We start from the raw sequence: 72,089 nt of genomic DNA, 5'->3' as shown, positions 1-72,089 counted from the left end.
AAGCTACTTCTCCCACCGCCACTGCCACATCATCTCTACTCAGGCAGCAACAGCCCTGATGTTGCATTCATCCTCTTCCCATGCATACATACATATTGGGTACAGGGCTGCGCTTGCTCTGGCAAATGCTCCCAGGAGAGAAGGCAGGGAGCAGAGAGAAGTGAGAGCACCATTCTGCTTGCTCCACTCTATCCCCAGATACACTGTTTGGTGTGCTGACATACTCCTATGGCTGGGAAGGACACCATAACTAAGCTGCATGGTGGGACTGCCCTGCTACGTGTTCAGTTTAAGCCACGGTAGAATCCAACCACAAAATGGTACATATTTTTGTAGAAAATTGTTGTGGCTGGTTTCCCATTTTGTTGTGCCATTAATTCCCTGAAGATGTGGCAAGGTTTCTATTTATGTTACAGTTAACCAGATAATTGCATCGTAAGTGTAATGTCTGTAAGGGACCTGAATAGATCCATGCATGTGTAGGTTTTGCTTGCATCTTTTAATGTCTGCTGAGTTTTGAGTTTAATCAAACCACAAGATTTAATTCACAATACTTTGGCCAGTGCCAAGTCAAAGCCAAGTGAAACCACAAAAGTTGGCAGGATTTTTACTTGAAGCCAAAGATCAGTCTAGGGTCATTCAAAAAAATTGGCCTCCACTTACTAAGAGAACAATGTTGAACCTGAATGTTGGCATCAGAAAGAAACTGGATTTTTGTCTTGGATATTTAATCACTGCAAATTTTATGTATCACAATTGTAAAAAGCTATCCTGATTCCAGTTTTTCTACTCTCTGCTTCTTAACTTTCTCCATCTAAAAGCAACTTTGTTTCATATTTCTGTCATATTCTGGGTATTTCCATGACTGATGGCTACTTTACATCACAGCTTTGTCCCAATTATTCAGCAGCCGAATGACATCTCCCAAGCCAAGTAAACCAGGCTTCATAGCCTCTTCTCCCTTGAAAGTATGCATTATGGATGTTATTATCAACCAAGTTATAAATGGGACCAGAAATCAGTCTTCAAGATTCACACTTCATCTTCTGGTAATGGGGCTGTGGGTTCTCCTCATTGGAATTCCACTGGCTGATTGTAAGAGGCCAGTGTTAAAGATTCTGGTATGTCCTATAAAATCACACAACTGAAAGTAGAAACTCTTTCCCATCAAGCTTCTCTTCATAAATACAGTTACTATAACAAGCTTATCCAGGAATGCTCAAACCTAAATATAACAATAATAACTGAAAAAAATCTTCCAGAGGCAAACTTTTGGGATTGTATGAGGATTGGGTAATAGAAAAATCTAGATTGGCTTGTTCCAGGTTTATCTTAATTTCAAGTAGTGAAAACACAACATATGAAAGAGTAAGATACAGCAAATTAAATGCTACAAGAGCAGAATAGCACATGGCAGACTATAAGAAAGAAAGGAAGACATTACAGTATACACTGTATAAGAGCTTGACTATGCTCTAACTGCTAAGCTTTTTAACTGTTTTTCTAACAGGTCTGGAAACTGCTTGATTCTGTTCTCCTTTTGGAGGAACACAATAGGTTGAAGAGGCAGAGACGTGTACTGCTGATGCATATCTCTATTATAGAGTAACTACTGCTACTTTAGCAACAGACACCCCAGGATATGACAAAACTGCCTAATATTCACACGCATCTGAGATGAATAGAAAAATAAAGCACTTTTGACTGTACTTTTGAACAGATATTAAATGGTATCACATCATTCTTACACTTTTGAGCTCATTTGCAAATGAGTTTATGAGGTCAGGAAGAAAAGTCTAATGACAACACCTGCCCTTTCAAGCTCTACTACAGATTTTTCAGTTTGTGAACTTCTATTATCATATATGATTGCTCAGTCCTCAAAATGTGTTATGCATAAAAACTCTAGACCTTGGAAAGCTTACAATACTATTTCAGGCATAGTACAATAAGGTGAAGTAATGGAACAGTAGAGTGGATAGGGAGAAAAAGATAAAACCTAGAAATATAAGATCATATAGTTATTCAGTTGATGTACACAATGACTGCAGTAGAAAATAATTTTGGGGAGTTGGAAAGAAATAATTACAAAAATACTCTCACAAATGAATACAACTTCCTGTGCAATTCTAAGTCTATATTTATTGTTTTATATATTATGATACCACCTCTACTTCTTGTGTTCACATAATACCATTTACCCAAATTCAAGATGACCCTGAATTTAAGATAACTCATCACTAATTAGATTCCATACATGGAAAATTTATAAATTCATTATATTTTTCCATGTATAGAATCTAATTATTGGATGACTGTCTTCAATTCATCCCCATCACCACTGCAGTGGGGAAAGCAATGGTAGGGGGAGCAGGTGATGGAAGAAGGCAGGCTGTAGGGGAAGGGGGATAGGCAGCTAACAATGTAGAGGCAGGGGGAAGCAAGAAGTGGGGGAGCAATAAGGGGGCAGGCAGTGAGAGGAGCAGCAGGGAAAGTAGGGGGCAGGTTGGGTGGAGGTAGTATGGGGAGCAGGCAGCTTCCCTCTAGACCACCACTTACCCACTTTTGTCTACCCCCATGCAAACTTGGGCCTCCTTCCCCTAATTTCCCACACACACACACACCCAGTCCCCCTTTCCCTCACCTCCTTCCTCCATGCTGCTTCTGCCCCCTGCAACCTCAGGCCCCCACGAACCACCCTCCCTTGCTCCAGCACTGGCAGGCTTCATCTGCACTCTAGCATGGGGCATACAGTATGGCCCCAGCCTGGCCCCAGAGCAACAATATCCACTCCTGCTTGGAGCCCAAGGCTGCAGGCATGACAGGCAGGGCATTCAGAAGTGTCAGGGCTTACTGCTATGGCTCCAAGCTCAACCCCAATCCCAACCCCAGGAGCCATGGTTACTGCCTGGTCCTCATCACTTCATACTCAATTCCAAAATGAGGGGCTTCTCCTGCATTTTAATGGGAAAAACAACATCTTCTTGGAATTGAGCAAATATAGTATTGTTTCCACTAGTTCTTTCCCAAGTAGCCACTCCACTGGACAGAATCACCTGAGTGCACTGTGCCCCAGTCTGCATCTGATATGCCTTCTATGGTGGATGTGCTGAAAACAGCTGCTATAGCATTGTCTATGCCTATGATATAGCATTGTCTATAACTATGATATAGCATTGACTATGTCCTCAGTTGCTTTCTTAATGCAGCTTTAAAATGTCCTTATTTTCTAGAGGATCTAATTTCAAGATACAATGGAGCTCATAAATTAAAGTGACTTTTCTCTGCAACTTTTGTCCTCAGTTTTTTTGAATTCATTTACTATCCTATGTCTTTCAAGCATGTGAGAATGATGCTGTTTATTAGTGGAAATACCTTTCATCCCAACTGTGAAACATAAACTCCCCTCCTTTGTTGCAGTTCCATATAACAAAAAAACAGCCTGTCTCACCATAATCCTAAGAGTCATAGGTTGGTGGTCCTCAATTCTGAAGAGATTGGAACCATTCATGCACCTAAAATTAGACATGAATTTACATACCCTTATTGGACTGTGGCCTGAGAGAGTAGAAAATGGGATGAGAGAAGGAGAACTTCTCTTTCTTGTGCTAGGAAATTAAATAAAATAAGAACCAAAACAGGTTTGGGCAGTTTTGTGGGGGAGGCCATACGATTGATTCAAGTCCCTCTAGTTAACAAAATGCACAGCCTTGCGGAGAAATTTTCTAATAAACATCTGAAATTAAAGGTCTATTGCTGACAGCAAAATTACAATTTACAGTTTAAAGATGCATTCAATTATGGTTACCCAGAGACAGAGAAGGCAAGAAAAATAAAATAAATCTGAAAAGAAAAAGGAAGAACTTCAAATTTACATGAAATCTTAATCCAATAATCTATATTTAATTACATATATTAGACTCTCTTCTAGAGTGATCATTTCAGTCTCAGGTCTCCAAACCTTTTGGCCAAAAGCCAAATAAATGAGTACTTTATCATTTGGTACACATATATCTTCCATGTCTGCTTGAGAACCAGAAAGAATGTTGGAAGGCATGCTCCAAGCTACCCATTCTGAATATGGTTTAATCTGTGATAAGTGTTTATCCATTTCATTATCTGCTTCACACCTGAAACAAGGAACAATGTCAAGTGAAGTTTTTCTTTAAGGATATGAAGTTGATCATTATATACAGGCAACCCTTGCCATTCGCGAGGGATACATTCCCATGATCCCCACAATTGGTGAAATCTGTGAATAGGGCATTGCGTTCATGAACACAGTGCCCCCGGTGATTGGGGGACAGGGGCATGGTGACAGCGGGAGCCCGGCAGCAATGGCAGGAGCCCAGTGGCAGCAAGCGTGGAGCTCCCAAGGAGCTCTGGTAAGTGTTTTAAAAGTATTTAAAATGCAGGTTTGGCATTCACAAATATTTGAAACCATGAATACTGAACCTGCAAATACCAAGGGGTTTCCTGTACCCAATATCCAAAAGCTCATAATATAAGATGTTCGTCTTTTCTCTGCATTTCTGTAGCTCTGGCCAGATATTCTAAAATATATCATTGGGGCATCAGGAGAAAGAAGAGTAGCATCACATGAGCCCGTACTGATTGGTTTAGTGTTTGTTTTTATTTCCCAGAGATGCAGCATAATAGACTCAGAAAAAGGCATGGTTCAAGATAGCTTCTTCATTGATCTCTATACTGCTTTAGAAGTATACAGAAATGGCACCTTTGCTGGATTTATTTATTGTTAATTTTTAAAAAAAACAGAAGTTATCTTCCCACTTAAAGGAACCTCTAGCCATTTCAAATCCTGCCAAACTGCCAGGAATAGTTGGTTCTAGTTCACCAGGCACCTGTTATGACTAGTTAGAAAATAAAAGTTTGAGCTATTTCCTCAAATATAGTGGTTAAGTTGCCCAGATTCAACAAGAATTGCATCATGATCATAGGGATCATGGATCATGTTCTGACATAGCGCTAAGTCTTAACTTATACACATCTTTCAACTGATAGAGAACATCTATGATGACTGATCACTTTAAAGGATGCTTCTGTGTCACAGGACATCAAAATATCCCAATGGCAAAGTAAGGACACAGCCTTCCCTGATCAATGGAGTCTGCTATTTCAGTACAAAACTGGATGCAAAAGAAGGTAAATGCTTCAAAAGCCAAAACAGCCAATGGATTGCTAAAAACAGCTACATTTAGCTTTCTTTAGGGAAGTGGTCTGGATGCTGTTATAAGGTTGGGAAATATTGCATATATTCTTAGTCAACATTGTGTTATATAATTGGGACATGTACAAAGAGACTGAATCTATGAAGAGACACACTTTAATTGATTGAACCCAATTGTGTGATATAGTAACGATTGCACAATGCAAGGGTGAAGGGGATGGGCACAGGTGGTGTTATTCTGAATCCTTCCACTCAAGGGGAAGGGCCCAGGCAGGAGCAGACTCATCTTGCAGATCAATGCATGGTTGTGCAAGTGGTGTCACCAACAGGGATTCAGCTTCTTTGACAATGGGATCTTGTTCCAAGAAGGATTACTAGGAAGAGACGGGATCTACCTGATGAAGAGAGGGAAGAGCATCTTTTCAGGTAGACTCAGCAACCTAGTTAGGAGGGCTTTAAGTTAGGTTTGCTAGGGGATGGAGACCAAAGCCCTGAGGCAGGTGGGGAAGTGAGGGAACCTGGAGGAAACACAAGGAGGAAGGGGTTATAGGGGAGACCTCCTCATCCTTCCTGATAAAGTAAGGCAATCAATCAGTACCTCAGGTGTCTGTACACAAATGCACGGAGCCTGGGAAACAAGCAGGAAGAACTGGAAGTCCTTGCACAGTCAAGGAACTATGACATGATTGGAATAACAGAGATCTGATGGGATAGCTCGCATGACTGAAGCACTGTCATGTATGGGTATAAATTGTTCAGGAAGGACAGGCAGGGGAGAAGAGGAAGAGGAGTTGTGCTATATGTAAAACAGCTGTATGATTGCTCAGAGCTCCAGTATGAAATTAGAAATAGGCTCATTTGGAAAGTCTCTGGGTTAAGGTTAGAGGGGAAAGCAACAAGGGTGATGTCATGGTGGGTGTCTGTTATAAACCACCAGAACACGAGGGTGAAATAAGTGAAGACTTCTTCAGACAACTAGTGGAAGTTTCCAAATCATGGGCCCTGGTTTTCAGGGGGGACTTCAATCACCCTGACATCTCTTGGAAGGACAATACAGCAGTGCACAGGCAATCTAGGAAGTTTTTGGAGAGAGCTGAAGACAACTTTCTGGTGCAAGTATTGGACAGACCAACTAGGGGTCATACTTTTCTTGACCTGATGCTCAGAAACAGAAATTGGTGGGGGATATAGAAGTGGATGGCAACTTTGGCAGCAGTGACCATGAGATGATCAAGTTCAGGATCCTGATAAAAGGAAGAAAGGAGAACATCAGAGCATGGATCCTAGCCTTGAGAAAAGCAGATGTTGACACCCTCAGGGAACTGATGGGCAAGATCCCTTGAGAGGCCAGTCTGATGGGAGAGCTGGTTGTATTTTAAAGATACCTTACTGAGAGTGCAGGAACAGTCAGCATGGATTCACCAAGGGCAAGTCATACCTGACCATCCTGATTGCAGAGACACTGACCATTACCTTTGAAAACTTTGGCAATTGGAGGAAGTCCTGGATCACTGAAAAAGGGCAAATATAGTATTCATCTTTAAGGAAGGAAAATAGGAGGATCCAATAAACTACAAACCAGTCAGCCTCACATCAGTCCCTGGAAAAATCATGGAGCAGATCCTCAAGTAATCCATTTCCAAACACTTGGTGGAGGAGAAGATGATTAGTAACAGTTGGAATGGCTTCACCAAAGGCAAGTCATGCCTGACTAAGCTGATTGCCTTCTATGATGAAATGACTGGCTTTGTGGATGTGGGGAGACTAGTGGATGTGATATACCTTGACTTTAGCAAGGCTTCTGTTACAGTCTCCCACAACATTCTCTCAAGCAAATTAAGTGGTAGTGGTCTGTAGGGTGGATAGAAAAGTGGCTGGATCATCAGGCTCAGAGGGTAGTAGTCAACGGCTCGATGTCTAGTTGGCAGCTAGTTTCAACTGGATTACCCCAGGGACCAGTTCTGGGACTGGTTTTGTTTAATGTTTTCATCAGTGACCTGGAAGGTGGGATGGAGTGCACCCTCAGCAAGTTTGTGGATGACACCAAGCTCAGGGGTGTTGTAGATACATTGGAGGGTAGAGCTAGGATTCAGAGAGACCTAGATGAATTGGAGGGTTGGACCAAAAGAAATCTCATGAGCTTCAATTAGGACAGAACAATCCCATATACCAGTACAGACTGGGGACTGACTAACTAAGCAGCAGCTCTTCGGAAAAGGAACTTAGGGTTACAGTGGACAATAAGCTGAATGTGAAACAACAGTGTGCCTTTGTTGCAAAGAAGGCTAACAGCATACTGGGGTGCATTGGTAGAAATGTTGACAGCAGATCAAAGGAAGTGATTATTCTCCTCTAATCAGCACCGGTGAAGCCACATCTGGAGTACTGTGTTGAGTGTTAGCGTCCCCCTCCCCACCCATGGAAAGGATGTGGACAAGTTGGAGAGTCCAGCAGAGGGCAATGAAAATGGTTAGAGGACTGGGGCACATGACTTGTGAGGAGAGGCTGAGGGAACTGGCCTAATTTAGTCAGCAGAAGAAAAGACTGACGGGGGATTTAATAGCAGACTTCAACTACCTGAAGGGGAGTTTCAGAGAGCAAGGTGCTAGACTGTTCTCAGTGATGGCAGATGACAGAACAAGTAGCAATGGTCTCAAGTTGCAGCAAGAGAAGTTTAGGTTAGATACTAGAAAAAACTCTCTCATTAGGATGGTAGTAAAACACTGGAACAGGTTACCCAGGAGGTTATGCAATCTCCATCCTTCGAGGTTTTTAAGTCTCAACTAAACAAAGCTTTGGCTGAGATGATTTAGTTGAGGGTGGTCCTGCTTTGAGGAGGGGGTTGGACTAGATGACCTCCTGGGGTCCCTTCCAACCCTAATTTTCTATTATTCTAAGTGGCCAAATCTATACGCACTTTTAGTCCCCTCTGAACTTCCATAATACCAAGTAGCCTTGGTATAAAAGAGAATCAGGACTAATATTTGTAATATAGACTTTTATACCTTCAGATAGAAGGTACAATGCTGCAGAAATGTCACAGTTTGTTGCAGTTCTACATAGATTTTTGTTGAAAATAATGATGAATCACTGAATCAGATACACAGTTTTGTTAATTTCCTTCAAGCTCCAAAATATTTAATAAATTACCCATTTTTAGAGAAGGTCTTGATTTATAAAACATCAGTTGATCTCTAACTAAGCTGGTTTCTTTCCAAGGAGTAGTAGATACTCAAAGTAAGTGTCGGTAAAGGACCCACAAAATCAATTTGCAAAGTAGACCATGACACATAATTTGTCAAGCATAGCATCTGAATTAGAATTTAAGTTAACTACTGCACACACAACCTACCTAAATTCACCCTGAAATTTCACCTGGGTATGCCATCCCTACATTTTGCCCTAGCTATTGCTGAATTGCAATAATGGGTGAGGTAATTCTTGTGTTTGGTACCTTGTTAGAGATTTAAGGAATGTCCATGTAAGACAGAATTGTTTTGCAGTGTAAGTATATGCTCCTCTGTAATACCAGCAAGGAGAAGCATCAGCAGGTAGGTGCAAAAATGACATAGGAAATGATCTGAAGAATATCGTCACACAAGATAAATTTTCACAGAAGATAGTTGGGGTTTGTTCCTAGTATAAATCAGAGCAATTCCATTTTAGTCAGTGGATGCAAACTAGTTTAGCTAAGGTCAGAATCAGCCCCTAATACTTTACATACAAATTACTGTACAGCTTCTTGAAAGTAGGGCAACAAGTCTCCCAGGATATGGCAGATGCATTCTGAGGGTATCCTAATCTAGGGATGTGTCTGGAGTAAGGACACAGTGAACTGTAGAAAGAACTACACCATAAAGCACCGTAGCATGCACACAGTAGTACTACAACATACTGTTATGGTTCACTGTACCTGTAAAATTCATGAAATTATTGGCTTCTTTCAGCTGCAGTACAATACTTTTACAGTAATTTGTCACTCTGTTTTCAGCAGGAATAATGGACCATGCCTTTTTCTAGGAGCACATTATTTGGCCAGTGGCAGCTCTTTATATTTGCCACAAGTTACCCAGCAGCAACACTTTTTTTCCCCAGGATACCATAGGCACTGGCAGTAATACATCTGCTAGATTAGCATTTCTTTAACAGAAATTAATGTCATCTGTGCTGGTGAGTGTTAATTGGTTTTGGTTCATCATTGCTACTGTAATTTTCCATTTGAGTTCTACTTTATTTCCCTCACACAATAAGTATATGACTTCACAGGGGCCAAAATTAACTTAAAAAATACCACAGACTTTCCCTCTCCCCACAACATGCAGACACTGTTTGGTATTGCCATTTCTATCTGACCAAAATCTAGCAGCTAAGCAATAATAGCCTTTTCTAAGGCTGGAGATGGATGTGATATAAAAATGTGTGAAAAGAAAGAGAAAGGAAAAAGTCCCCGCTGACCTGAGGGCTGATATTTTTCAGCTTTAATGTTCTCCTCTACCTATACCACAACATCAGTGATGAAACTACGCTTCTCTATCTTATTTGAAAACCCTAACATGCTACTAGCATTGTTTTCTGTAAGAAATGGTGGATACTAAGTGCTGGGAAGGAAATGAGTTGTCCTGAGAAACCTTTTGGGATTTGAAAAAATTTACTCATTGCAAAACTAGACCTTTCAGAGATTTTCATGCAAAAAAACAGGCTTCTCCTCCACCCCATCAGAAGAACTAATAACTTTGTGGTTTGGGCATGCACCTGGGCTGTGAAAAAAAGTCAGAGCAGAAACATGAACCTAGATGTCCCACATTCCAGCAGGGAGCCATAACCATTGGACATTAGACTTTCTCTCTCTTATTTAATCAGAACTTCCATCTTGAACCTTAAAAGAGAAAGCTTTAGATTTAATAAATATGACTTCTTCAGAGAAAATCCTGACCAGTTCTGTGGGTTGTGTTTCAGGCTAGATGGCATTTGGTAGATGTTGTGCAGCAACATGTATCTAAGTTATGGGCTCAATTCTGTTCTCTCACCACATATAAGTAGTTTTCACAACTTCCTGGATCAATGGGAAGGGGAGGAAAATAGAGTTTTTTGTCTTTATCCTAGGTAATTATAGGGCTTAAAGTCAAATGCTACACCAGCTTTTAGTTTAAATGTCTATTGTCCGCAATACATAGTAATAAAATGACTCTACTGATTTTTAGAACTGTACGAAACAGTACTGTTTCGTTTTGACTTCTGTTCTGTTGTTTTGACAGGACAGTGTTTCATTTCAAGTTTCATTTCATTTAGAAACTGCTGTTCCATTTTGTTTTGTCAAAGCTGTTTTGCTGTTTCTACACTGTTTCAATGTTTTGCCAATAGGCTATAATGGGGAAGCGTGAAACTGCCTATAACTTTATCATTTCATCTCTCATTCAGATGAAACTTGCAGGGATGGTACCCCTTTCTGAGGCCATGAAGCATGCTAGCCTACAAAGAGATAGGTGTAGGGCTTTCTGCAAAACTGAACCTCAAACTCTTAAAAGCAAAACTCGTGTCACGTGTGTGTTAAGGCACAGCAGGGTGAAAACTTCAGTCACAGTAGCCCCTGCTGAGATCATGAAGCCTGCCAGCTTTCAAGGAGATAGGTTCAGGGGTTTCTGGGAAATTGCATCTCAGGCTGCAGACAAGCAAAACTTGTGACATGGGTGACGCTGTGTGTGTGTGTTAAAGTTCACCCTCACTGGCACTGGGGCCTCTAAACAACACAGTAATGTGCCCGAATGAGGTCCCCTCCTCCCCTACAGCCTCAGCCCAGTCCAGCACCTTAAATGACAACAGGTAAAGGAATAACTTAGTGAGCAGCAGCACAGTAGCACCAGCAGCATCTCAAGCAGCCAAACTGTTACAGACTAGAGACTTTCTTTCCTCTCCTGCAGGCACTTCTTCTCCAACAGCTGCCAGAGAACTCTCCCTGCCAGCCCCAGCCCTGGGGCTTAGATGTGCCCAGGGCCCTGTGTCCTTCCAGTCAGGTGCTAAGGGTGTTGATCTAAGGGCATGGCACTGGCAGACAATCTAATCTAATCTAATCTTGGGTCAATCTAATCTGGTATATTTTAGCAGACCAACTACATAGTTACAGAAATATATCTTAGCACGCTTTTGGATTGAAAAGCCCTTCAACAGGCTGAGGAAGAAACTTCAGTTGGTATGTGTGTGAGCTATTCCTGGATGGAAGCAATATTAAGAAACCAGAATCTGGCATGCAATGCAGGCAAGAAAGCCAATCAGTGAAAATGGAAATGGAGGCATCGGGGGTGAGAAACAGGCTGAGGTGGTGGGGGAAGGGGAATGTAGCAGTGCAAGTAAAAGTGCAGAGGTACCTGGGGAGTCAGATGTTTGGCAGGTTGTAGTGCAGGGGTGGGCAAAATACAGCCCACAGGCTGGATCCAGCCCACTAGGCCATTCTACCTGGCCCACGGGGCCCCTAAAATATTTAGAAAATTAATATTCATCTGTCCTTGTCCTTGGTTCCTGTCAAAGATGACAGGAACCAGGGGCGGTAGGACCTAGGGGAAGCCCCAGCAGGCTCCTGCAACAGCAGGCCCCACCTAGTCCCACCCCCATAGCGGAAGCCCTAGTAGGGGCTTCTGGCCTAGGACCATGTGGCTCCTTGGCTACACCAGTGTGGGAAACTCAGGTAAGGAGGGAGGGAAGGGCAGGGAATGAGCTGGTGCTGAGCACAGGGAAAAGTGACCCCTCCCCCACCCCATGGCTCGCACTCCCCGCTGCAGCCACTCGCAGCCCATATGAGGCTGTCCTGAGCAGGCACAGGCAGCCCCATGTGGGCTGCAAGCAGCTGCAGCATGGGGCACCAGCCATGGAGCACAGGAGGGGCCACTTTTCCTTGCGCTCAGCACTAGCTTGTAACCCACCCCCGCTGCCAGCTGCACCACAGTGGCTCCAGGTTCGCCCATCGGGGCTGCAACGCAGTAGCAGCAGCTGCAGCCCCCCCAACTTGGCCGTGCCAAGCCGTGTTTGCTGCTGTTGCCCGCCCAGAGCTCGTGCCGCAGTAGGCAAAACAGCAGCAGGAAACACTGCCTGGTGTGGCAAGCGGGGGGCAACTTTCCTTCATGCCAAGCAGCTGCAGCTGCTGTGATGCAGCCCCGATGGGCAAGCCTGAAGCTAGCGCAGGGCCCAGGCTGGCAGTGGGGGTAGGTTACAAGCTGATGCTGAGTGCAGGGATAAGCAGCCCTGCTCCTGCCCCATGGCTGGCGCTCCATGCTGCAGCCACTCACAGTCTGTGTAGGGCTGCCTGTGCCTGCTCCCCACATCGGCTGTGGGCTGCTGCAGCAGGGAGCAGGTCATGGGGTGAGGGAGGGGCCGCTCCCCCCCCACACTTAGCACCAGCTCATTCCTTGCTGGCGAGCAGGGGGTCAGGGCTGTGTACTGCCCTTCCTGTACCGTGGGGCTGAGGGGGGCACTGGGAGTGAGTAGGCATGGGAGCCAGCAGGAGCATGGGACCCACGCTAGTGTCCTAGGGCCAACTCCAGTGGGGCCCACAGCAGGGCAGCAGGAGTACAGGGGTCCCAGCTGGCAGGGGCTCTATGGAGCTGAGCCAGCTCCCCACTCTCCCTGCTGATTCAGCCCAGCCCAGCTTCACAGACCCCTGCCAGCCTGTGTCCCACTCTGGGTCCTGCCAGTACTGGCCCTGGGACATTGGTCCCAAGATGGTGACCAAGGGGCAGGGCACCTGTCAAGGTGCGGGGCTACCCATGCAGCCCTTGACAGCTTGCCAAGACTGGGTAAGCGGCCCTCCACCCAACATAATTGCCCACCCCTGTTGTAGTGTGTCATAATTCCAATGTCTATATTGAGTCCATGAGTTTCTGTACCTACGAGGTTGATGAAGTGCAGTTCATAGGCTCATCTGTGAAAAGTGGTTTGTCAAGCACTGAACCTCACTAACCTCATCACCAGAAGCCAACTTCCTACAGCCCAAAACACACTGAATAGATCCAGGCCTTGCCATGACAAGACATGCAAAACCTGCCAACAATATCTGCAGTATGGAGCTATGTTCACAATACAATACAATACATGTGGAGACACCAAACAACAACTGTGCATCAAAATAAGCACACACTGAAAATCTATCAAAGACAAGAACAGAATACCACCCAAATCCAATCTCTCAGGCTTGATTCTCAAAGGGAATTTACAAACCACTTTTCACAGATGAGCCTTTTCATAGATGAGCCTCAGCCTGATGAAGGGTGTTTTCAACCCAAAAGCTGGCATCCCAGGCAGCTAAGCTGAGCTCACCTGGAGCCTCACCACTCCACAGCAACCAGCAAGCCTCAGGCTCGTCAAAGTTGTGACAGGTCTGGGTTTTCCCCAGCCAGGACAGTGTGTGTGCGTGTGGTGGCTAGAGGTCATGGCGCCTCCTACCCACCTTTCACCAGGGGGATCCTTGGTCCTGGCATTTATGGGGCAGCCTCACTGCCAGGAGTCCCACCAGGCCTCCCCAACCCTGGCAGAGTGCAGTTTTAGTGGTCATGCCCAGAACCTTGGACCTCCTTCCTTTCCCATAGCCCCAGCCCATACATCCATGTTTGTCCTGGCACGGAAGCTAAGCAGGGACATGTTCTTCACCTGCTGGCTGGTGATGCAGTGAGTGCCACCTCCAGCTCTGAGAGCAGGGCATTAAATGTTTTTTAAAAAATGAAAAAAGGAAATAGGTGCAGATGGAGTGAGGAGGGTGGGATTCACTCTGTCTGCACCTGGAGCTTGGGGAACCCCAGCAGCAGGAAGTTCACCTTGAGGAACAACAGCTGCTCCACCAAACCAGGATCCAAGCAGGTGCGGTGGGGTTTCACTACATCCCCAGCAATGCTGAACACCCTGTCACTCAGAACACTAGTTGGTGGACAGGTCAGTAGGGCTGTGTGACATTTCACCACTCATTTCATTTTGATGCCTTTTCAACTCATTTCAAGGTCAAAACACCAAAATCAAAATGAAACAAAGGGCTTCAAAACGCTCAAAACAAAATGAGGTTATTTGAAACATTTCAACCATAGCGCTGGTAATGGGAAGTCAGTCCAGCTCAAAACAGAGTAGAAATAGCCTCATTGTTTTGGTGAAGCAAAACGGAACAGCTATTTTGAATTTAAATGAAATTTGATACAAAACACTGTTCTGTTGAAACCTGAAAACTCAAGGCAAAATGGAACAGTGCCATTTTGCACAGCCCTACAGGACAGGCATTGCCAGGCAACCATGGTCAGATCCAGCCACATCTGGCCGTGGCTTGCCCAGTAAGCCAAGGAGTCACACAGCAATGGCTTCACCTCGAGAAGGTAGGCAGCCACCAAGGCCTAAGTACTACCTGCCTGATGGTGGGGTCTGGTGCCTCTGGGCCCCACCATGGAAACCATGCCCTTGTCCCACATTGGCAGTGGCTTGTGGATAGCATGCTAGCATGAGACAGTGGATCCACTGTCCCCTTTTCAACATCCCCCCGCCTCCACTGTTCTGCCTCCCTGATTCTCTTCACCAGCACCTCCATCCACTGATCGAGGATTTGGCTGCTGCATACACTGACACTCTCTTTATCCTTGGGTTACACATGGTGGCCAGCATGTGGACTACACTGGATCATAAGGGGTCAAGCCATTTCCTGATGCCCTCCTTCAGCCGCCTCACCAGTGCCCGCACATCTGATGACAGCATCTTGCCCCAGCCAGGAACATTGATCCCCTGGAAGATCTCCATTTGTGGCCAAATCTCCAAATCTGAATCAAATCAAGAGACCCTTTAATCTCTCCAAATTGAATCAGAACCCACTGAATCAATTCAGAGATTCGGAAAGATTCGGCAATTCGACCATAGACACAGCTTTATATTTTTCTACATATCTCAAGGTAGCAGGTGGCTCATGAACACTGCAATGTTGGGATACATGGAGGATGGGGGGGGCCTACAGCATATTCGGCAGCAGACCCAGAAGTGGACCAGAAGCACTTCTGGTCCACTTCCGGGTCCACCAGGGAGTGCGCTGTGCCTCCTGGCTTGGCAACTGGTGTCTCTGGTTCTGGGGGGGCACCCAAGCCCCACCCCCCCAATGCTGATCACTGAGCTGGTGGGTATGGGGGGGAGGGAACCCAGTGGACCCAGAAGTGGACCGGAAGTATTTCTGGTCCACTTCCAGGTTCAGTGCAGAGCACGTGGAAGGCCCCCTGCACTCCTGTGGGAGGCTTCATGTGCCCCACCATTGCTGCATTCATGAGCTGTGTTGGTACCTTAAGGTATGTAGAAAAAACATTTAAAGCTGTGTCTGTGTACGAATTGCTGATTCTCCAAATCAGCATTGAATCTTCAGATTCAGATTCGGCTGATTTGAATCAGGGACAGTGATCCGAATCAACAAATCAAATCACTGTCCCTGATTTGGGCTGAATCCAAAATGAATAGGGCCCACACCCCCACTTGCTGCTGGTGCTGGTGCCATCACTGGCAACCCTGTCCCCCTCCAAGGTGTCCCTGATAATGATGTACAACTTGTGTGCCACACAGCAGATGTCAACTTTGTTGGCACAACAGACTGCCTTGACCATTGTTAGTGACCATGAACCCACAGGTGAGCAAACACTGCCCAACAAGCCAGCCTTGCACCAAGAGGTTCATGGTCCCCCATGATCTTTGTTGCCATGTGGGACTCATCCATCACCTCAGCTTGAAGGGGATCCCATCAATGGCCTGACTGGTCACACCAGTGCCCTGTGAGGGAGAGATAAGCGTGATGAGGGCTTTAGAACAAGAGGGGAACTTCCCTTTGGGCATGTTTCCACTGGTGCCAGGCTGAGGAGAAGCAAGGGCAAGGGGGTGGTGCCTGTGGAGATACAATAGCATCCCCATGGTGCTCATGCATTTCGTTCCCTTGCCCCAGCTGGTTTTGGCTCAGCAGTGCAAGCAGATAGCGTACATGGGATCATCTGCCAGCTCAAAGTGGTCCCAGACCACACTACTTGCTCACTTCTGGGGTGCAGATGCATGTGTGGATGCTGCAATTTCCCTCTCCTTAGGAGACAGAGGCACAGTAACAGGTGGAGTGGACTCAGCTGAGCTGCTTGCCTCCACAACCTTTTAACCTCCCATATCATTTGCTAGTGCACTTTGCCCTTTCTGGCCTTTCAGATGCCGTCTTCTCCTTTTGGGTTGACAGCTTGCCATCCAGGCAGATACCTTGAAAGGTTCCCCAGGGATTCTCACTTGCCATATCTTGTTGGTATTGGTTATTACTGGGAGGATGTTTTTAAGTCCTGCCTTCCCTGGTTCCCTCCTTCAGCACTCTTGCCCAGCCTCCTGTATTGCTCCCCTGCACTCCGCCTTGCCCCAGCCAAAGATGTTGCTTCTTGGCCGTGGCTAAGACAAAGTCCACTTGCCACAGTAAGGACTTTAGCCTTTATATGTTCACAGTCCAGTTTGGATGGTGCATCATCTGGCTTCAGATTTCACATCAGCCTGACTTGCCTTTCTGTTCACCCCTGGTTGCCTTGCTCCCAGGTGTGCTCCCTGTTCTCCCTGTATTGACTCACAGTATCTGATAGCTTCTCCACTCTTTCTCTCCCCAGGCTCACTGCTGTTCCACTCCACACCAGCTGCATCTGGGATCCCATCCCAGGTAAGAATTCAGGATCTGCCAAGCCAGCATTGTTTGGGCATGCCCCCTCCTGGGGCTGCCACCGCTGGCCCCTGTTGAGGCTGCTGATTGCTCCCAGCTGCTTTGGGCATTTTGGAGGACCCACTTCTGGTCCTCCTCAACTGTTATCCAACATGGTTTTTATTCCCCCCTCCGACAGCTGGCCAGCAAAATGTTGTTGGCAAGCTCCCATAAAGCATGCCCACAGTGATATGGGTGTATATACTGGCTCTCCTGCAGCCTGCTGCAGTTGCTTCAGCTTTTCTACTTCTGGTTCTGGACCCAGCCCATCATTCTGTGGTGGTCTCTCTCATGCCATGCTTCTGATCCTCAGCAATGTCTCACTGACTCCATGCCTCTCTCTGTTCCTGTGTATAAGATATGTTTCTATTCATGGTGGCATCCCTGCCACAAACCTCTACCTCAGCCTCCTCTGAAATGCCTTCTGGGGAAGGAGACCTGGCTCTAGGGAAAACTTGAGAGCTGTAGAGAACAAACACAGATGATTCCCCATCCTACCCCAGAATTTCCCTTGCTATGGCACTCAGATCCAGATCCAGATCCAGCTCTCCCTCTGATACTAGAAGGCTCAGTATGGGAAGTGAAATGGGGTTGGAGGAGACTGTCATGCTGGTGCTGCTGCTTATTGTCATGGTGAGTGGTGGGAGGGTATGACTGGTGCTCTTGGAGGGGATGCAGACCCAGGCACAGGCAGTGGCACTTGTACTGCTCCCCTCTCCTTGCTGCTTCTGGAAGCCTCATCCCTGCTAGTTGTAGGAAAGAGGTGGTCTCAGTTTGGGGGAGTGGGGAACTTACATCTATTCCTCTTCCACCACTCCCTGAAGGCTTGCCAGCTGTCTTTCCACCATATTTCATGATGTGTTTCATAATGTCTTGTTTTTATAAAAATATATAAATGTATCTGCCTTCCTATATAAATTCTATAGTATAATATCCAATATAATTATGAAATTGAAATGAATAAATCAATTAATATAGTAATAAAATAAAAGGGCCTAGAAAGAAAGCAAAAGGTATTGTGGAATCCCACTTGCTAGGATAGCAAGTAGGAAATCAAATCAATGGTAGTAGTAGCCTTTGTTGTCTAATGCTCCTGAGGTGCTGGAAGATAGCTCAGTAACTGTCAGACCTCAAGGTAGAAGGCAAGCCAGTTCAAACAATGCTGTCTTTTATGCTATTTTTCCATCCCGCCCCCAAAGCACTGGGATTGGAAGGGACCTCAGGGAAGAATCACAGTTACTGGCCAGCTACACAGTCAGTATGAGAGCAGTCCTTCCCCCGTCTTACCCCTCCCCCTCCTTACTCTCTGTTTCCCTGCAGGCAAGCCCATCTCAAAGCTTTTCATCTCAAAAACTTGAAATGTTTCAAAACTTTCGAAACATTTTGCTGCCGTCATTTCATTTCGAGGCTGTTTCAAAGCCCTTCTTTCATTTCAATTTCCCTGTTTTGAGCTCAAAATGAGTTGAAACAGCATCAAAACAAAAGAACCAGTGAAAATTCACACAGCCCTACTGATTTTGGTTCAAACACATGGTTAATTTTAAGCTTATGAGTAGCTGCCAAACTAGAATGAAACCACAGTGGGGTTACATAGATGCTTGACATTAAGTGGGTGTCAAAGTAGACTAGGCTTATGTCTTTTTATCTCTGTTTACAAACTTTATATTCTGCTTATTCTACTGTCTCAAGTAAAGCAGAAAATAAAATACTTGCTTTCTGTGTCTTCATAGTCCATTATATCAGTAGAAATATGTGCACATTTCCTGGAACAGTATTTGTTATTTTCTGCTGAAGAGAGTCAGGGAATTCACATAAATGGTAAAATCCTGGTGTCAATGATGTCAACAGGGGGCTTGCCACTGACTTTTTTGGAGCCAGGATGCCATACTCCATCTCATTCAAACTGTACGCCGAACACAGGGTTTTTAAAGCTCCACAGATGTCCACATCTAAAGTCAGTAAAAAGATGGTCATTTATGTCAGTGGGCTTTGGATTGGGTCCACATGCATAATTATTAAATAAGGCATTTATACCTCAAGTGAAAAAAAAAACCCAAGTCCATCAGATATATGGGGTACTATGAAAAAAGCTATGGTAACCACTATAAATTGCGTTTATATAAGTGTTTTCAATCTAACTGTCTTTCATACCTAAATACTTTCCCATACACATACTTTTCAGGATAAAATTTTGTAGGTGGGGTCTTTATCCAAAGGAAAATAAGTGTGTGTATGCATGTGCATTTATGTGCATGCTTGTGTAAACTTTGAACAGAAACAGTTCAGCCATCACCAAGAAGGAAAAGAATAAAAAATATCCAAGAGTCTTGCAAAACTCTTTGGAAAAGTTCTTATGCCAAAAAAAAAAGGCTGGAGGTTGAAAGTTGAAATTTAGCAAGGAAATAGCTCATTCTGGGAAGTATTTATGGATGCTCTGGTGAAAGCTAATTTTGAAACAGCCAAGTTATGAGCCTTTGAAAATTGAAGGCTCAGAACATGGAGCAGATTTCCACCTTTTTCCCCTCCTTTAATTAATAAAGTATGCACACTGTATTTATGCGTGTATGGCTAAGTTATGTTTGTAGAGAAGAAGGGGGTGAATGGGTGCACAGTTGCTGAAATCATATAATCAAAGATAGTTCTGTAGTGTGTGTGTGTGTATGTATGTAAATGTATATATTTAGCAAAGTTAAGGGTACTGTACAGTCTTTGCTTGTGTGTTTCCTGCATTCCTGAATATTTAACCATGCAGTCTTAACATTTCCTTAATTTGATTTTATAGAAATACAAATACACATAGAAGCAGGATAACTTAACTCAAGCAGGGTGCCATGCTGCCACAATTAAGCTGCTTCCAGGCCTCAGACAAGGTCATTTAAAAAGTGAGGATGACTACCAAAGACGATTACTCAGGTGAAGATTGAATTTACCCAATTTTTGTCCCTTAAAACATCTGTAATGCCATTGTTTTTCACTGCTAGGCAATGGCACCCTGGGGTTTCCTATGGTAGAGAAAGGGGAAAAAAACCCTTTCTGATTTGGAGTTGTTTTATTCCATCCCTTGCTTAAAGCATTGCCGTGAGTATTTGTATGTTGGCCAAGTGTGTATTTAAAATTAATTAGTCAATAAACTAATGTATTGTGTTGGTCTTCCAGTGTTTCTTCAGGTCAAGGCTTCATCACCTACAGGGCAGTTTGTCCATATGTATCTTGCTATGTCATTCCCTAACGTTTAGTATGGGTGTGATAAGGGAAAGAACAGGAGTGGTTACACAGCTCTGAAAAGGTGCTTCCTTTTTCTTCCCCCCTTATTCTCATTTATGCCATTTCTTTTACTCCTCCCCTTCCTAGCAGAACTACTGGTGGCCTGCTGGAAAATGTGCAGATGTTTTTTCCACATTATTGCAGTTTTATATTTGTAACAGTCTTCATAGAGCAGATGTTCCCGCTATGTGTATACACCCTACTTCCCACTGCAAACACTTTTACTACACAAACAGCAGATTGTCTTGCTTCTGTCATTCTGATCCAAAGAGAGAAAATGTTTCATTCTGATGCTGTTGATCTTTTGAGAGGGCTTAATAACTCTCTTCCCCTCATCAGTAACCCTGTTTACTGCAGATGCTTGCTCTACCTGTATTAGTCAGGTTCTCCATCCTATCTCGTCTTTTATTCTTTTTTTTTTTAAGTTTGCTGTCCCCTGAATCTCCAGAAACCCCTTTGTCAGTTCCTCCAGCTACTCTCATTTCCTTTCGTGAGATTCACTCAGCCAATTCAACATTGGCCTAAATAGACACAATTCTGTTGACTTAAACGGAAGCATTCATTCTCAGACAAAGAACAGTTTAGTCCAATCTGTGCATCTTCAGCACACTACTGCGACTAAGATGTCAGGCGCTTTGTGATTAAATGAAGCCTCTCTATTAGAAAAGCAAAGTGTAGTCTTGTCTCATTTGCCACACTGCAAAAACAGACAATATTGTCCTGTCCCCCTGCCTCTGTCCATCACATTCAGCCTTCCCCTTCATGTTTTCTCTCCTTGATTTTCCCTGTATAAATATCCAAATGCCAGACTAATACTTACCTTCTCTCCTCTTCCAAAGGACCCTGAGACTTTTGATAAAATTGCAGGTTTGGGGAATTCTGCAGCTGGAAGTTCTGAAGAATTGATGCTGTATTCTATCATGTGAAGGCTTGTATGGCATTAAAAGAGTTTACTATAGTACAGCTATCATTTTTAGAAATGGTCACCTTAAACTCATAAGACCTTCTTTTCAGCCTTTCAAGTTATATACATTAGAGTCCCTTCCATACTGATGGTACATGTAAAAAAAGCAAGATGTTACAGACAGTTGAAATGATTAAATAACAGTGCCCAGCATAAGACCTTCTTTCCCATAATTTATTCTCTATGTAATGCAACCTTTTTTATCCTTTACCATGCAAATAGTACACAGGCTCTCCATGCTTCAACAGTACAGTTTAAGGGCAGAGTTATATTTACACAAAGCCCAGTTGTAATATCCTACACCTATGAGATATGTCTCTGTCAGCTCCATCCTAGGGAGCACCACTATGACAATACACCCTGCCAGATCATTCCCACTCCATAGTCACCAAATGCCAAAATATAGTAATATAGTTCCTGCTTGGCATCCACTGTGGAAACATCCAACATTGCTGGTACCCTCATGTATGTTTACTGGTGCATGATCTGAAGTGTTCAAAAGGTGGCTACATTTTGACATTTTGCATTCAGAGAGTAAGAGTGAATGATTTGGAAGGAGACAGAAAAGGAGTAGGACAGGAAGGGAAGGACAAATGTTTTCATGCCACTATCTAGCACAGTTGGAGACAACATGGACATACCCAGCTAGTCTGAATCACCAGTTTTGTCATGCTCACAATTTTGTCGTGAATCTCAAGTATTTGCTGTTTTTCTTAAAACCCCAGTTCCCATGGGCAAGTTGTTAAGGAAAAATCTCACCTTTCATTAAAAATGAAAGTAAGCTTCTAGTCTTCATGCTTACAAGGAAAAGCTGGGAAATATGTAACAAGAGCTCTGAAACCAGAAGGCAAGCAAAACAACCCAAAATTCCTGTTTGAACACTCTCACAATTTTTGGGCAGGGGAGCTGATTTTGTTTTCTGAACACCTGACATTAGAAATAATAGGTCACCTACTAGCATCACTGCCGTCTCCTAATTCCTGGGAAAGTTCATGTGACCTTTTTATGTCATAGTGAATCAACAGTATAGCTTGGAATAGCACCCAGAAATCCCTCCTCCCAGCCTCTGGATTTAGACAATAGATAATACTAGTCACAGATTCTTTTAGATGTAGTATCTCAGATGCACATACTCAGAAGTTTGGGGGTGGGGAGTAAGAAAAATAAATACCTATAGTTGTCTATGGTGACCTCCTCTCTCCATCCCCACCCCATTCAGGACTAAAAAATGGGAGCATGCTCAGTTTTATTCTGAGATGCCTGGTGCCATCTGCTGGATTTTGGCTGTAATTGGGAGCTGCAGAGGCAGAGGCTTAATTACCGCCCAGCTTGATCATGACTTGAGGCATTTCTTCATACTTATATCACCAGTGTAAGTATGGGTTCCCTACTGTGTAAGGCAATTCCATTGCACTAGATCCATAATAAAGATTTTTAAATGTGAAAATTAGTCTTTGGTGAATAAGAATTATTTTTCTAGCTGCTGGAGAGACTCAGGTAAAGGCAATGACATCCACATGAGTGGGTCATTGTGTTATTGTTAACATTCAGCTATTATTACTGTGTATGCAGCAGCCTGCACAGATGTAACCACTTTTTATCATTTAAGAACAAAGAAGTAATTGTCTCTAACCTTTTTCTCCCCCCAAGAAATCAAAACAATCAGATGTCACATGTTTAGCAGTTAGCAATATAAATGTTTATTTAAGCAGTAACTATATTTCACTGGATATAAAAGGTCCTAACTAACTCAAAGATATACTTTGGTAACCATTAACAATGATACTTTAAAAACCTGACTGTTCTTGGATCATCATTGGTCTCAGTGGAGTCTGACATATAGAGGTTCCCCAGCATGTCTTCAGACAAATACACTCCTATGAGTTAAATTCTAGTAAGTATCATCTCATGGTTACTTTAGAACAAAAATTATATAAGTCATCTCCACAGGCCTTTTAAATTCTGTAAGATAGGAGTTAGGTGGCTAAAACCATTTCCCAACTTCCTCCTTTCCTATCCACGCCTACTCTACCTAGATGACTCACTGTTTCACTGAAGAGATGGGTGATCTTAGACTATTCAGAATGAAGACCATGGCTCAAAATCTTTCTTTTTTCAGCCACTCCAGTGTAAACTTGGAGTAATCCATTGCCTTCATTACATTCAATATATATACCAGTCCAGCTGAGAGTCAGGGCTCAAGAAATAGAAATCACTCTTCACTGGTCAATTCAAGACTGGCATAGAGCACACGTATCTCCCTAATAAAATGAATTCTTTAAACTTTCATATGATGCATTTATTGTGTCTTTGAAATGACAACAATGGAACAGAACACAATTCAGTAGAACTTAAGACTCCTGGATATGTGAAGTTTGACGAATACCTTTATTATCATAGTAGCACAAAAAGTACAATGTGGTCTGTAGTGAAACTGTGCCTAATTTGCTTACTAATTTAGAAGCATTCTTAGCTTCAGAAACAGAAAGGACTCTGCCAGCAACTACACATCCTAGCAAAACTTACCACGTTTTGTGGGGGGGTGTCCATTTTTTGTTTTTTTTTAATTTTAAGTGAGAAGAGTGTGGAGTAGCTATAAAACTGTAGAAAGAAATACTATAAAACTCATTAGCCACAGCAAAATTTAATTTGTGATCTCCAGATGATCTGAAATTATTCTGTCTATGAATCTTTGTTCAACAATGCTGCGTTTCTTTCTCTTCTCTCACATACTGCACTGGGGATGCTTTTCTTCATTTGTATTGCAATTTCAATATTGTAACCCTGCTCAAAACAGAAGATCTGATTCTCCACTGCTGTGTAACATGTAAAGTCATTTAAAACTGACAGAAAAAAGTGATCCATCTGCAGCACAGAGTGAATAAAGAGATACAGGAGGAGTACATGTGGGTCCCATCTACTATGCAATGTCTCTGCTGCAGAAGTAACTCAAGTCAACTACTCCTAGGACTGAGCATCTGGATTAATCCAACATGGGTATAAGCAGACACATTAAACTGCTATTCCCAAGCAACCCTGTGTTCCCTGGTGCTGCAGTCACCTTTGTCTTGCTATAATTTCTACAGGCATAGGAGAGTCAGTGAATAAATAATTCAAAGATGGAAATAGCATTAAAACCATTCAACATGATTTTATGGAAAGCAGGTTTTGCCAAATAAAACTGATGTCATCCTTGTATAAGATTGTCAGTTTGGTTAATAAGGGTAACGTCATACATACCATTTGGTAGGCATTTGATTTGGAACTGCATGACACACTGAGTAAATATTTAGCATTAAATAATATTGATAAAGCACACCTTAAATGGTTTTAAGCATCGCTTTACTGTCAGATCTGAAAAAGTAGATGACAATGCCAGTGTTTTTACTGGGGTTTCACAAGGATCTCTTGGAGACCCATCACTATCCCACATTTTACCAAATGCCTAGAAGTAAAAATAAAATCACTACTAATACATTTTGACGACTTCCATTAGATTGACGGCTCGTCTTCTCCCCTACCTGGGAAGGGCAGGCTGTCAAATGGCACTTGGAAGCTGCTAAAAAATAGTAGCAACCACAGACATTCAGGAAGGCGTCCGAACCTGGAAGAATGCATCCCTTCCATCCCACCAATCAACTGACTGGCAGAAGAGGGGACCCATCTTTCACTGCAGGAACCATTCTGGGAGGATTCCCAGTACAAGTCAATGCCCTCTACTCCCACCACTTACACACAGGCAAGGTCTCCAGTCTGAGAATTTGCCACTAAAGAGATGGTTGGGGAGTCAGTGCTCTCCCTCTGTCCCTCCATCTTCCCTGGAGGAAGGGAAAGTATTGACTCCCTGAGAGCTCAAGAGAAGCATATAGCTGTTCAAGCTAGACCAGAAGAAGGGAGATCTTCCTGGGAGATATCCAATCAAGCTTTCTTGCAAAAGAGCCAGTTCTCCTGACTCCTGGCTTGTTCATGGCCTTAGTGTGCTCATCTTATTCAAACAAAATTTATTTCAATAGAGCCAAATACAAATTTTGCAGGCCATATTAATGGAATCAAGATTGTATCCTGGAAAGCAATGACTCTGAAAAGGAGCTAAGGCTACAGACAGGTTGCATTTATCCTGGGATAAACCATTTTATCCTGGGACAAAGTGCAATCATTCAAATGTCTACCTCTGTTGACCTGAAACAAACTTCAAAAAGTTTCAAGAAGTGCGAACAATTTGTCCCAGGACATCCTGAAATTCATCTGATCAGCTGTTCCAGGGGTGAATCGGTGGCAGAAAAATGATAGTGCACTCAGCCGCTTATTAAACCATGATTGTAAAGGGTGTAGAAAAAAGCTGCAAAAATACAGGACGATACTAGAGAAACTGTTTTCAATGAAAGACATAAACTGCTCAGTCTCTTTAGTTTACAAAAAAGGTTGAGAGGTGATCTGTATAATTACCTTGACAGGGAGAAAATATCAGTTATGAAAGGACTCTTAAATCTATAGCAGGAAAAGGCATAAAAAGAATCAATGGCTGAAAGATGAAACAAGGTAAATCTGAATTCTACAAGGTCCCTTCCAACCCTACTTCTATGAATTGAAATTAAGGCACAAATTTTTAGCAGAGAAGGTGATTAAACATTTAAGCAAACTAGTTTCCAAGGGAATTGGTGGATTCATTATCATTTGACGTCTTCTAATCAAGTGTAACTGCCTTTCTGGACAATATACTTTAGTCAAACAGAAGTTATTACAAAGTTCAGACGCCACCTGGTTAAATTTAAGGGTCGAGGTCATGCAGGAGGTTCGACTGAACAATCTAATGGTCCCTGGTAGCCTTAGACTGTACCTATGAATTGCAAGGTTCTTGGCACTGCAGAATTCAGACTATTTTTTAGCGAACTGAAAGAGGGCTTGTCTGTGTTTCTGAGTACATGGGAAGAATTGTGAGAAGGCATTGAAGGTTTATCAGTAAGTGATTCATCCTGTGATGTCACTACAAAGTGGGTAAATTATCGGCTGATACAGGCATCTGAGCCTTAGTTTATCATCTCAGTGGTGTCAACTTGTTCAATTGCTAGACCATTTTTGCAAGAGGAGATGAAAGACAATACCTGAACGTGATCCTGAGTTAACCTGAGTCTCCAGTGAACATACCCTAAGTCTCCCTTTTTATTCAATTACACTATAAGTTTATTTTTGTATATCTATTGATATGATCACATTTTTTCCTACCAAAAAAATGGGTAGTGAGAGAAAAAAATTGCCTTAGTTGTATTGTTCCAATTTCCAATGAACAACTGGAGAGAAAAAAAACAGCTTTCAAGAGCCTGGGTTTTCAAGAAGTAAAGCCAAGAGCACTTAATGATATGGTTACATGAACATGCTTGCTGCAAGGTAATCTAGGGTATGACCTCCTAGCACATCAGCTACTCCATTATGATCTGATAGCTCATCAGTACACTCTTACGCTGCAGTAAATACAAAAGATCTTGCTCTTCAATGAAAGCAAGGTAAATTATCTCATAGTAAAAAGCTTACCTCATACCCTACCTTAACTCATAATAATTTGTTTGTGTGCCCATACCTGAAGAGAAGGACCATAAAAGCAAAGGAGGAAAATGCAATATTCCTTAAAGCAACTCCTCTGAACTATAAGAACCATGGGTCAATTCCAGTAAGACAATGAAATATGCAGATATTAACAATAAACAATACTTAAAAGCAGTCAAAATTGGAAAGGCTCTTTTTAAAACTTTTATGAGGCCCTTTTTTAAATTTAAGGAAGCACTTGGGCTGTTTCCTTGCCACTGACAGTCATCCCATCTCAGGATGCTGCCAAACCATTTCCTTAGGAAAAAAATCCCTGAAGCTTATGAAAACATTACTCAAAGAATCTTGTTTTGTCTCAATTGTTTCCCAATGGAAATGGCAGGTATTTTTTTATTATTATTTCCCAGAGTAGAACTTCTCTATGCTGTCTCCAATTTTACCTGGCACAAGCTGAATTACCACTAAACTTCACACACACACACACACACACACACACACACACACACACGTGTGTGTCTTGTTCTAAAACAATCTTCAAATACTCTCAACAAATCACAGCTTAATATCAATTTGTTTCCCAAGTGATTCTGCCTCCACCCTTCATTATTAGTGGTCTTAGTATTATTTATATTAGAGGAAAACAAAAAAGCTCTAGTCCTCAGTCAGTTTTCTCCTTGTTTTTGCAAACATGTGCACTCCAAGCTTATCACAGATGAGAGGGAATTTTTGTAGGAACCCTCATTAAAATGTTAGTAGCACATCATGGCTTAGCAGGTGCACAGAATGCTTAGCCAAATGTTACTTGTTAAACATGGTGTGACAATATATGGCCATAAATGTCTCTGTATTAATCATGTATTTTGAGATGAATCCAACATATGATTAATGGACTTGATTTCTAATGCTTATGTTAGGATATGTCTACAAAGTAAGCTTACCACACCTGGCAGCAGTACCATCATGTATACTGTGCTGGTCCAGGTGGGCTGCCACCTAAACCAGAAGCAGTGTAGCCTCATCCGTGCAGCATCACTGATGGGCTAATTAGGTTGAGGCAGGCTAATTGGCTCTGTCACTTTGCAGTGAAAATTTGCTTGCCCCGATGTAAATGTAGCTATCTGGTTCAGAAGGCATACTGTCCAAAGCAGTACATTCGGTATGTAGCTGTTGCTTCTGCTAAGTTTTGCATGTAGGCATGACCTTGGACTCCCAAAGAGAGTTGCACCAGGAAGGGTTTCCACTTCTTACCATAATTTCCACACCCTTGTCCCAAAATAGACAGAATAAGACAGACCTATCACACCAAGATTATAATCCAAAACTAAATGGATTCAGCCACCAAAACAAAGACTAGATAGCTAGGACTGGGACAATATCCTAGACAGGTCCAAATGGATGCTTTGGCCTACCCAGAATAGCTCAAACCTAGGCCCTGAAACAAAGAGTATCATTGAGCAGTACAGGAATAGCAGGACGTTATGTCTACCGGAACCTGAAGACTTGTCCACACTATATCTGGTGGTATAGAGACATGATTATATCTATGTTGGCAAATCCCCCAGTGGAGAAATAAGGTAGGCCAGCTGAAGGAGCTTTTCTGCTGGTACAGCTAGCTAAGCCAATCAACTTTATAACTAAACTAACAAAGACACTCCTTTGTTACCACACTTGCATCTATACAGAGAATGCTGTTGGCATAGCTGCATTGGTTAAAGGGATATGATTGCCTTTACAGTCCTAGGCAATACAGCTAACAAAATGATATTGGGCAGACTGAGCATCAGACAAATTAACACAGAGTAGGCACATGGATTAGGCAGTAAGCCATGCTGTCAACTGGGACTGAAGAGAGGACTTTCCAAGTATGTCTGCTTCCATTCCATTCCTGTAACAGAAGAAAGTCCACCTCCATTAGCTTGTAGTGAAGTAAATGATCAGATGAGATTATGTATGTAGGCTTGCAGTACCCTTTTCCCTATCAGGCTTTGTTCTAACTGTTATATCAACATTCTTAATGTTTTAATAAAACTGATGGTCAATGTCATTAATCACAGGATCCTACAGAGAGAGAATCAAGCAGCATGATAAGCAAATGTCAGACAGTGAATAGCAGACCTGGGTCTGAGCCTAAGAGAAGAAGACTCATAAGAATTCTTCCCGAGACAAGAAAGGCCAAGCACCTGAGAGAGTGCACTCTGACAGAAGAGACAAGGGGTGATGGCACAGCTAGTCTCATAACCGTGATACGTGGCAAAGACTGAACTCATCATCTTTCTTCTTACAACCTTCCACCTTTCCTATGCCCAGCAATTGCAGTATCTCAAATAGCTCATCTCTTATTATCCCCCATTGTGCAAACTCAGCTTTATTTGTACCATTTACCTTAATTCTTCTTTGTCTTCCTCTCACATTCATGATTATGTGCCCAGCTTTAGCTGTACAGAAGAATGATAGCAGATCTGATGTGTTATTCAGTAGAAGGTATTGGTGCACATGCAAACTATATAATGCAGTACATCCCTCAGCTGTGACTTCCACTCCCCCTCCCTCTGTTTCATTTTCTTTCATAATTTTAAATGTCTAGTTAAGCAAATCACAACAATCAATTATACCTTATCAAATTTTTATCTGTGACCTCTTTCTAGTATATATGTTGCTTGCTATTAGCTAATGCCATACAATTAATTTCTTCTCGGCATTCTTTCTGTGTTCAACAGGTGGTAGTGGTTGTGGCCAAGCCATCTTTTCAATGTAAACCTTCCCGCTCTAACATAGGAATGAAATCACTACAGATCTATTATTTCTCGGAACTGGATATTTTAATTTGCATAAAATATTCTGCACTTGACATGGTGCCAGGAAGGAACACCTAATGCCCATTCTTCACAGTGATCCTGCTGTGGCATTAAAAATATAAGGAATTGTCACCGTAGCCTTAAAACTATTATTCCCATGTTTCTCACTCCCTGGTTCCCTGCCTGATTTACAGTCCCATGACTCTTTGAAAGCCCTGTCAATGCAATGACCAGGATAATGGACAGAAGGGAATTCTTACATGAGGTAATTTCACATTAAGCAGGATGGTTCACAGGTTGTAATATCAGGTCAAAAGCAAATATTATGACCCTTAAATTGGTTGAAAAATGATGATTTGAGTCAAAATTTAAATGAAGATCTGAATAAGTCAAGTTAACTTAAGGGAAGATTGTTCCTACATGTAAGTGTCACACACAGCTTAACTACAAAGAAGATGTAACCCCCACTTTCTATTTCCATGTCACTTGCTGTTTAATAGTAACAAATACAATCTCCAAATATAAAGTATTTCTTTTGTGTTTTAAGTTGTATGGCCCTAATCCAAGCAGAGAAAGTGTTTGAAGGCTAGGGACAGAAATGACACAAACTGGTATAAGAGATAAGAAACCAGGTCAAATCTGTAACACAACAGAAGTTCAGTGCGCATAAATTGCTTTCAAAATGGCTGAAACCAGTTTAAGATAAACCTGGATGGATGTAGTATCAGAATTAACTGATTTAGGTTAAATTGGTTTATTGAACTTCTATCATAGATCTGCTCCAGATTCAAGTTGACTCATAGTCCCTCAGCATCCCAGGATGCTTTGCATCTCCCCTGCAAACCTCCCCTCACAGGGTGGGTGGGCTAGCCTTGTCCTAAACAGTCTGCTCCAGCCAAGTGGCATGCTCTAGCACCCATCGGCTTCTCACCTGGGCCACTGCAGGCATGAAGCTGCATTGGTGGCTTCATTTCTGGCTGCATAGTTTCATAGTTGGTAGGGTCAGAAGGGACCTGAGCAGATCATCAAATCTGACCTCCTGCCATGGCAGGAAAGAATGCTGGGGTAAAATGACCCTGGCTTGGTGATTATCTACCCTCCTTTTGAAGACCTCCAGAGTAGGAGCGAGCACCACTTCCCTTGGATCCTAGCAACCCTGACTGTGAAGTAGCGCTTCCTGATATCTAGCCTAAATCTACTCTCAGTCAACTTATGGCCATTGTTCCTTGTTACCCCCAGTAGTGCTCGGGGGGAACAGGGACTCTCCCATACCCTGCTGGTTCCCCTTAGACAGTTTATAGATGGCCACCAGATCCCCTCTCAGCCTTCTCCTGTGGAGGCTGAACAGGTTCAGGTCCCATAGCCTCTCCTCTTAGGGCCTGCCCTGCTGCCCCATGATCATGTGAGTGGCCCTCCTCTGGACCCTCTCCATGTTGTCCACATCCCTCCTGAAGTGCAGTGCCTAGAGCTGGACACAGTACTCCAACTGTGACCTGACCAATGTCGCATAGAGGGGGAGGATCACCTCCTTGGCCCTGCTCATGATGCATCTGTGGATGTATGACAAGGTGCGGTTAGCCTTACTGACTGCATCTTCACATTGGCAGCCCATGTTCATCTTGGAATCAATAATGACTCCAAGATCCTTTTCTGCCCTGTGCTGATGAAAAGGGAGTTCCCCAGCCTGTATGCTGCTGGTTCTTCCTTCCCAGGTGCAGTACCCTGCACTTGTCAATTCTCATCCTGTGCTCATCTGCCCACCCCTGTAACCTGTCCAGATCTAGTTGTATCTCTCCTCTAGAATGCCCACTTCTCGCCACTTCTTAGTGTCATCCACAAATTTGAACAAGGTGCTCTTCACCCCCTCATCCAAGTCACTGATGAAGATGTTGAACAGTGTGGGCCTGAGGACTGAGCCCTGGGGAACCCCACCGCCCACATCCCTCCAGGTTGAAAATGACCCATCCACCATCACTCTCTGGGTGTGGCTCTGCAGCCAATTTGTGACCCATCTGACTGTGTAGGCATCGACACCACAGTTGCCTAATTTTTTAATGAGAATGGGGTAAGAGACAGTGTCAGAGGCCTTCCTAAAGTCCAGAAAGACTATGTCCACTGTGATTTTGTGACCTGGTCATAGAAGACAACCAGGTTGGTCTGATAGAACCTGAACTCATGTTGATTGCCCCTAAGCATAATCTCCCCTACTCGTCCCACACAGATTTAATAGATTTCATAGACATCAGGGCTGGAAGGGACCTCGAGAGATCATCGAGTCCAGCCCCCTGCCCAAAGGGCAGGAAATCATCTGGGGTCATAGATGTGCTCCTGGATAATTTTCTCAAAGACCTTTCCCAGGACCAAGGTAAGACTAACAGGCCTTTAGTTTCCTGGGTCCTCCTTCCTCCTGTTTTTGAAAACGGGGACCACACTGGTCCTTTTCCAGTCCTCTGGCACCTCACCAGTGCACCATGAGTGCTCATAAAGCCGTGCCGGGGTCCTGCAATGACCTCTGCCAATTCCCTCAGCACTCTGGGGTGGAGATCATCAGGACCTGCTGATTTGAACATGTCTAGTCCCACCAGAAATCCCCTAACTAGGTCCTCACTGACCCTGGGCCTGGCTGTGCCTCCCCTGGGTCTGTCTGGGATCCAAGTGGGGGGGATGGCCTGGTTCCTGCTCAGAAAGATAGAGGCAAAGAATTTGTTAAAGAGGTTAGCTTTGTCATCTTGTGCGACCACCAGTTTTCCAAGCATGTCCTGCAGAGGCCCCGCGTTACCCGTTGCCTTCTTTTTACCCTCTATGTATTTAAAAAAGGACTTCTTGTTATCTTTGATCCAGATCACTAGCCCCAGTTCCATCTCTGCCTTAGCCTTCCTAACAGCTCCCCTAAAATCTTGAGTGACGGAGGTATAATCCTCCTTAGTGATGGTCCCTCCCTTCCATTTGGTGTATGCCTCCTTTTTAGCTTTGAGACATTCCTGGATGCTTTTGGTGAGCCATGGGGGCTTTTGAGCACTCTTGCACCCTTTGATCCGCATTGGGATTGTGATCCTTTGGGCTTGGAGGATCATCTCCTTAAGGAACAGCCACTCTTCTTGGACTCCCAACTCCCTTCCCCTCTGGGACCTCAGTGCCTCCCTGACTAGTCTCCTTACCTCATTGAAATATGCCCTCCTGAAGTCCAGGGCTGATGCCTTGCTGCAGGCCTTTGACACCCTGCACTGGATGGTGAATTCCAGCAGGTGATGATTGCTATCGCCCAGGTAGTCGAAAACCCACAGTCCCCTCACCAGGTGCAACAAGGCATTTTCCCTGGTGGGACTGTGTACCTGCTGGGTTATATGGAGGACCTGTAACTCAGCTAGGAACCTATGTGAGCGGTCAGACCTGGCTGACTGCTGCTCCCAGCAGATGTCCAGATAGTTTAGGTCACCCATGATGACCATGTCCCTTGACTTAACTGCCTCCATGAGCTGACCTGAGAATTCCCAGTCCATCTCTTCCCCCTGGTTAGGTGGCCTGTAGTAGACCCCCACCATTAAGTCCCTATCTCCCTGACCCCCTTGTATTCTGACCCAGAGCACTTCAGTCTGCCCCTCCTCTGACCCAGTGCTGTTTTATGAGGATGTGTATTGCTCTTTGACATAAAGCGCCACACCTCCACCTTTCCTCCCTGTTCTATCCCTCCTGTACAGCCTATAGCCCTTGATTCACCACCAAGTCATGAGTTGGATCCCACTGAGTTTCAGTGATCATTCACGATCAAAAGTGAATGTCTGCTCACTTGATTATTGGTTCAATCTATGCAACTGAGACTAACCTGGGAAGAATGAATTGATTTGGCTTCAGGCTTTTTGACTGTTTGTACTTAGCCCAAATATCAAGAGTCCAATATATGGTAAAACAAACATTTTGGAGACAGATCAACCTGTTAAGTGCCAAAATGATACCAAAAATAAATTAACTAATTGAATAGAGTCCTCATTTTTTATTAATAACATGTTGTAGAATAAAGTGTTGATGAGACAGAGTCATTCACCTTGGATCAGTATAACAGGAGTACAACCCCAATGCAGAGGGCACAATCAAGCAGTATACACCATTTGTGCCCTGAGTTAGGGTCAAATGAAATATAAATGTATGTGACTTCTGCCCTGGGGTGAATTTCACCCTAAAAGAGGAAATGTATTTCAGAGCAGAGGGGAATTGGTCTAGTAGAACCTATAATAATGTGGTCTATAGTAGCATTTCACTCTTAAGTGCTCTATATTGCCCAAAGATAGCTGTTACTTTAAGTTACTCTCAGAAAAATGGCATTGTTTTAAATCACTTTAAACATCATTTTTGCAAGGCTCAGAAATACCAAATGGTTTTAATGTTGTTTTTCATTTCTACTTATTTGGAGATTTACATGTCTCAGCATCTTGTATAACGTATGTGAAAACACACAATAGAGATTATTTTTATTGACAGAAATGGCTTGCAATATCTAAACCAAGGTGTAAGCTCTTTTCTTCGGAAAGTTTAAAGTCCAGGTCAATCTCTATATCTACTCCAAGTGCTTTATATGTATATTCTTTGTTTGACTGCACCTGGCTACATTTCATCATTAATCTAACCAAAATGTATTTACTCGTGTAGATTTTAACTATTTTACCTTCCAAGCAGAACCTGCTAATGATGGGCATCTAGAAGGCATAGCTCTGAGGCTAGGCCTATGGACAGGGCAATAGTTTATTCTCTGTAAGTATGCCAGGACCAAAAGAAATAACAAAAGATCTGATGGGGTTTTGTTTTTTCCTTTCAGCAAGTATTAATAACAACTCCACTGAGCTCCTGAAGTCATGTCACTTCTCAGTACTGTTTCATTCTGTCTACATTAAGATGAGTAGGGATAATGTAAATTCTGGGAGAAGGTCAGACCCTCAATATTATAGTATTATGAGCCCCATAACAGTTGAAACACCTTCAGAAAAGTTTGAGGGAATGGGAAATTGGGTTATCTCATCTGCTTTCATAACATTTTCTAAGACATTGTTGCTTTATTCCTTTTCCTGAAATTATATCAACCAAGTATGCCCTAAGTGATAACCACTGCACCAGGTCAGAATTGCCCGTGCTCTTGCTTTGCTAGCTATAAGCTGAAAGATTCTTTATGCCAACAGAAAAAGCACAAGGGCATTTCTGAATCATTTAACTGCTGAAAACGAGAGAAAGAAACCAGGAAACTGATTGGTCCATCAGAAAAGCTCAGAAGCATCACTGTATTTCAGTTGCAGCTTTTTTCCCAATTTCTCAAAAATTGGCAGAAGATTTTTAAGAAGAGCCAGATCATATTGGAAGTAATCCTTGGTAGTCAGTACTAGTTTAGTGAAACCAGTGAGACACAAAGCATTGCCAGAGTTGCTCCTCCCTCAGAAATAGTTGAATCTATATTTAAACAGATAGAGCTGACTATGAGAGATATCATGGGCTGACAGTAAAAAAAGAGGGGCAAGGAGAAAATGAGGGCTTCCAACAGAAGGGAGGGTGGGGCTCTACTTCTAAAAATCTGGACTCTGTGACCATAATTGTTTGGCAATGTGAAGGTATTAGTAAAACCCAGGATCATTTCCAACACTACATCATCGTATCTACAACTGCTGCCTGCCAGTGAGTTAGTAGTAAATCTGAAGAGCCAGGAAAATAAGTGGAGCCTGTCTGCCTGCAGTGAGGGTCTGGCCTCCACTCTGCAGCAGTCAATGCCTTTTTCAGAGAATTAAATTAGCTGCTAAATATCTAAAATGTTCCTGTGAGAGTAAAAGCTCTTTGCTTAATTTCAGGGGGTGGAAGGTGCCTGGTTGGCATTATCAAGCCTGGTTCTAATGAGTAGACAGTTCAAACCTGGGCTTATGCTTGTCTTTCTTCTTAGGCAGCTGTAAATACAATAATGACTCTTTCTATTCTATTCTATTTGAGATCTTACACTATGCCCATTGCTTTGGGATCTGAGCATGGTATCAACTAATTTTCCCTGCTAAATTCTATGGAGAAAAGTGTCCAAAAAAGTAAAGTCAAGAGGAGGCAAAAAAAATGTGCAAATGTTTCATTTATTTTGTGAATAGGAAAAGAGCAAGGATTCAACAGGAGACAGATTACAGGCTTGTTATCAGTTCAAATGGAAGATGCATCAGCTTTTGAAAATGAAAACTTGGATTCTACTTTATAAACAAATAACCACTTTTATAGTGCTCTCCTTGCTTCCACTCCTTACCCTCCCTCATAAATCCCTCTTTGTAAACTAAGATTAGGAATGACAAAATTGGTTTGAATAATAGTAAAAAAAGCCCTAAATGCATCTCTTCTCAGCACTCAAACTGAGCCTTTGGGAATATTGAAATAAAGGTCTGTTAATCCAGTACTGCAAAAGAAAAGAATCTCTTGTTTGCCATTTTTTTAGTGTATCTATGTCTTTGTGTTTCAGATTTGACTGAGATCTGAAATGCCAAAATACTAAAAGGAAGGCTTCTCTCATAGCCTGTCCAGTTCAAATGAAAACAGGAAATAGTTTCACTAGATTTCTTTTTAAAAAAAAATCTGTAAATCATTTTGATGACCATAAACACAATGACTTCAGTATGAATAAAATTCGCCACTAGGTCTATTACACCACCCATGTCCTTGTGGGGCTGTTCTGAAGGAATTTGGTCACAATGACCATATAGGGTTCCCTACATACACCTCATTAAGGCTAAGTACAGGCAATCAAAAAGCTTGAGGCAGAATTGACTCAATCTTTGCAGGTTTCTCTAAGCTGTGTAGATTGGACTGAAATGAACTGAAATTGCTTTCACTTTTCAATTGAAAAAGGCAGCCAGATGCCTGCACTAGCCTGGTCCAGAAGGCTGGGGGCGCTAGACCATGCCTCTCAGCCTGCTGACCATTACTGAGTCCAGCTGAGCCCAGCTGAACAGGGGTCCTCCATGATTGGCTGCCCATCACCTGCCCCCAACTCTCTTCTGTCCCCCTGCAGGGGTGGAAGGAGCCCCCTGTCCAGGTGCTGGCCCCCACAGTTGAGCATCTGCCCAAATGGGGGGACCCCGATGCCTTAGAGGTTTTCCTTCACCTACCTGGGCTCAGGGGACTCTGATGGGGGCAATAGGTCCTTCAGGCCGATGGTGGCCCCTGCAGCAGGAAGTCTGCCTACATGCGGGAGCCACACCCCTCAGGGGGTTTCCTCCTGCGGTCCCTCAGTCTGGGGTTCACCCCAACTGCATGGGGGAGGAGGTTGGGGCAATCCTCCTCTGCTTTTGCTGCAGGACAGACCAGGGCTTAGGAGCCCTGCAGGGCTCTTCTCCCACCTCCCCACCCTGACTGCCCTGCTGGACTGACAGGTGCAGGCAGGATGTAGGCTGGAGGGCAGAGGCAGAGGCAGAGCCTTTGCTGCCTCAGCTCAGTGACAGCCCAGGGGTGGGGCCAGCTAAGTACTGGGCTAGAGCAGCAGTGTGAACCAGGCTACCCTGGGACTGGGAGCTAGTGGGAGACCTGCATAGCATCCTGGGATGGCAGGAGATGGCAAAATAACTTGTGTCGGAAAGGGATCTGGTTCCAATCTAACCTGAAGTGATTCAGTCTGATACTACATCCATCCAGATCTATCTTAAACTGGGTTTGGCCATTTTGAAGCCAGTCTATGTTCACTGAACTTCTGTTCTGTTACAGGTGTAAACCAGTTTCTGGTCATTTATACCAGTTTATGTCTAATTTCTGTCCTCTGTCCCTAATTTCTAGTCCCTAGGTCTCAAGATTCTAGCCACTGAGTGCCTGTATAATCTAGATTCATATGCCTTCAGGGACCTCGGTGGCCTACCAAGCATTGTGAGAAGTCTGCAACATCACAGAATTTCCATTTGGGGATTCTGAGCTTTTCCTGACTGCTTTATCACATAGAACTCAATTCTTTAGGTTTTATAGACATGATGTTAATTTCCCTTCAAATCTTTGCTAATAGGAGGTCTTTTGGTTTCTTTTGTTTTGTTTGTTTGTTTAGGTTTTTTCTTTTGGTAAGGTATTGATTTAATCTAGGTCCATACTGTGCTAATGATTCTGGTAGAAAGATCTGCAGATCCGTGTCACAATATGTGCCTTGCATACTGCAGCAAGAAATATTAAGATAACCATTGGGCGCATATACACGAGACACTACATCACAGCAGTGATGAGCTACATTGCCATATCTCATCGCTATAGTGACATAGTGTCTAAAAATAACCTGTGCTGCCAGGACTGCACAGTGCCAGCAGGTACTGTACAATCATTTAGTAGGCCTGTGCGAAGCAGCTAGTAGTCACTTCAGATTCGGATTCAGCTGATTTGGGGGGACAGTGATTCGATTCAGTGATTTGAATCACTGTCCCAAATTGATTCAACCGCTGCCAAATCAGCCGAATCTCCAAATTAACAGGCCCCATCTCTGGCCCACTCTCCTAGCCCCATTAATGGCTGCCCCAACTGGCCCCAGCTTTTTGAAAAAAAAAAAAAAAGCCCCAAACTCATTGGCTCCTGTCAGGCAGAGGCACAATCTCCACTGCCCCCTGCTGCCCCACGCTGCATGGGGGGGCTTTGCCCTGACCTCTGCCCACTCTCCCAGCCCCCGCTTCATGGCTTCCCACCAGGCCCCAGCTCTTTAAAAAAAAAAAAAGCCTTGAACACATTGGCTCCTGCCAGGCAGAGGGGCAATCTCTACTGCCCCATGCTGACCTGGGGGTTCTGCCATGAACCCCCAACCTCTGCCCACTCTCCCAGCTCCCGCCCCCACTATGGCTGCCCTGCCCAGCCCCAGCATCCCGGCTCTTTAAAAAAAAAAAAGCCTGGTACTCACCAGCTCCTGCCAGGCAGGGGAGGCAATCCCCACTGCACCCCAATGCCCCATGCTGCTTGGTGGGGCTCTGCCATGAGCCCCCAGAAGCCCAGACAGCCACTGCAGCATCCAGTGAGTGGGGGCTTTTTTTTTTTTTTAAAGAACCAGGAGATGGGGCTGGGCAGGGCAGCTATGGCAAGGATTGGGAAAGTGGGCAGGGGATAGGCGTAGGGCAGTATGGGGCAACGGGGATCACATCCTCCTCCCCCCGCCCCTGGCCTGGCAGCAGCTGGTGACTTGGGGCTTTTTTAAAAAAAAAATAGCCAGGAGCTGGGGCCAGGTGGGGCAATCATGGTGGGGGAGGGGGCTGGGAGAGTGGGCAGAGGTTGGGTGGTACTCAGAGTGCCTGGAGTAGCAGGCAGGGGTCAAGTACTAAATGACTGCACAGTACCAAAAGCACAGTCCCAGACACATGTAGGTGTGCCCACTGATGAGCATTTGGGATTGGACACCTTTTTGGAACCAACATCAAGCTATTTAAGATATTGTGTGCCAGTGCTGATTACTCTTTGAAAATATGTTACGTAGCTCACCTGACTGATTATTGTCCTTTGATTAGATAAGTAATGCTTGCCAGTTTTAACGATTAATGTATATCTGGGTTTGAATAGATTTTAGAGGGCTACTAGAACTATACCAGCAGCAAACTTAAAGTCAATGCAGTTATGCAAGCAGAAAATTTTGGCCCATAGTATTTGACAAAACTTTTATAAATAAATGGCTCCTCTTTCAACAATCCTGTTCAGAACAAATGCAGTTGATTATTTTTTCTGTATGCACACAATGGATGATATATGAAAAGAGTCACTGACTGAGACCTGGAACTATTGAGAAAGGTATTTAATAATTATTTTACTTAGTATAATTGCAGTGAATATTAACTAATGTTACATTTCCTCTTTGAAAATTCTGTTTTGAATAAGCCTAAAATAGAACTTTCCACTGAGAAAGTGTTAGTCACAGAACAGAGTAGGATCCTTTGGAATGTTGTAAATCATCAAAAAATAAAAAAGAGAGAGAGAGACTCGAAGGAAAGCTACAAGTTTAGCCATTTCCATAGAACAGAAGAGATTTGTAGTAATTTCATACAGCAGACGCCTAACAAAGCCTCTTTGAGGGTTTGAGCTGTACAGAAAGGCTAGGCTGAAGACCTGTCCTTTTTTCTGTGAAAAAAATAATAGATTTTCATAGGTGCATGGAAACCCTGCCAGGCCCATAAACATAGGGATAATATGGGTTTACTATGTAGTGGTCATAAGTAGAGCTAAGTCAGAAACAGTCTTTCTGTCTAAGTTGCACTTAAAGATACCAAAAGATATCCTTAATATACCAAAAGTTTTCCGGTTCTGAATTAGGCCTCAAACTACTGGTTAAATCTTTTGTAGATTTTATTTAAAAAAAGAAAGAAAAAAAAAGGCCTCCACAGAACACTCATTAGCCTTGTAGTTAGGGTACTTCTCCAAAAACACCATATGGGCACTCTGCCACTCTCTAACATTAAATATAATGGGAACAAGGACATGTATCCCACCCCCTATGTATGTATCCTAACCAGTGGACTATAATCAGTCTCTCTCTGATCCAATGCATAATTAATTGCATCTCCAAAGTAGACCAGTTCCATCAGGAAAGACTTGAGCACTGAAATATTCAGTGGGTTTGGGCACTCATTTCGAGTCTCAGTTTGGAATCAGTTAGAGAGCAATGACTTAAACTTGGCTCTTCCGCTTAGCAGCACACCAGACACTTGGCTATTTTGAAATACTATCCTGAAGCTAAGAAACCTTTCTGAACAGAAAAATTGTCAGAGCTAGTAAGTTCCTACAAAAAAAAGTTTTGGTTTCAATGAAATGGCATTTCCCAGTAAAAAAGCTTTTCATCAAAAAATTCTCCAACTAATTCTAGCCAGGCGTATGTTTTACCTTACATTGTAATTTGCTTTCAGACCATACTTTCTATGAATATGAAGTGAAATGTATACTGTCCTTAGTTTGCATCTGAAAACCTGATTTTTCTCCCCTCTAAGGCACTCTTGTTCACAATTTCATGTTTGGTTTGTGTGTCAGGACATGCGATGGCCCTGTGACCACCCTGCTCTGCATCACTGCAGTTTGCTGTCCAAAGGCTATAGAAGAGAAAATGTAAAGCTCTTTGTGCCAAGTCTCACTACATACATGGGGTCAGCAAAGCAGGATTTGACCACTCAAAAGTACATTTCTTTATTTCTTCTCAGGATGGTACCACCCAAGGAACTTTGTTTTATCTGTGCAACTCATAAATCCTGTGATCTTCCAACTCCTACCAGTTTAATGAATTTTGAGGTTGACTGACTTGCATTTACAAGAAGAGCCTCTTTCACAACCTGATGCAGATCTCTGGATGTACCTAAGGCCTAGTTCTAATGCTCAGAGGTTAAGACTATGTGGCAAACAGCTGCCAAGTCAGTTCCCACTGCCACTTACTTAAATATGCTTTTGTTCTTATAATAAGTTGCATCAGATTTCATAAAAGCACCCATGTACAGATATAAAAGATTTAAAAGATACCAATAATAACCTAGAAGCCATGATTAGCATTTAAAAACAGGTTCAGCAAATTTCAAGGAAGGGATCAACCAACCTGGGTAATTTAACAACTGTTTGAAATACATTAGCAATATCTGGTTTAATCTGATTGTAATTTATAAGATATTTGAGTTTTTGAAGGAAAAAAAATCACTTTAATATGAGAATGTTATGAACCTTGGGTAATGAAAACCCAGAAAACATAGATTTGAGATTTCTTAAATAACACAATGCATGTTTCTTTTTTAATAAACGTGTTGAAAACATATGTGAAGATTTGAAAAGGGAAAGATACACAAAAATAAAACCCCCTTTCCTTTACTCTTATGGCACAGCAGCATAACCAAAAAGTAAGCTCAGAAGTAGAATGCCATGTTTTTCATCCTCAAAAACAATGTACAAATGTAGGTTTTTGAACATTCCAACCCCCAAACAGCAAAGTGCACAAGCCTGTGATTGTTTTTAAGCATGTGAATAGTCTTCCTGGAGTTGACAGGACAATTTACATGTTAACTTCCTTCTTTAAATTGAGTGATAGGGCTCCAAAGTTTGCTGACTCAATCTCACAGGCCTCAATGGATTTTGCATAAGTGGTCCCTTGCCTCTAGTCAGGCCAGTTACAGGAATTGCACTTTTACTGCTATAAGTGATCTTAAACTGGCCTATACCCATAATACAACAGAAGTTTAAATCATATAGACTGGTATAAAAAGGCTGGAATCTGGTCTAAGATTTGCCTGTCTTTCACCCACCAAAGGGCGAATGTGTGTTCTGTTCTACCAGTTTAAACTATGCTGCTTATAGAAAATTGCGTAACTTAGATTTTGCCTTGGGGTTTTTCAGCGTCTGTACCTAGCCTCAGAGTCCAAATGAAGTCTGTTTGTTCAAGAACCTTGAGCAGAACTTATTGAGCAATCAAGGCCAAAGTATTAAAACAAGAAACTTCTGAAACAAAACAAAACAAAATCCCAAACTGAAAGAATAAAAGTTTCAATAGAAGATTATGAGACTATGGAGGAGAAAACTAAACCAAATTTTCAGGACCACCAAAATTACTTTTAAGAGCTTTACAGTATAGGTATATAAAACTGTACACATACAGAATCATAGAATAATAGAAAATTAGGGTTGAAAGGGACCTCAGGTGGTCATCTAGTCCAATCCCCTTCTCAAAGCAGGACCATCCCTAATTATCTCATCCTTTACATGTTGGTGTAACTTTGGTTTGTATATCAGTGTATATCGTACTGGTGCCAATGCAGTCAAACTACCAGCTCTGTTGAAGTAGCTGCCCACAGTAGGCCCTATTAACAGTGCCTTGCCACTAGATGTCAGGGAGCCTGGTAACACCCTGTTTCCTTTGAAAAAATGACTGAATCCAAAATTAAACTGATTAGAGCGGCAGACATGCAGCCCATATACTAATGCCCGGTTTCTCCAAACTTTCCACTCTCCTTAGGGAGTGGAGTGATTTATACCATTTTAATCATTGTATGCATGTGTTTGCTTGACATTTATATCGGCATAAAGCAGGGGATATCTTATTTGCAAAAGTGACTTTGGCACTCAGGATTTAATGGGCATTTATAGATGTGCTCCAGTAGGCGGAGGGGAGGACGCATTAGTTAGTGAGCCATGCTAATTAAAAGCACCCAATTGTCATGTGTATCAGCATCCCCATGCTGAAAAAATGGTGGTGGGGGCACTTTGAACTAAAGCTCATTTGATGCTGGAGGCTGCTGGAACGCATTAATTTCTGTACTCCAGCTGACTTGATTAATCTGTGGGAGCAATTAATTGAGTCTGCTCTGACCCGCTGGATTTACAGCATCTGGGAGCAGCCTTCTTGCATGTGTAGAAGTGCCCAATGTTCCTACTAGCTGTTAATGGGATTTAAGAGCATGAGAGCCCACATTACTTTTGAAGTGGACTTAGCTGGATTTGAAAATGTTCCCCTCAATTGTAAATAAACTGCTTATTATTTTTTCAACTGCTCATTAGAGGCACTGCTAGATAAACTTTCTGAGTTGGCTTAGAGTAAGGTTTGCGTGGGTTTTTTAACATACAACTCGTTTATTGCTTTCTTCCTTCTCTCATGGCATCATTAAAATTAATGGAAATCTTTAGACTGTAAAGTGCTAACGGCTGGGATCTTAGTTTTTGTCTTAGCATATTTTTAATCCTTTTTTACAAGCACTTTGCATACTCATAGTGCTTCAGTGTGTAAATAATAATGAATTTGGTTCACTTCTATGCATTTGCTCTGCATGGTTGAGTAGATCAGGCACTAGCTCAGGAGACTCAAGCTCTAGTTCTCAGCTCTGCCACCAACCTGCTGAATGACCATAGTCAGGTCACTTCCTTTATCTCTTCCCATTTTATGTTTTGTTTTTTGTGTATTAAGATTGTAATTTCTTGGGGGCAAGGACTATGTCATAGAAACCATTTTATAGTGCCTAGTGCAATATACTGCTTGTTCCGGGTCTCAAAGTACCAGAGCAGCACAAACAACAGTTACTCTGTACACCAGATATAATAAGTGATGAACAATTTGATACAAACCACATTCCACTAATGTGCTATGGGTAGCACAAAAAGAATATCAAGGTTTTTTTCCACAGACCAATGTTACCTTGTAGGAAACTTCTTCTTTTTCAAAAATTGTAACAGAGCCCTGCTGAGCCTTAATGCTATAGCAACCCAAAACATTTTACCTTAATTTAAAAAAATTTAACACAGAAGCTGCAATGAAATAGTATTATTAACAAAGTTATGCCATTTCAGTCAGAAGAGGAACACTAATGAAAGTAATAAAGAATACAAAAATAGTAGCTCTCATATAACATTTTTTAAACTACATGCTTTTGCAGGTGAAGATAATATTAATGAAAATAAGCTACCAATTGTCCTGGCTGTAATGGAAGACAGGGTATAGAGCACATCTCAGGCCTGATCACTATAATCCAGAAAGGCACTGTGTAAGTTCCTTAACAGGGATCTGCCAGTTTACTTCATTCCTAAACTGAACCTCCAATTTCTGTTCTAGTACCAGGTCTTTCTGGAAAAGAGAATGCCAATTATACTAGATCAGATGTAATAAGAAATCTAGACAAATTGGCATTTCATTTTGATGGTGGGCATATTGTCATACCATTCAGTGTTCATAGAAATGGCTGCTTTTCTAAGGTATGCAATAAGCCACTATGCCAGAAGTTCAGTAACAAGATAACACCTTGCAGCATGATAACTCATCCACATGTAAAACAGAAACCGTCATTTATACATATATTTGAAAATAATTGAAAATTGCTTCCACTGCTGATATTTAGAATGCCATTATAGGAATAAAATACACACAAGTTGTATTGAAAAAGGAGTTAATTCAGCCTGTAGAATTCAGTTCTCTGAATATTTATTAGATATTTTAAGAAGAGTGAGACTTCTTTAAAAAAAATGTGTTTTTGTTTTCTGTAGCGTGCATCTACATATGTATTGATGCGTGTTAGTTAATAAGCATTAAATCTAGTACCTCCATTGTGAGGTACTAGGAAAATAAACATTAGGCTGTCTTAATGCACATTAACTAAAGAGCACAGGGCCTATACATAACTGTGGAGGCTGCTACAATGCACTAGAATTCCAGTGCATCAGAGCAAACTTGATTAATCAAGGCTCCTGGAATGTGGCAATTACCATGCTCCCGCAGCCTCCTGCGTCTCATGGATCAGAGTCCCCACTCTTAAAAATGGTCCCCACCATTTTAAGCATGGGGATGCTGATACATGAGACATGGCAGTGCTTTAATTAGAGTCACTCTCGAAGTTGGTCTAATTAAATGACATTGCCCCTGCACCACCAGAGCATGTATAAAAGTGCCCACAGTTTTTAAGTGACACTTAATTCACATTAGCCTATTTTAATGCACATTAACTAAATAGCACAGGACACGTATACATAAGCACAGAGGCTACTCCAACACGCTGAAATTCTTGTTGCTGTGAGGTTTATATACATTATTTTCATAACAAGAGGTCTCAAGACCTTAAAAGTTAATGTTCCCCAATAGTTATTTTCTAGTTCTACTTCCTAGACTATGCATTAAAATAATTAATTTACTTTAGCAAGAGTGTAATTTAAATATTGTTAAGATGCCCAAACATTTTATTCTTACTACATAGAGTGAGAGCGAGAGAGAAAATAAAATGCCACTTCTCCAATTTCAGCCCCATAATGGTCTTGTGTATTAAGTTCAGACATGATCTTGAATAGTCTTACAGACAGCATGATAACATACAATTCCATCGGTGACTGCCGTGGTGCTCATACATCATTTTAATTACATCCTTGTGCTTACTGGACAACAAAAACAATAATAATCAAAAGTTAGTTTTGGTGCTTACCTAATGCTGATTTTCAAACTTCAGTCCAGGAAATAAGAGACATTAAAAGCATATGTTGCTCACTCAGTAAAACTTATTCTTTGGGAAGAAAATAGTATTCCAACCTATTTAAGTCCTTTGCTACATACAGGGAAATCATCCCTTCACATTCCCCATCCCTCAGGAGTGCTCAAAAGGATTCGGTTACAGGGCAGAAAGTCCTGTGGTACGGAATGGTATGTCTAACTTACAACTTGGTGTATATTGTCCTTAGGGTTATGCAGTACATGCCTTCAAGTACTTTTGATTTTTCATAAAGCTTAGTATTAGAGGGAAATCAAAGATAATCAAAGGTAATCAGCAAGTGGCTGATTTTTCAATACTGGAATGGATTTATAAAATACAAATAGAGATGCCTCAGGAAGTCTAGATAATCAATATTGTTGTTCCTTGAATCCTTAGGTCTGCACAGTTTTTCTCCCTATGAATATGTGAGACAACACTCTTGATTAGACAAGAGGCCTTTACTGGCCTTCCCTGTGATATAAAATATTGTTAATAATATGATTTCTCTTTTTTGTTCAAAGGATTATTAGACCAGATAACTAGCAGCACACCAATACCCCACTCCTGTGACCAATAACTGGATTGATAATAAAAATGGTAAAACATACCCCCTTTCTTGATAAGGTCTTGGGATTTTAGTGATACCCTTGTTGGATGCTACAGGTTTCAGGTAAGGACTATAAGGTGATGAAAAGCTTGGATGCCTCAGGGAAAAGGTTAGTAGAAAGAGAGAAATTTACCCTTACATCACCAATTCACATCTTGTTCACAGTTGATAGAAAGTGAGAGATAAGTACCATTTGAGGGGAAAATCTCTGGTGACTTCACCCAAATTACTAAAGAACAGGTGTTGGTACAATGAAGCCACAACTAAAACTGACATTTTCTTTGTTGGCAAACTCAGAGGAAAAGGCAGGCAAAATTTTATAGAGTCTGCATTTGCCTGAACTCCCAACCGAGAAGAGGTCCCTCCCCAGAGAGAGAAAAACAGTGAGCTTTCATGATGGGATGACAATGTCCATGAGTTGCACTGAGTTACTCTGTGACTACCAAGTGCTCTCTGTTTTTTGAACAATACCATCATTAATCTTAAAGAAGAAAAAGTTTTTTGGCTTTACCATGGAAAAGAATTCTGAACTTACACAGTCCAATACCGTGCATTTAATAAGTCTGAAGATAGACAATTGTTTTCAGAGCGCATGCATCTCCAAGTATTATTAACCATCTGACTAAGGATTGTGACTGGAGTGCTAGTTATTCTACTATGGTCATTTTTGCATAAAGAGATTAAACTGCTCTTGTATTGTTTATGAAACTTTGAAATGTCAGACTGGCTTGAGAAGATTACTGCCCCTTTTTTCATTTTATGTTCTACCTATATTATTCTTGTTCATGTAAACTTTCACAAGCCCTCAAAATAGTTCTCATTACAAGAAAAACCCTAAAACAAAAAACCCAACATCAACAGAAAAACAATATTTGTTTGGCTTGTTTCGTAGAGGCAAGACTCTTCAGCTCTGTTGAGTTAGCAACCATTTTACTTTGCCCACAGGGAGGGCTACTGTACTAAAAGCTAATAATAAAGAGGTTACTTACATGGACAGCTTATTGAGATTGGACAAATTGCGGTTACATTAGAAGTTTGTTTTTCCTAAGGTCTAACATTAAAGCTCAGTCTTTTTTTTTCCCTTTTGCCTTAAACCCCAGTGGAAAACAGGCTTTTACAGTGAAAGTAATCCAACCAGATATCTTCAAAATCTTAATAGGCAAAGTGGATTGACCTCAGTTCATCTTCATGGAGCTTAGAACAAATTGATCAATTTGCTTTCTAAATAATTACCATTTGAATGTTGATTTTGCCTTCCTAAGACTAGCACGTTGAAAAGTCTGTTTTCAGGAATGCTAATGTAATGCGGCTACACACAAACACACACAAAACAAGACATACATTATATACACAAGCTTCACCTGATTCAGGATAATGAGTATTTACTTATTCTTTTGTTGAAGAATAAAAAAATAAGTAATAAAACACAAAAATGGGATATGCCTAGGGTTGTAGAAGGAAAACATTTCACTTAACGTTTGCATACTTGAGGTTAGGTATTAAGATGCCATAGCTGGAACAAAATCAGCTGTAATCAAAACTATCTATTTGAAGCTAAAGCCTATGGAGTTCAAGGTAAAAATGATTTAAGTGACACAGGCCACACACAAAACAGGAAAAGGAAATATGATAGAATTTGACCTAATTATTTTGTGGAAGTGATCCATAAGATAACAATACAATTTCTAACATAACCCAAGAAGTTTACTATTAATTTATGGCAGTTTTAAATTCTCCAAGTGAGTAAAGCATCTTGGTGGTAGAGGAGGAGCTTCAAAAGCTTCATCTGCTTGTTTTGACAAGTCTTAGATAATCTTTGTATGTACAGCATGGCTGGCCAACCTACAGTACTTATCGCACAAGTGGCATGGGCAGTCTCTGTGCAGCGCACATGGCAGCTTGGAGAGGGGACAAGCACAGAGTGACAGATAGGGCAAGAAAGCAGAGCAGGAAGAGCAGGACAAAGAGCAGAGCAGGAGAGGGAAGGGGATCAGAGTGGCACTTTAGGGTGCAGGGTTAATTTGTGGCATGCCTGACAAAGGTCGGTCCCCAGCGATGTGGAGGATTAACTGCTACTTTGTCTCCCTTATCACGAAGAGGGTAGTGCAACTCTCACTATTTCTCTCCAGGTTCTTTTGCCATGGAAAGCTTTCTATTTATCTCTGCCCTATTTCACATCCTGTTCTCCCTCCTGGGAAGGCTGTGTCTCCAGTTATTTATTCTGCATCTCCTGGCACTTGTCTCTCGTCTTCTACACCAGCTTTAATATCAGTTACTGTTTTATGCAAAGAAACCATTCCTCAGCAAGAGGACGTAAATTTTTCTACAGTTCTTTTAAAAGTGAGTTTTGTTTTCAGTATTTCACATGCCTCCTCGCTGTCTGGAACACAGATAAACCAAGAGGAGCTAGATTCACATCAGAGCACTCTGGCAAATCCTACTAAGAATAATTTTACCTTGGGTTTTGATCTTTTGTGTTTTCTATAAGTCTTAAAAATTATATCCTATAGACCTGAGAGGAATTTAGTTCACCTATCTTATGGTAGATTGCTGTTCCTTATAAGCAGAAGCACTGAGCTGCCAGCCCTCCCAGCCAGGGTCACTTGGTTTTTCCTATATACAATAAATGTTTGGTTTTTTTAATTAAATTAATGTTAACTGGCTCAAAGAATTGGTAATAGGATATAGAACTTTCTACCCTGTAGGTCACTGGATCAATTCCAGTTCGCATCAGTAGTGTGCAAAAGTTATTAATGTGACAGCTGTTTGATGGCCTGTGTTAAATGAGTTTGTGGTCTCAGTCTACATCTCCAAGAAGAGGTACCCAGATTTGAAAAAAAAGCCACCAATTCTAGCACAAATCCAGTGAGGTTAAGAGACGGAATGGGCAGGAAAACTGTACTAGCCTAGGTAGCCCATCCAGGCTTAGGCTGGTAACAGAAAATACAAACTGGCACAGCCCTTGCTCTATCAGTTGCACGTGTAGAGAAGTTCAGTATTTAGTGGTCTTCATCTGACCACTTTCATGTGAAAACTCACTGACAAAGTTCTATGTAGAGAAAAGTACAATAAGCAATAATGTCATAAAAAGCCAGACATTTAACTCATAATAAACCATCCTATCTGTGTTCAGTGTGTATATACACACTTTGCATATGATTTTTTCTGCATTTATTGAGAGTATTTTCTCCATCTGTCTTACCTTTCCTTTTCGTTTTCAGCATTATTAGTTTTATGTAATGTAAGAAACTTTTTATTATTTGAAAATAACAATTAAACATTAAGCATGAGGAAAAATAACTAGGTTAGTATTAAAGATTTGCATACATCCTCGATCTGGCAGGTTCCAAAAATTCATCAAGAATATATGGGAAAAGTATTTATTCTTCAGAGTTTAAATTCTGTTATTTATGTTCTTAATTTTAGCCTCACAATTTATATTTATACAGATGTTAGGCTAGTGCAACAAATGTATGTCAGCTGCTAAGGCTTAAACAGTGCCATCTTACTTCTCAATTCTAAATAACAAAGATAAAACTGCTCCATAAATGAACAGAATTATCACAATGCCCACTGGCACCAGCAGGCATTTAGACTTGGACTGGACTGGACTAACAGTGTTCCACATGGTTAATTCAGCCTCCAAGAAATGAAATTTCTTGTTATTTGTGTTCCTGCTAGTTTTCTTTTTTTTTCAAGCAGGTCCAGATGCTATATGAACAAAAAGAAGTCCCAACAAGGAACCACTATTCACCCAATAGGGCTTTTTGGGTCATTTTCGTGTCCTCACATTTTTCCCTAGGGCAGTCATTCTTTGACATGTTATTCAGCTACGATCAAATTTGGAAATACATTAAAATGTAAGGAGATGACACACACTGTCAGACATAAAGGATGTAATGCAACAAGTGATTAATATAATCTTAAAATGACTTTGTTTTTGCCTCATTTATACTATCCTAACATCTTATCAGATATCTTATGTATTTTCATGTAACTAATTGTGATATTTCCTGCAAAAAATGTGGGCAAGGACATCCTTTGTAAATTAGACTCCCTAAGAAGTATTTCTCACCATTAAGATTAATTAATTTAGATAAACAGACTCCAAAATTACATTTGTATTTTCCTATCATTGCTATAAATAATACCTTATCTTTTTTAGGGAAAGTTTTTCCTGGATGCTATTCTAAGAAAAATCAGTTACAGTGATTTTGACCTTTTGCTATACACTAATCCATTAACAACCTGTGAGGAAAATCTCAGTATATCTGTAAGTGATGTATTTTATGAGACAAAAGTCAAAATAGATAGTTCAGAAAAAAAAGTGTGGAACTCAGGAAGAGTTGCCTGCCTGAGTACTATGTTGGCATATTGCCTATAGTTGATATTGTCAACTCAACATATGGCCCTTCAAATGCATTGATGAATCCTCTCATGGGAATAAAATAAGACCCATCTAAGATGTGTTTAAGTTTCAAACCAGTTCACTAAATAAAAGTTGCAGCCCCAGTGTGCATGAAAGCTTAGGAAAATGTGCATAAAACCCAATACTGTTCTGACACACCAGCTTTCTAGCACTTTAGCAGGCCAGTGCATCCAGGTCTATAATATATAATAGAGCAATGTTTTAAAAAACAGTATTTGCCCATGGCCAATGTTTAAAAAACAGTTTGTCTGTATATGTCTTTCAGGTTTTAATGGTTCTTTAACATGTTCCACAGGTGTCCCTGTAATAGGGACCCCTACCTCTATTACATATAAAGAAGATCCTGCATCTTGAATTTATACTCCACCAGGGCGTATAAAGAAGCCTGACCACAGGAACCAGGCAGTGAGTTAAGAAGCAGCCTAGAGCAAGGAACTTTGGTAGTGGAAATGTCAGGCGAAGCCCTGGAAGACTGCAGTGCAGACAAGCCCAGCCCAAGATAGACTTCAGTGCAGAGAGCAAATATTAGTGACCCCTCTTTCCAGATCTGCAGAGGGCCTGTAACCATTAGAAAAACAAGACATGGCAGGAAAAATTATAGGCTTTCAGATGGTTGGGAGAACAAGCCAGGTTCTTCTCTGCCACAGGGCAGTAGTAAGCCCAAGGGAGTCTTAGTTCCTAAAGGATGTCCAAACAAGTGTAATTTCCATGTAAAGAAGTGAAGGGCATGTTAGCAGGAAATAGTGCTAAGAGGACAGAAGAAAGATAAAACAGTCTCCTTTTCCTGCTTACTGGACAGAAATGAAGGGAGGAGACATTTGGTACCTGAGATAAGAGGACTGTGGTAAAGTCTCTAACAACCACCTGGTCACCTTTTTAATATTCTTATCATAGAATAAAACTGATGCACATTGCTGTAAAAAAGTTCTTTTTTAGTATTTCTCCATTTCTCCCTGCCTACAAGCAATGAATAAAATGCAGAGCAAGGGCAGTATGGTGCACAAATGTTCTTGTTATCTTAAAGGGGTCAATGGTTAAAGGTGAAAAAAATTCATAGAGTAGTTATGATTAAAGGTAGGTTTCTAAATGGTTTTGATAAAGGCTTGTAAAACAGCCAAAAGAGATCCTGCAATTTTAATGTTAAGTGGCTTTTGTATTGGAAAAATGCCCAAGGGCCATGTCTAGCACGGTCACTTACAAATGACTGATGGGAGATCAATACAGACAGAGTGGAGATGCAGCTTTGTCACTGGGATGTGTAGTTAGTATGTGATTAGCCTTAAGTAGCATTGACTTAGATGTAGATGGGCAGTAAAGAGCTTAGTATCCAGTCAGTATGATGGCTGCATGTATACAGAAGTTAATGTAACAGGAACTACATTATCATTAGGCACCACTGGGGGCTCACCACACCCACTTGGGGATTTTAGGAGAAGGTCAGCTTGACAAGGAGTGGAGTAGAGCTGGCAGCCCCACCTGGATCGGTTGTGAATTTGGTTTTCCTCAGTGACAAGCAGTCCTCTAGGATTTCATAGGATCCAGTGCTTAGTTAAGCTGTATATGCAATGTTATTACCAGAGAACAGCAGTTCACACTATTTTTCCCCACGTAAAATAAGCAAACAGAAAGTAGATGGCAGAGAGAGTAGGAAAGAGGTAAAATTTAGATGCTCCTTTGTATAGATGTAGAATTTTACACTGCCTGGTATGGAGTTATGCCCTGCTTCACAGGGCGTGGATTATCATGCTTCATCCTATACAGAACATCTTTTTTACATATTGAAAAAAGGTCTTTCCTTCTACCTCCTGCCTCCATGCTACTTTTATTACTGGGAAAGAGGAATTTTAAGAAAAGAACTTTCATTTAGCAACTTTCCTTTAGCTTTCATTGAGCAACTTCTCATTTGTTTGGGCAGGGGGGAGGGGGTTGTCTACCACACACACACCCCCATCCACACACCCCCACACACACAAATATGCCCTATCTAGCTCCATATATACACTTTCATATCTAATTGTAATCACCGGTCAACAGAACTGCAATTAACACCCATTTCAAGTAAGCAAACACATAAAGTAGAGAATTAGAAATCAGCAGAGTAAAATATTTTGATTAATATTTATTTTTTACTCAATTAAAAAGAATCATTCACTTTGAAAAAGCTTCATCTCCGCTGCCATCAGTGACCTGCCATCCAGTATCAGAAAACACACTAACATTTTAGTAGCATGGTGTAAAGGGAAATTATTTCACGGGTAGCCTAATATTTCCAGGGGCCATGGGAAGGCCAGTAATCTGTGGTATAGGGCCATCACTTGCCATGCTAATGGAGCTTCAGTATGCAGTTAATTACAGGGAGAATTTTGGTATCTGGCTATCAAATGCTCTTGAGCTACAGTACCAGTCAGGAGAACTCTAGCTATCATTTCTATTGCATTAAACTTGAACATCCTTACATGCTTTCCCATTTAAAACAGAGATGACCCAGAAGACTTTTTGTTGGACATTGCAAGTGTAACATTTCAGGGATGGCCTTTCAGTAACATGCATCTAAAATCATTACACATCTGATTAGCAAACTATAGTGCACATATCATCAGCTGATTAAAAATGGGCCAAGGCCACTAATAGAACCTTAACCTGAATCATTGCTTCCCCAAACATTTGTTCTTTTACTAAGCTGAAGTTTAAACAAGGCAGCATCACTCTTACTCCATCTTCATTAAATGCCAGGCTTACAGCTGGCTAAATTTTTTTTAAGATACTGAACTGAGTTAGTAACTCAGCTGTATAATTCTGTTTGTTTATTACTCCTTAGTGAAATCTTAAAAAGTACTATTTATTAATGATTATTAAAAGGATGCATGGTTTCTTCTCCCAATAGTCTATAATTTAAATCAAAAGCCATGCACAATTCATTCTTCCAAATATGTTTGTGCAGTTTAACTAATCTGAACACTTATTCAAACAAAATTTGGAATACAGGCAGTCCTTGGACTTACGACAACATTGGTTCCTGAAAACTGTGTCTTAAGTCAAAATGTTGTAACTCGGACCCAATTTTCCCATAGGAAACAATATTATAAATGGGGGATTCGTTCCCAAACCAAGGCCCACTATGTTATGTTCACCCAAAATAACCCAGAATGTTGTACAGTACTCAATCAATTATATAAAATAAATAAACATAGCTATATTACTTGTCTATATGTGTTTATTTATGTATTTATATTATAAATAGCAATCATATTTATTTGGAAGGACTTCTTTGAGGTGACTTTGCTGGACTTTTTGAAGGGTTCTTGGCTGAAGTCTTCTCAGAAGTCTTGGCTGCAGGTTTTCCTGGGGTCCTGTCTACTTTCTTAAAGAAAGTGTCCAAGGAAATTTGAACAGATGTTCTCTTCTTTTGCTTGTAAATGTATCTGTAGCAGCTGTACATGTTGGATATGTCCCTACACACTGATGCACCGTGTTCAATTTTGGGCTCATGCTCCTCAAATAGGGACAGGGCAGGTCCCAAATATTGAAATGCCTCAGCCAACACTTTTGTTGTCAAGACTTTATGAGGAGAAGTCTTTTCAACAGTGGGTGCATCTTCTTCCTCTGCCACTTTTTGCTGTTCCAATTCAATGAGGTCCTCATTGGTTAATTCTTAAGAATGTGATGCCAGCAACTCATCAACATACTTGGTGCAATGTCTGAGTTGAGTTCTTTGCCCATTTCAACAGCATTTTTGGTCACCTCTTCAACAGTGTCTGTGTAAAGCCTTGGAAGTCAGACACAAACTTAGGACACAACTTTCTCCAAACACCATTCAAATTTGATTGCTTTACTTCATTCCATGCCTCACCAATGTTCTTAACTGCATGGTAAATGTTGATGCCCTTCCAGAATTCCTTCTGAGTTGATCCATCTTCTTTCTCAATTGCCCTGATGGCCTGGGCAAATACGTGCCTAAGATAATAGGCCTTGAAGGATGCAATTACCCCCTGGGTACATGGGTTGCAAAAATGAGGTTGTGTTGGGGGTGCAGAATACCACTTTGATGTCAGGATGCATGTCATCAAGGATGATTGGATGACCAGGAGCATTGTCGAGGATTAGCAATGCTTAAAATGCAAGACTGTGTTTGCTGTAATAATCCCTGACACTTGGCACAAAATGATGATTAAACCCGTCCTCAAAAATGCTCTTATTGACCCACTTCTTATGATTGGATTTCCATATCACTGGGTGAAATGCCTGGAAATGTCCCATGAAAGCTCTGGGGTTTTCCAAATGGTACACAAGTAAAGGTTCAAGTTTAAAAATCACCTGCAGCATTGGCACCAAGCAAAAGACTGAGCCTATCTTTAGCAGCTTTGTACCCTGACATGGATTTCTCCTCTTTGGCAATGTAGGTTCTCAACGGCATTTTTTTCCAAAAGAACCCTGTTTCGTCAACATTAAAAACTTGCTGAGCACAACAGCCACCCTCTTCAATGATTTCAGCTAATGTCTCAGGAAAAGCACAAGTTGCTTCTTCATCAGCAGTGGCAGCTTCACCCGAGATCTTGATGTTACACAAATTGCCCTGGCTTTAAAACACATAAACCACCCCTTACTTGTAGTAAAAGGCTCAGCATTAGAACTTTCCCCCTGTTGTTGCTTTAGATCATCATAAAGACTCTTAACCTTTTCCTGAATGATGCCTAAACTTACAGGAGCACAGTGTTTATTTTGATCCTCCAGCCAAATGATCAACAGTTTCTTAACCTGAGCAATAAGTCCAACATGCTGCTTAGTTATGAGTGCATAGGAGCTGAGCCCTTAACATGTTCCTGAATTCTTGCCTTGTCTTTCAGGATGGTCACAATAGTCATTCGGGGGTATCCTAAGCTCTACCCATTTCAGTTGGGGTCTCACCTTTTCCAGACCTCTTAATTAGTTCCATTTTTGTTTCCATAGTAATTGTTCTACATTTCTTAGCAGAAGAAACATCACTTCTACCAGATGTATGCTTTTCTGCCATTATTATAGGCAGTTTGGAAAAAGTTTGGAAACAGAACAGTGCATGGGCAGCACAGTGAACGTGTTGTAAAGTACTGTACCCTACAGTATTGGGACTTATTCTTTATTCAGTCCAGGTACAGTACCGTAGTACTGTAGTGGTAGCAACAGCAACAAGCGAACACCAGGGGAGCTGCCTGGCAAATGGCTCCCAGACAAGTGGCACACTGCTGCTCTGGCCACGTGTTTGGAAGGCCATGGGGGGGCTCATGTGCCCCCAGATCTGTTCCAAGTGCAATGTACCCTATCCTGACCAGATCCAGGGTCACACGTCCTCCCCTCCCCCTCCCCATGTCTTCCCAGACAAGTAGTGGGAGCAGCCGGATGCACTTTGGTTTCTCCTGCAGCCGCCCAGTGCAGCCCCAGAACTACATGCATTGAGCTGGCAGGGGCAGCTGGGGGAGCAGCCGGACAAACCATGGCTTGAGACGCAGTTTCTCCTGTGGCATCCCAGCACAGCCCTGGCACTGTCTGCCTCACCCCAACAGGGGCAGCCAGGGGAGCAGCCGGACAAGCTGTGGCTTGAGCTGTGGTTTCCCCCACCACCACTCAGCACAACCCAAGTACTGCCTACCTTACCCCAGTGGGAACAGCCAGGGGAGCAGCTGGATGAGCTGCAGCTTCTCCCACTGCCCAGACCCCCACTCCCAGACCACAGCACAGCCCCAGCTGGGCAGAGTTTGCCCCAGCCCCTGTCCCAGCCCCAGCCCCTCCATCACTGCAAGGGCCCTGATCTGCTCCCCCATGGCCCTTCCTTTTCTCCTCCCCTTCCACCAACAGACCTGTATCCAGCATCCAGCATTGTAAAGTTGAAACCCAGGTTGGAACTTCAAAACCCAGGTGTCAGTTTACAAACATCATAACTGCAATTTGTCATAACTCAAACCATCGTAAGTCAAGGACTGTCCATACAAAGAAAAAAGTAGTGCAGTTGTCGCCCCTTTTTCAAGTGAGAAAATTAACCTGTGGGTGTTTCATTTAACTATGGCAAAATTATCTTTTTTGTTAAGGCTCTACGTTTAGACCCAACACACATGGGTTAATAGTACACAGCACTGTCATAGACTTCCTGTGTAATGTGGACAAGCCACTATCATAGATTCACAGATACTAGGGTCAGGAGGGATCTCAACAGATCATCGAGTCCAATCCTCTACCTAGGCAGGAAAGAGTGCTGGGGTCAGATGACTCCAGCCAGTTGCTTATCTGGCCTTCTCTTAAAGACCCCCAAGGTAGGGGAGAGCACCACCTCCCTTGGAAGCCCATTCCAAATTTTGGCCACCCTTACCATGAAGAAGTTTTTCCTGATACCTAGCCTAAATCTGCTCTCTGTCAGTTTGTGGCCATTGTTCCTTGTTACCCCAAGAGGCACCCTGGTCAACAGAGCATCTCTGATCCCTTGCTGCGTTCCCCTAATGAATTTGTAGGTGACCACAAGATCACCTCTCAGCCTTCTCTTGCGGAGGTTGAAGAGGTCCAGGTCTCTCAGTCTCTCCTTATAGGTCTTGTCCCGTAAGCACCTAACCATATGAGTGACCCCCCTCTGGTCCCTCTTGAGTCTATCAACATCCATCTTGAAGTATGGTACCCAAAACTGGATGCAGTACTCCAACTGCAGTCTGACCAATGTTGCATAGAGGGGAAGTATCACCTCCTTGGTTCTATTCTAAAGTGCGGTTAGCTTTGCTGATGATTTCATCACACTGATGACTTATGTTCATCTTGGAGTCCAGTATGACTTTGAGATCCATTTCCGCTTCTATGCTGTTAAGAGGGTTACTTCCCAGCCAGTAGGTGTGCTGGACATTTTTGCACCCTAGGTGCAGCACTCTGCACTTGTCCTTGCTGTACTGCAATCATATGAAACTTCTACTTGTGGAACATATTAGAGGACTTAAGTTGGTGGGACATTGACAGGGCATGCTCATGTTATCCATAGATATAGAATCATAGATATAGAATCATAGAAAATTAGGGCTGGAAGGGACCTCAGCAGGTCATCTAATCCAACCCCCTGCTCAAAGCAGGACCACCCCCAACTAGATCATCTCAGCCAAAGTTTTATCTAGGGGTTTTAAAACCTCCAAGGATGTAACTTCTACCAGCTTTCTGGGTAACCTGTTTCAGTGTTTTACTACCCTCCTAGTGAGAAAATTCTTCCTAGTATCTTACCTAAACTTCCCTTGCTGCAACTTGAGATGATTGCTCCTTGTTCCATCATCTCCTACCACTGAGAACAGTCTAGCTCCATCATCTTTCAAGCCCCCCTTCAGGCTGCTATTAAATCCCATCTCAGTCTTCTCTTCTCTAAACTAAATAAGACCAATTCCCCCAGTCTTTCCTCATAAGTCATGTCCTCCAGCCCCCTCACCATTTATGTTACCCTCCGCTAAACTCTCTCTAATTTGTCCACATACTTTCTGTAGTGGGAGGCCCAAAACTGAAGACAGTACTCCAGATGTGGCCTCACCAGTGCTAAATAGTGGGGTCAAATCCCTTCCCTTGATCTACTGGCAACACACCTACCAATGCAGCCCATGATGCCATTAGCTTTTGTGGCAACAAGGGTACACTGTTGGCTCATATTCAGCTTATTGTCCATTGTAACCACCAGGTCCTTTTCTGCAGAGCTACGGCTTAGCCAGTCAGCCCCTGGCCTGTATTGGTTCATGGGATTGTTCCATCCTAAGTGCAGGACTTTGCACTTGTCCTTATTGAACCTCATGAGATTTCTTTTGGTCCAATCCTCCAATTTGTCTAAGTCACTCTGAATCCTAGCCCTAACCTCCAGCATATCTACTACTCCCCACAGCTTGGTGTCATCTGCAAACTTGCTGAGGGTTCACTCTATGCCATCTTTCAGGTCATTAATGAAGACATTGAACAAAACTGGCCCCAGGACCAACCCCTCCTTACTCTCTTCAGTCCTATCTGTAAAATAGTGATACACATCACTTATCTTGTCTATTTAGATTGTAAAATTGTAAGATTTTCAAAGCAGGAACCGTCTCTTATAATGCATCTTAATTGGGATGCACCTTGAACTGCACAATCATAAAATCGTAAATACGCTCATTTTCCCAAAAGGTATCAACAGACTCCTGACAGAGCCAAAGACAACAAAGCATATGATCCATATTACTCCCTCTTTGCTCAAAGAAAAGCTTGTTGGTGGTGGATTGCATTTCTTCCTACATTTTAAAATCAAAAGTAGTGTCCACTCTCAGACCCCATAGATGTAAAATTTATTAGACATTTCAAGGGGTAACAGACATAGCTCAGATTGAGTGGTAAGACTCCCATCTGCTCTAAAATTTACTAAAGGTATTCAAGAACAATGTAAATAGAATCCTACTGTAGTAAGTTATAGCCATTTGGCAAGGCCCTGTAGTTTTGCCGCTTTGGCAAAATAAGCAACTGTGATTAAAACAGGTCTCAATTTAAAATATTTTGACAATTTAATTTATTTTTTATTTATTTATTTATTTATTTGGTTTGGCTACATCAACACTTTATCAGGATTTAGTCCTCAGGAACTACAACAGCTGTCAAGAAGATGATTCTTATTACCTGAGAAGCTAAGTAATGCCTAATATTGATCAGCAGTTCATACATTAATGGAAATAGCTAAATTGAAAAAGATCCTCTTTATACACAGTGGCAAATTGTATTTATTTGACTGGATAGGGCAACCTTTTATTGAACTGCATAGCAGTTTGCTTTTAATGTAGTTTATTCCTTTCTACAAAGGCTTTTTACCTTTGTGCATTGCCCTAAGTAGTTCTCTAGGTAGAAGAATTATTCTCTCTCATACTCCCTTATCTTCTGACCACATTCAATACAAACCTAAATAGGTAAAACTTAGCTTCAGTTCAACTCTGTGAGGTATGCAGAGACAAACTGAACTTTCTGAGCTAGTTAGGTCCACTCTAGCAAAGGAGTAACTTAGCTCCCACGACAACAAGCAATATTATCACTGGGTGGGTCTACATGTGCATTTACATAGCATTAAATTTACTTTGCAGTAAGCTACTGAGCAGTAAGTGGGAATAGTCTGGCATCTATACATGCAGGTGACCTGGGGCTAGACTTAGTCCCAAATCAGAGCAGCCAGCCATGTGCCGCTGTGGCCACCGGGTGGAGCTCCAGCCTACAGCCACATGGCTGCCAGTACTTGGCAGCTATGCTGAGGCTAGAGGCAGCTGCCAGCATTTGGCAGCCATCTTAAAAGCACACCCCTGTCCTCTAATCCCTGCCAGCCCCGCCTCCCCAACCTGGGAGCTGCATGTCCAGCTCAAGCGCAGCACATGGCAGATCCCTCCCTGCCCACCCTGCCTCCCTGCACCATGACTGCTCCAACCCCTGCCCATACCCCTGCCAGTGATGTCCAGCACCCCGATGCTGCAGCCTGGGCCCTGCCAGCAATGACCAGCACCCCACACTCCTGCTAGACATGGTGCTGGAGTGGCTGGTCCCACCAGACCCCCCCTGCCCAGCCCCCAGGGAGTGGGGGTTGCGGCCAGGGTGGGAACTGGGAGTGCCCTCCCCTCAGTGCAGGACTTATCAAGTGTCTGTGGCTGTTGAGACTGGTGGCTCAGCATGAGACTCCCCATCAGCATGGGCAAGTAGCTACACCCAGTGTCTGTGACCCATGATGGTCAGTGGGCTGGTGCCCAGCCAGGGTCATCCCCAGGGAGGAGCTGGTAGCTGGCTATGTAATGGCCAGCTGCTCCTCATGGCAAGGTGGAGGGGTTTGGAGCTGGCTTGGCAGCCACTGGCCAGGGCTTCCCAAGCTGCTAGTGGGTGCAACAACTGGGGAGGTGGGTGGAACAGAGCACTGAACATCTGAGGGCCCCTCCTCTGGGGAAGTGTCATGCCCAGAGGGGTTGATGGGGCAAGGCACTGCCAGGCCACCCCTCCTGGTAAAAACTTCAGGGTTGTAGCATGGGTCTCCATGTTCCAAAATGCTGGTCAGTTCCCACATAAAGGATATGGTCTTGCAGACATGATCAAACCAACAGGTGTGGTCAGTCATGGCCACCCACTGTGCGCACAAGGCCTTGATCTTTATGCAGCACTGCCACGTCAACCGGGAATGGCTCTCTCATGCATCTCACCTGACAGGGCCTCATAAAAATGGGTGGTTGAGTGCCCACCCCACGCAAACTGTCACTGTACCTCCACATCCCACCAGAGAACCACAAGGTTGCACACGTCCTCCTGGGTCCAGTTGGGCCCTGGGTGCTTAGCTCAGGTGGGGCAGTGGGCAGGGCCAGGCCTCACCAGGGAGGACATGGTGCTGGTGCCTCCTGCACCAGCTCTCCAGGCCCCTGCATAGCTGCCCCTTTGTGGCTGACCCTGGACAGCACTCAGTAGGGCACAGCAGCGGGGCAGGGCAACGCAACGGCTTGGAAGCCATGTGGCACAGACCAGTGTGCCACATGTGTGCACAGCTGCAAAGAAAAAAGACAGTGCTATAGGTGTACAGGAACAGGTAGCTGATGCTGCCCTCCTGCCACAGCCTGCCAGGCAGGAGCCCTGGAGAGCTCTGAGGGCTGTGCAGGGTGCGCAAAAGGCTGCAGCCCTTTACAGCACTCACCCGTGCCCAAGGAACAACTCTGGCTACTGGACAGCATTAGCAGCAGCAGCCTGGGTCCTGTCCAGGGGCCATACAGAGCTTGCAGTCCCCCAAACTCCTGTGCAGTGTGCCCAGAGCACAGAATGACTACAGCAGAGGTCAGCAACCCCCAGCACGTGTGCCAAGCACAGCACACAAGGCCATTTTGCTCGGCACATCACCACCAGCCTGGGCTCCAGGCAGCTGCTGCAAGCCATGAAGCCTGGGCTGCTCCCAGCAGGTGGATGGAAAGCTGCAAGTCCTGCTGCAAACAGCCTGATCTCCGTGGCTGGCAGCAGCTACTCAGAGCCTGGGACAGTTGCAGCCAGGATGCTGCAAATAGCTGCTCCGGGCTCCGGTATCAGCTCCATACCAGTGGGTGCATATGCACCTTGGAGCAGATGGTGGGGGAGGGTTCTGAGGCAGAGCAACCCTGGTCTCTCCCCCACTGCCAGCACAGAGCTGATGACTGGGCTCTGGAGTCCAGTGCAGCTGCTTGTAGCCAGCCTGGGCTCCGGACAGTTGCAGCAGGCAGGCTGCAAACAGCCGTGCTGGGGTCCACAGCCCTGGCATCAGCTCCATCCTCATGGCGACTGCACATGCACCTCAGAGCAAACACTGCAAGGGCTGTGTTGCCTCAGGCCCTATCCCCACTGTCCACTCTGAGGCGCACATGCTCCCACCAGTACAAACCTAATGCTGGAGCCTGGAGCAGCTGTTTGCAGCCTCTCGGCTGCTGCCAGCCCAGGTTCTGGTAGCTGCTGCCAACCACAGAGACCAGGCTGCTTGCAGCAGGGCTTGCAGATTAGCCTACCTGACTCCCACCCGCTCCAAACCCAGCTCCGGCCCAGCTCCACCACCGGGATGAGGCTGGTGCTGCCCCTTGCCAGAAGCACTGCACCTTTTTGCGGGCTTCGCTGTGCAGGGTGGGTGGGTGGTTGGGCTGATGGACAGGCTCCGGGCTGAGGCCTCAACCAGCTGTACTGCAGCCTGGGTGCTGGGTCCCCAGGTAAGCACAGGGGCTCTGGCAGGACCAGGGCATTGTTGGATCGGACTTTATCCAATGGCCCAGGAGCCTGGCTCCATGTGCCCATGCATCTGGTTCTGTGTGTTTGTCTGCCTCTGTCTGGTACTGTGTGTCTGTGTACGCACACATGTGTCTGGTTCTGGATGTGTGTGTGCATGTGTCTTTTCTGAGTGTGTTCTGGTTCTCTGTGTTTGTGCATGTGGTTCTCTGTGTGCATGTGTCTGGTTCTCTTTCTGCTCTCCTTTTCCTTTCTCTCTCTCCTCTTTCCCTAGTCCGTTTTTTTTTTTTCTCTCTCTCTCTCACTCACTCATTGCAACATGCTCAACAAAAAAGGAATACAAAACAGCAAAGGCAACATTTATGATTATTAAATATACTAATATGCACTGTGTCCTGCCATATACACCCCCCCCCCTTTTTTTGTTTTTCTGGCATGCTGGCACTCCGGCACCTTCCAAGGTAGACATTGTGGTTTTTTGAGCACTCCAGCCAAAAAAAGTTGCCTACCCCTGGACTACAAGCTTTTATACCCTGCAGCTGGGGACTGCCAGAGAGCAGTCCAGCCCTAGCAGAGGGGAGGCAGCCAGCCAGGAGCCCTGGAGCTGGGCTCTGACTGGTCCCCTAGGGGCTGGTCAGACCCAGCAGGGAGAGCCCCTGGTTACTGTACAGTAAGGTGTCTACACATACATTACCATGCAGTAACTAATCCGGCATACATTTGACATTATCTCCATCTAATGCCTCAGAGCTGAGCTAATGCAGAGGGGAAAATAAACTGTGCCAGGTAAATGGCTGGTGCAATTGTGGAGCAATGGAGAAAGATTATTTAGAGTCACTGTTCCCCCGAGCACCGCCAGGAGTGACCAGGAATAACGGTCACAAGCTGGCAGAGGATAGATTTAGGCTAGATATCAGGAGGCACTACTTCACAGTTCAGGGCGGCTAGGGTCTGGAACCAGCTTCCAAGAGAAGTGGTGCAGGCTCCTACCCTGGGGGTGTTTAAGAAGAGGTTAGATGAACATCTTGCTGGGGTCATTTGACCCCAGTACTCTTTCCTGCCATGGCAGGGGGTCGGACTAGATGATCTGCTCAGGTCCCTTCCAACCCTAGAAACTATGAAACTATGGCCCTACTAACTATGAAACTATGACATTAGCAATAGCTAGTTCTTTCCACTGTTTCCTCTCCCCATATTATACTATTTTATTTATATATTCAAATAAGATTGGTAACCAATATCTTAAAGTAATATGCATTTTTAAAAAAATATTCATCCCGTTGAGATGATGGCAGATATAGCCCAATACTAAGCAGTTAAGGTACGTGAGGGGTATCAAACATCCCATGTCTCAGGCTGGATCCAGACCATGGGGCTTCTTGCTGGTTAGATCTGGATCTCATGGCAGCAGGGTAAGTGGCAGTGGCCAGGCAAGCAGTGGCAGTGGGGCAAGTGGAACTGTGTCTGCACAGCCATTGCTTACTGCTCTGCTGCTGAAAGCTGTTCCCAGCGAGACCTGTAGCCCTGAACTCTGTGACAAACCCCACCACCTGATTCCCAAATTCCAAATCACTCTAGGAGTGACTATTAAGCAAATAATTATTTACATTGCAATGCTTATACTTCACCTAGACCTATATTCTCTTTGCTCCTACATATTTTACAACAGTCTGCTGAAAAGAACTGTGGACTGATATCTCCATTGTCATTGGGCTACATCCTCTTTATTTTATTTTGTTCCCAAATAAAAGAAGCAAGAGTGAAAAATATCTATTACCAATCCTGGTAAGAATAAAGTGGCAAAAAAAAAAGAATAGGATGTTCTTTCTTCTTGCAGATCATAGATCCTCTCATTTCCTTAAATGTTGCATCTATAAAATTAGTGAATCTCCTATCAACGCTGCCATCTTTCCTAATCTTGTGAAATTACTGCTTAGTTATGTCACACCCGATAATGATGCAACATCACATTCCGTAATGGATGACATGGAATGTGATGATATTGAGGCAGCAAACAATCCAGGACTTTCAAAGAAAACTGATTTTTTTTTAAAGAATATTTAGAGGCAACATGATTTAAGTCTTGAATGAGTTAGTTCAAATTTCATATCTTAGTTTCTCTTTAAGAAAAATCATGATAATAATACACAGCTAAAGAATGTGTGGTGATCTATTAGCCAAACAGGCCAATTTCTCCTGTCTTGACTCGCATGAACAATCCCATCAACATCAACAGGACACTTCTCCCGAAGAAGACAGGAAAGATTTGGCCAATATGTATAGAGTATATTAAACATTAAATCAAAATGATTACAACTTCTCTGCATGAGAAGTGAGTTTGGTTCTAAGGCCTGTGCCAAGTATGATGCCAAGGCTCAGATTATACTAACCTTTCATAACCCACAAATCCTCATTTTCCTCATGTTCCAGTTTGTACTGGTTCAGTTCAAGAGGTTAAACTATGATTTCCAAATGATCCAGGAGAACAAGTCCTGACAAGGAAGAGCTTGACTGTAACAGCAATTCATTGATAAATCATGCACACCACTCAGTTTTGGAACTCACCCATCTACAAGGTACTAAATTATATTGTGTTTTGAAGAACAGTTTTAGTCATGTCACATATGTTAGGTTTACACATACACACACACACAAGAGGGAGTGTTGTACAGACTTGGGATAAATACTAGTGAAAGAAAGGGTGCTGTGGAAATCAATCTTTCCTTTATATACTCCCAAATTATACTCATAAAGAAGAGGCCTCCAACAGCTCTGTCAGTCATGATAAAGTTATCACTTTGAGATGTATTACAGACTCTTTCTTTGTGTGTTCAGTGGAAAACATCCCACAGGTGTGTTTGCATTATCAGAGATATATGAAGATTAATTACATGCCTAAGTACTGAAATTCATTGACATATTTTCTAAAATTCAAGTTGTATTTGAACAAATGACTTGAAAAAAGGTCCTACCTAGAAAAAAGTGAGGGAGGTATGAAATTATTTCAAGGACCTAAAAACTTCCACCCTTTAACACTGGAAAATGGGAATTTAGCTGGGGTCTGACTTGCCCTGTACAGTAAGGAGGGGGGAAATAAATTTGATGCAATGCAAAACCTAGAAAAAACAAACGTATCTTTACTCTAGCTCCACAAAATAAAACATGTATGCAGCAAAATTTCATTTCGTTAACTCCTTAGGGATGCAACGTACTTACAGTGGGTGCATCTACACATACCAATAAGGCATTGTGATAAACTCCAGCGTAGTTTATGCCAGTGTTACCAATGCAGCCTTTCAGGAGTAGTAGTTTATTTCTTGTTCAGCTCTCTGAGGCTGTGATGTTCACAGTCTGGCACTAGGTGCATAAAGTACTGAACAGTACCACAGTAAAAGAGCTGATATTTACTTTAAGTATGCCTTAACAAACATAATACAAATAAATGGTGGCATTTCAGATGAATTGGTCCTTTCCTGAGAACCAAGATTAGCCCAGGAAATAATTTTTATTTTCTACTTTTCAAGATCTTGAAGTCACAAATTTACATGCTTACCATGCAAATTTGCATACTTTCACACCTGCAACCATAGCACATAGGCATTTGAATACATAGGCTGGAATCTAAAAAAAATCTATATGCATGTCCTTGAAAGACATAAATAAACACCTAATTAAGAAAATCAACATATCTGGGCCCTAATTCAACCAAAATTCAGATTTCCCAGCTGCTGAATACCTAAGTTGCTCCCAGTTCAAATCAGGAAAGGAAAAGTCTCCTCTTAGTTTCTGCTACCTTTAGATTTTCGTAACTTTTGCCTTCCTTTCTTCCACACCACAAACAAAGTAGGCTTACATATGAGTTATGCATTCTGCCTTCATCTGATGGCCATTTCTGAAAGCTGCTGAATTCATATCAGTGTCCACTGGTGTTCTTACCAGGGAGAAATGCATTCCCACACTCAAAAAACCCCTAGATTTTGAGGTGTCACAAAATGCCACCAGGAACAATGAGATCAAACCGACGAGGTCAAGCCTTGCTTTCTTGTATTGAAGAAAATATGAGTCAACACTGTACCAGTGGCAAAACAAATACAGAAAGTCCAACAAGCAAACAAACACCTACGAATTATCCAATTCATTTTAAAGCAGAATGTTTTTCTAATGTTTGTAAATTTTTACTTCTTTATTTACACATTTCTATGAAAAATAAAGAGCTCTTTCCCTACCCCCACACCCCCTCCAGTCCCCAATTTCCCTCACTTCCCAGTCCCTACTTACTGGAGACCACTTTGCAGCAGGGTGTAGTAAGGTGCATTACCGTGCAGTAACTAACTGCAGTAACATGTGCATTACCTGTGTGTGGGGACTAATTTGGAACTAACTTTAGTCCCAAGTCAGTAACACACAGGATTAATGTGCTTTAACACCTGCGCAAGTAGATACCAGCCTACGCCCATTTACTGTGCATTAATTTACTGCTAGTTAATTAAAGCCAGCGTAAATACATGTTTAGACTCACCAAATATAAGCTACTGTACATATATATTTAAATCCTTTTCAATAAATGTTAGGATTTGTTTTTTCTTTTCTCCTTCCAGGTGAGGAGCCCTTTGAGGTACAACTGTGCACAGCTACCTTGCATGGAATATCTTTACATAGTGTATTGCACTGTATCATATCACTGGACAGATCCAAGACCACTGGCACTAAACATTGGCCCTGATCTTAACCAGAGACTATGTTTGTACTGCAGTAAAAATGTAGCTGCAGCTCCTATAGACATCTCTGAACTGGCTTTAAACTATCTGGGTAAATACATGGGCAGTTGATCCATGCTTAGTTCTGTGATGCCAAAGATACACTTGTACCCAAGATTAAAGTTTGCTCAGGTATATCGACAAGAGCTGCAATCATGTCATTGATTGTAGCAACTCTAACTCTAACATGGGGGATGCAGCAGTGGCTGCTCCTGCTATGGCTCTAGGCCACAGCATGCAGTGCAAGCTGATGGCCAAGGAGTAGCACCATGTCAGTGGTGACAGACAGAACAACCAGAGGATGACTGGAGCTATATCAGCCCTCACTTGCCCATCTGCTACCAATTGCCATGTCTACCAGGGCCCAAAAGCCCCAGATTCTGGGGTAGGCCACTCCCCCCCGCCACACCCTCTACTTCTGGCAGCCCCGGTGGCAGGCCAGAAAGCATGGTTCCACAGGTCAGACATCCCTGAACCAAATCATCTAGCAGATAAATGGAAGGCATTCATCCACTGCAGTCAGTCCATCAGATTTCAAAAGTGCTACCAAACCCATACTCATTATAAACATTTTGAAGGTTAAAAATACCGAGCAAGGGAATATTCACAAGAAATTATTTTAAGTCTTGACAAACCCCTCTTCTTTCCTCATCCTCCACTCCAACACATACATACAGAATCAGACTGGAATAGTTTTGCAGCACGAAGGGACAGTCATCTAGGTGATGATCCATGACTCCAAGAGTAGTTATTCTAACTATTTAAAATTCATTCTCACCTTCCATTAATGGGGTCAATGAGTGCTCAGGTTCTGGCAAGCCTTACTGAATTTAGTGTGGTCTTAGCCCCAAAATTCTCCTATGCAAAAATTCAACAGAACTTTTTCAGCAGATCGGCCCTTTCTGCCTTTAAGTTATAAATGCCTACATTACTGTCAATAAACAAGTTTTTGCAACTGTTAAAAGACTCTCTACAATGAATGCAAGTGCAACCTGGATTCTATTCTGCCATAAAAATCAGAAAATATATTGTAGAGAACATTCCTTTGCTGTCAGTGGATGGACTAGCGGACCCAATAGATTCTTCCTTCTCTAATTTCTTTGATTTTGTTTTTCTGCCTACACTATGAAATTTCCTGTGTTTACGCACTGCTCTTTCAAAGACACAGTGAACTTAAAAAAGAAATAATACATGTATGTCAAGTTTGTTTACCTACTTTTGTTATAAATAACACTTATGTTTGCTATAATTGAAAGAGATTAGAGGGGAAAAATATTTTTTTCAGTGTAATTTGTGTATTTGACAACATTTTATTCTGCTTCACAGTTTATCTGGTGTAGTTAGTTCCCTTTATATGTTTGGATCTTTCCCAGGGCAGCAGGGAAGAAACATTTTTTTTTTAAATAGGGAAATTTGACTGTTAAAACACATGACCTGAGAGAAAATTTCCAGGCAGATTTACTGGCTAGTATGGCCAAGCTCACCTATTCAAAAATCAAGAGACTGTCTTAAAAAATCCTCAAGTTTTAAAAATAATAAATTCCATGTTCTTTTTCATTTCCTTCTGTTGTTGAAATGTCTAGGGCCATAGTTCTAAGCTTTTCTTTCTTTTTTTTTTCCTTTCAGACCATGAAGTTTAGAAAGTTTTTTAAAATAAAAACTAAGATAACCTCAGGTAATTCAACTCCTATGGCTTTAAAGAAAAGACCAAATATCACAAAACTTGTGATATTGTCACAAGGCTTGGCAACCCCAAATCCTTGAAACTACTTTTAAATAATGAGCTAAACTTCCCTAAAACTGGCCTATGTTGCTTTAGCATAGTCAAGGCATTTAGGTTACCATACCAATTAGTGCTGTCTTCATGAACAGGATGAAGTCATGCTATAGACACATTAAATAAATATATGCTTTGGATCACATCTAAAAAGCATTGCAGTTAACACAATTAACTTCTGTTCCTGTAGCAAACTGTCTTAACCACAATATTTAAATTGACACGTGAACTTCTCCAAAAATTTGGAAGGAAGACAAGCATGGGCAGGAAAACGAGGACCTAAAGGGTGTTTTGCCATTGACTTCAACATGGCCAGGATTTCATCCCAAATCTAAGGTTGACCTTGTTTAAGGCAAGGCCAAACCACATTAAATAAACAATTCAAAATGGCTTAACTGTGTAACCCCAGTAAATTCCATATGGGAGATTAGTTTATATGAGTTTGAGTTAAGTCAGTGGAACTGCTTATGCCAGGTCTGAATTTGACCTTTAGTTTTCCAATTCAGAAATGAGATTATAAAGGCCTGGCACATAAAGCAGGTTAGAGAATGCAATTCTTTCCCTTATATGATTATAAAGGAAGACATTTATCAATCTTACTTACTTGACAAAATGACTAAGCAAAAATTATGTGAAGTTTTTTGTTGTTAGAAGCAGAACAAAAGCGGTGGTTGGAAAACCCCAAATTCTTTGGCGATTTAAGCACAGATTAACTTCCAAAACTGCAAACACAGATCATATATTATTTGAACGACATTAGAAAACCTTTGCCTAAATAGTAAAACAAGATTTTTCTGAGAAAGAAAGTGTGTGTGTGTGTGTGTGTGTGTGTGTGTGTGTGTGTGCAGTATTTCCTTGCTATATTAAGGTCAGAATTTTTAATTTTAATGGACATTTTGCCTGACAACATAGTAATAATTGTTGTCTTATGCAGTAACCTGTGGCCTCATACCATACAGTCAGTTTGTAACTGCTTCAGGACAAACAGTGTCTCTTTGTTCTATGTCAGTACCCAGCATAATGGACTAAAATCTTGTGGTACTGCTGGACTAGAAATACAATAGTAATGTAACTTTTTCAGTGTTTTCACTTTCAGGCTTGGGGAAATTCTAGAAAATGGAAATAAAACCTCTACTGAATTTACATGCAGCTAAAAAAGATTGTGTAGGGTAAAATTATGAGTAAAAGTAGACTTCAGTTTACCTTTGTTTTATCAAACACTGAGAATATAGATAAAAAAGTAAGACAGAATCTGGAAAACATGTCTCATTTTGCAGAATTCTCACTTTGAATAGGTTTTGCCACCATGCTTTTAGGGGATGTCTTTGATGTGGAAACAGTGCCTCCCAGGTAGCCCAAGCCAACCCTACCTACTGACTCCTACACTCTGAAACCTGGAGAGTTCACTAAGGAAACCATATCACCTTTGTCCCCAGTAGCCATTTTCACAAGTACTGGAGGCTGAAGTCCCAAGAGATGACCCCAAGCAACATCAACAACAATCTATTAGTTTGGGGGGGGTGAGAGTGGGTGGGCAGGGGCATGCTTGGTACTGTCCTGGCTCAAACAACTGCCACTTTAGCATAGATATGCCTTGGAGATTCTGGAGTAATATTCAGAGATTTGTTTTGGTCCAATCTCTACTTAAATTTGAGCATTTATACAGGACTCTTCATTTCAGCGAAGATATATTGGTACCACCTTATCTGTATGGGAAACTGGGCATGACAGCTTCTCCAAGATTGTGAAACAAACTGCCTAGGAACTAACAACCATCACAAATCTCACCACTTTCTATGCAAGTGTAAGATGCACTTATTTTTCCTTTCCTTTTTTCCAAAGGTATATATCACTATGTATACGTGTAAAACAGTCCCTATCAAACCACAACACTTCCCACAGAGAAACAATGAGAGAGAAAAAAATATGATATCAATCAATGAACTTTCAGAAGTTCAAGTATTACAGAGGTGAGAGTAATATAAGAACCTATAGAGAACTGAACATACTGTGTATCAACATTACTGAACTTTCTAGAAATATTTACTCCATACCCTTGGAAACGGTGGTTGCACAAAGAAGTGTAATTAACTCCAAACTTTTAAAATCCCCAACTTCTAAAGACATTGTTCACTAAATTTCCCTTTAAGTCATAAAAAGACCCTACTTAAATTTATAATGTTGATATGACATGAATACATTTTGTGAGTTAATGTTAGACATCGGTGTAACTTCTCAGCTGCACTGCAGATACAAAACCATTTTAACGTTAGTAGCCAGTTTCATGGGCTAGTCACAACAATACATGAAATGGTCATAGTAGTACTGTATACATCTTAAAGAGTCATTCCTTGCTGCTAGAAAGTGTGTGAACAACATGTTTTATCTATTACCTAATTTGTCCCTGACCACTGGCACAAGTTAGAGCCGCCATCTATACTGTGCCTACTGAGAGACACTCAGTTTCTCCTCCTCCTTTTCCAAATGTACATACATCATACATATATGTAAGACAATCAAAGTAAGTATAGGATTAAAGGCATGATGAGATCTGATCCATGATCGCAATTCTTATGCCTCCTGCCATGCCACACATGCAGGAGTCCAGGATCATGATTCTGGTTTCCTCCTGCACCATTAAGTAGCAAGCCAGGTGTCCAATCAATGCTCCTAGCCTCAAGAGTATACTGAAGCCTTGAAGGGCTCCAGTGTGCTTCCATGGTAGGAAGTGCCCATTAGCTGATCAGTTCTCCCAGCCTCAGGAACACACTGGAGAGAAGGGCTCTGATGCACTTTCACAGCTGGGAGTGCCAATCAGCAGATCAGTGCTGACCACATAGTCAAAGAGCACTGGGAACTAACAACAAAGGCTGCTTGCAGATGTTAACCCCTCCCCCCACCCAAAAAATACAACTGACACTTTACTTTAAACTCTGTGCATTTCTGCACCAAGCCCACCATGTGCCCAGAAGAGGCAGCACCTTAGCTGCAACCAGCTCACCTGACATCTGTAAAAATTGGGTGCTTTAGGGGAACTTTTTTCATATTTATGTAATAGCTGATTGACTCAGCTATTAAATAAAAACACCAAAAAGACCCACTGAATCACCTAATCTATACAGATGCTGCAGAGCTGGGTCAAAGTAACACACTGCTTCTTCAGGTAAAATGCTGTTTGGGGATTATTTTTTAACAAGCAAGCAGCCAAAGTTATTATATATATATCATGTAGTAGCTTTGTAACTTAGTCCTAGCTTTATCACACCATTTATGGCTTGAATGTATGGCTGCATATTTACTTAAAACTACTTAACTATAAGTATAACAAGAATGTAGGACCTCCATCTAACCCAGGAGGTACACAGCCCCACGAGGGGAGATGCCTTGCTGGACCTGGTGCTGGCCACCGGTGACAACCTGGTGAGGGGGCTGTGGGTGCTCCACCACCTGGGCGACAGCGA

This window comes from Crocodylus porosus, unplaced genomic scaffold (assembly GCF_001723895.1).
Source record: "Crocodylus porosus isolate Cpor-Errol unplaced genomic scaffold, CroPor_comp1, whole genome shotgun sequence".
Lineage (NCBI taxonomy): Eukaryota > Metazoa > Chordata > Crocodylia > Crocodylidae > Crocodylus > Crocodylus porosus.
The sequence above is the reverse complement of the archived record's forward strand: the minus strand, read 5'-3'. Positions refer to the sequence as shown.